We start from the raw sequence: 72089 nt of genomic DNA, 5'->3' as shown, positions 1-72089 counted from the left end.
GAAATACAGCAAGATCAAGAACCGTAGAACAATTGCTCTGATAAAAATATATTTCAACTATGGATTAGTTTTTAAAAAAAAAAAGCTTTCTCATTTTGAATATTTTTATAACCAATAACCCTTTCTGAACTTTTTAAACTTTTATTTCATTGTTCAAATTTATTAAATTCTGTGTGTATTAATTCACATTATTTTCAACAATTTATGATTTTATTCCGATTGTAAATTACAAAAAATTGTCTGTGTTCTCCAAGTTTACATTAAGATTATTAAATTCTACAAAAAATTTCAATATTTATGCTAGTATCTTGCAATTATCTTGAATATTTCAACAATTTTTATCTTTTTTATTCTCGTATTTACTCTATAGAAATCTCCATGTAATTAATTTGTCAATATGGGTCATAAAACACAATTAATTTCAAATTTTCACCGCCTGCGTCCTAAACTGCACACCCTAAAGTTTGATTGAAATGTGATTAAGGTTGCACTGAATTGCACGCAGCGAGATGCTGAAATAACAGTGTCAATGATTTGTATATTGTCTAGTTGAGATAAGAGCACTGTAGCCAGAATAAAGACGTAGGAATTGATATTATGAGGAGTTAAAATCAGATGAAACTGGCAGTTGGTATAAACATTAGTGTTGATTAGAACTCACTGACTTGATTAGAAAAGATAGAAATAATAACATTGTATATTTTTATCCATTTCTTTATTTGGATTCTATTTATAGTAGTCAGGGTAATACATTATACTTTCAGCTTATTTCCTGCTAATTGGCCACACAACGAACATTTTACAATTTCATTTTTATTCAAGATTTTAGTTTAACAAATGATTCCAGGATCTAAAATCAATTTGTTCCAAAGCCAGACATTACCCAATCCAACCAGGAGATTGTAAAAGTACAATTATATCATTCGGCAATTTTCAGTTGTTTCCGTTACCAGAATCAGACTCGGTAATGAATGGTTAATTTTTTGTCTTCTTGGGCGAGACTCTTTACATCCAGCATTTCACAATTTGTCTGAGCGCAGAATTATTGTAGGTCACAGAACTATATATAGAATACAATCTGTGCCTACAGTTCTAATGATTGGCTGCTTAACTGCTGAAGATGGGAAGGTTTATATATAACTTACAGGCTGGTTAAAGTTAGAGATATAGAACAAGGGCAATAACTCTATTCTACAATGAAGAGTGTAATGAATTGTTCAACTCTATCAGATATTTCCAGATGTAAAATTGATATTGCACTGATCACACTTTCAAAGAATGTTTAACACAATTTCTCTTATAAATAAAATATTAGGTATCATAAAATACTAATATTATAAACATTACAACAATTTCTACAAGGCAATAACTACAATCAGTGTGGATTCCTTGTTCAAATTGTACTCAATAAAATGAAGACTTAAGTTTCGACAAGACTGAGGCACGCTATATTTTATTATTCAAACTTTGACTACATGAATTCCCAGTAAATTGAGGAGAGGAAAATATGGCAGGTACACGTTGGAGCAACTTTACGACTAATATTACGTGTTGATTGGCAGCTGTTTATTTTTATTCATCGAGTTAAATACACGTGAAATAAACCATATTGTGTCAGAAAAAGGAAAGTTAAGAATTTTGACAAGTTATCATGCAGTTTGATGTTTGAAAAATCATTTTTATAAGCATATCAGGTAATCAATCTGTTTATTTATTTAAAATTAGGTTCTTTATGATTTAGTTACTAAATGTTGTCAGACATGAAGATATACACCAACATTAGAAATTTGAAGAAAGAAACTGTATGTTCATTTTTAGTATTCATAAGTGCAACTACAGGCACAGAGATCCTTCTGTGCTGGAATCCTGTTCTGCACAGTAATCAGAACTAATTTAGCAATATCATAAATTGAGCCGAGAGCAGAATTATATCTAGGAAATCAGCCTAATATGCCTTGCTTACAGTGACATAGTAAATCAAGAGAGTGACAGGTAAAAAAATTGCCCTTCATCTCCTACATACATAGTGACATATAGATAGACAGAATGCATGTGTGGAATAGTTCAATAGAAAGTTGAGGGGTGTCAGTCAGATGAATGTCTCACTATATTCAGTTTTGCAGAACCAATGCCAAAGACAGGATCATTAAGTGTCAAATTAAATATTTTACAAAAGAATTATAACCAGAACCTTGGTGTAGAAGTTTAATAGTCTTCAATTATATAAAATCAAAGGTTTTTTTTTTGTTCAAATATTGTGGCTCTTGTTTCTGATCAGATAAGGAAAAAAAGAAGAATTACCTGTAACATGTTCAGATCTAATGTAGCCATATGATTTAACATACGTAAACCAGTTATAGTGATATTGAGAGTATTGGTTGGTAGATCAGGAGGCGAGACTTCACCACGACTAGGAGCTCCAGAATGTAACAACATACCATACAGTAATGTTACTATTCCTACTAATTCAGTCACTTCAAACGTAGCTATCAGTTGAGAGGGATCTTCTAATTTCTTCTTGTCAAATACATTCACATTCCTGAAAAATATCATATATAATATGAAAGTCTTGTGGTGAACAGAAGCTATAATATTGCAATGTTAATAAACTAAGTAAGCTTACTTCTCAATATGGAAAGTAGCAGTGATGCTCAGTCAGTCAGATACTTTCTCACAAAGATATCAGTCTTTTAGTTATATTCAGTGGAATATGCTAATTTCTGGAGCATAATCATTAAAATCGTGTCGTAACCTTTTGTGTCTTTGGTTAACCTAGGCACCTTCGGATTTTTCAGCCAGGCATTTTCCATTCATTCAACTCAATTCATTCAGATTACCTATTTAGTGAGGCCCTCACTACACAATGCAGGGTGTTGTCAAGTCGCAGAAGAACGTAAAACACCATTTTATTTCTTCTAAACAATTTATCAAGGTATTCCTGATAATCTTGATTTAAATTTACTTGCAATCGTTCTCTGAGAACCCAAATTTTCAGTATTCTCAGCTTTGCGCTTAAAAGAAACTTAATCTAAGATCAACTTATTTCAGATCAAATTTCAGAAAATTGTACATTAAAATGAGTAGAGATGACTAAAATAGTTTTAATACAAGTATCAATATGATGGTATTTGATTATGATAAAAAGTAATAAATATTTCTGTAGACTGATCAAAGTAAGGTGGAGATAACAACCGTTGATAACTAATGGTAGTTGTTTAATTAGATTTCTACCTGATATTCACACCTATTCATACTCAGTAAACAATGGAAGAAATTTCAATATTAGATTGATGGAAAGATAACAAGAACATAGTTACAATCAACATTAAAGGGATTTTTAATTGTAACATGAATTTTCATGTGTAGGTTCAAATACAGCAAGGTTTATAAGATATTTAATATTGTATTCCATGGAAATTTCTGATGAAAAGGTTTTCAAATATCATAAAAAAACTTCTGCCTCTAATATTATAATATCAATAGTATAGATAATTACCCTGAAATTTTATAAAATCCCACCAGAACAATATGATGGGGTAACTAGAGGTTTATAAGATACCATGAAAACACTGTAGATTCTTTTAAAATGCTACTGTAGATTCTTTTAAAATGCTATAAGCTACATATTGATACATAATGTATGACATCAAGTCAAAGATTAAAAATTATTGGCAGTATAAAATTGATTTGTCCATCACAACAAAAACTGATGAAGATGTAAGCCACTTTTTTGTGTAAGGCAAAGAAAACTTTGTAACAGCTTCAATTAATGGTGAATAATAAACACTGTAAAATATATATAGCGCTGGTTAAAATCTTGGGTCTCTTATTACAAAAATTAATATTACAGTAACTATTCCCTTGAAATTGTTACATACTGTGAACAGTCTGAATTTACAGGAAATGAGCTGAATGTGATTCATGCCCCGCCTTATTTACCTGAATGGAGCTTAATCAATCTACGACCTCATTCTTCTTCAAGACTTATCCAAACAATCAGATATTAATTCACTGAACACTATTTGTCTAATTAACCACCATCAATTATATTAAAGTGACTATGTCTATAATTTCAGCATCAATAACATTAAAGAGACATTGCCTCAAAATTTGCCAAAAATCTGATTCAAGAAATATGTTCATTCCAATTTTTATTGGTGAATACATTCTAATTACTGTACAACAATTAAATGAATTTTACAGTAATTGGTGACTATATTGTGCTTTAATGGCCGTCACGATGTATACTTTGAATAAAGACAAATTTTCATCACAGAACCAGGGTCGGTTTCTTGAAAAAGTAACTAATATACTTTTTAAATATAATTTAGTTCTTGTCACAGGTCCTTTAAGAATAATTTTGAGTAAGAGTAAGTAAATGGTAGGAAGTAGAGTCTATTAGTAAAAGTACAGGTATTATTGATACCTTGGATATCAAGTACTGACAGAATAACAGGCTTAATGTACAGTAAGAGGATGCTTCATTGCTGCTTAGGGTTAATGAGCAATTAAAACTAGTAAAATAAATGAAGCATATAAACGAAGGATGACATCTCCAATAATGTGAAATAATGAATCAATAAGTTGTATAGTTTGATTAATACCTCGGCCTTCAGTCCCGTTTTATTCTTTTCAATTTGTTCCACGAACTGTGAAGAGGAGACAATACTTGTTGAATTATCGACAGACAGAATAATAAAATCTCAGTACGGACATTAAGCTAAGCTAGAGTGGAAACAAGACAATAGGATGATGAGGGTGACAAATGATGGAATCACTGAGATCATTCAGCTCAACAGAAGATACAAAATCACACATCAAATTACAGTTTGAAAATAATGTCAGATTTATGAGTCAAAAGATTGCATACAAATACATTTCAGTTAATATTTCAAAAATTATTGAGCTGGAAAATACCTAACTCAATAAACAAAACTTAAAATCAAACCAAAATCTTGCAAATATGGCAAGTACTTATCAAAAGAAATGAGATTTCAGATTGGAGATGGATGTTCAATTGACCAAAAGAAATATAATATATATATATATTCCAAAAAAATCATTCCGTATTTTTTCTAGTGTCAAAATCAAATCCTTCAGAGCCTTATTCTCGGAAACTAGACAAAAATAGAAGCCAGATTTAAAGAAATACAGTAATCCGATTGGATAATAAAACCTAATCTAGAATCGATCTAAGTGATTGACCAATCAATTACTGGAACGCTGATATAATTTTAAGATTAAAAGTTAAGATTTCGAGGAAAATGACCCTGCGTTGGTTGGCCTAATAATATGTCCAACTAAGTTAATAAGTAACAGAATCCCTGAAGCAGATTCAATCAGTGACACAAGTAGTGAGAAAACAAGAGTTGGTGCAATCTAAACACTGGAATGTAACAAGAGGAAATCAGAGTGTGCACAATGTTTATTTGAGAACAATGAGATTGAACTGGTTGATTATTTAGTAAATAAGACAAGGAATCAGGTAAATTCAGGTATTGGACAGCCAGAAACAGTCATGATTCTATATTGACATTAACCTGTATGAACTGATCAATATTCATCTCAAATATATCATTCATAATACTTCTCATAATCAAGTAAATAAATCAATGGTTTAATATTACATACTTTTTCGTACATGTTACATGTTATCTTGGCTTAATTTTTAAAATTCATTTTAGCAGAAACAATCTGATTTGTTAATAATTTTCAGTGTGAACTGCTCAATAACAATATTTCCATTTACCAATTTTTTGAGTGGGACTTTCATCCATAGTGAATGGGGTTTTTGTCATCCTGCAAAATTGAGGCAGGGCTTTTATCTGTCCACTAAATCAACAGCTCTTGTTGCCTTTCTCTCAATTCAAAGTTTAGAAAAATTAAGTCAAAAACAATTGTAACAAAGTTAACAATCCATCATAAAATTTGTAAATTGACTGGAAATGCATGTTTATCCACTCTAACATTATGATTTATTTTATTTTATATTTTCTGAAGTTTTCAACAATGATCAATGTTTTATAATAATATTTTCAGTATTATTAAATGTAATAAAGATTATTTAATTTAAAATATCAATCATTATCAATAATTTATACTGAATAATTTCTAGAAAATATAATTTGATAATTATAGGGTCGAAGTCGGTCAGCGAGCATTAATACACCCGAATCTGAGCTGATGGAAATCTTACTTAAAGACAGGCCAAGTGAATTATGGTTTTCCCACAATTTATCGAGATTTTCTCTCAACTAATGGATTTCACATCAGACGCTCATCAAAATCATCTCGCTTTCTTTTATGGGCTAATTTTGGACAATGCTGTCAATATTAGTGAAAGAGGTTTCTTCTCTAAGCTTCATTAGTCCATTAGCGAAAGCCGACCAAACTTCCGTTCTAATCTTCAACATTCATTTCAATACTGCCAATAACTTCAATTTTATTTTCTTTCTCTAGTCTTCTATTTCTAGAAAACACAGACTCCGAAATTTCTGCAATTTTTTTTATAATGAGGAAATTTGATGGTCCAATTCAAAATACAAAGCTAAGACCTGATGTAAAAAAATTTCAGAAAGATTTGCTGATATGTTGCTTTTTTTACCTTGAAATTAAAATGATCTGGGATCTCTATCTCAATATTCCAAATTTTTAGAAATAAAATGAAAATTTTAACTAAATATTGAATGTAATTTGGAATGTTATTGCGTGCAGCTCTTGGAAGCCAATCTAAATAATAATTAATAGCTTTAAACAAAAAAATGATAACAATATAATAACAATAACAAGAGTAACAGTTATAAAGAATGGATTATAACTCATTAACTCTATATTGGCACACTAATAACAAGGCATTAAATCTCCTGTTTATGATTTTATCTCTTTATATTTCGCTTTAAAACAGTTTTTACCTAATGATGCTTTTTAGAAATAGTGTTGTTTGAATAACTATGAGAAATTTACGAGCTCATTGTTTTAACAGAGAGTTGTCTAATGGACTGGAACAATTCTACTTAAAGAGATTGTCCTGAGTTCAAACCTTACATTACCTTATTCCATTTGGTGAACAATGATCTATTTAGTGATTACATTAAGGATATGAAAGAGTTGGAAGATGATTGTTAGAACATAGTAAGTAGAGAGTAATAGTGTATTATTTTACTATCAATAAAACCAATCAACTAGAACATTACAATCCCTGTCTAACTAATCTCAGAACAGTTAACATAGTATTTACGGTAATTGTTTTAAGTTAAAACTATTGAGGTATTGAGACAGTATTTAATATTAAACTAATTTACTTGACAATCACCAGGTAGAAATTACCTTGATCAATCTATTTCTAATGTATAAACTTAATACCTTAAACTTGTCACTGAATTAAACTCCAATAAAATGCATATTAAACTGGTAATATTGACTGGTTTCCAACAGAGATTAAAGGGGCAGTAACATATAATGAGATATTCAGGTGCTTCAATTATTTTTGCTTTATAATTATCTTTTAATTCAAAAACAGATTACTTATTTCATTTTTATTTCATTCTAACAGAATGCCTGAATTTATCTATATCATGTCAATACTATATATAATTGTAAATATATATATTTTGCCATTCAGAAAACTAGATTCAAATCCTAGATAACTAAATTCATATCTTTTGGATGACTAAATCCATATCTTTCAGAAAACTAAATCCATATCTTTTTAAAAACTTAATGTCTCTCAGAAAACTAAATTTACATTTCTTTTAGAAAACAAAATTCACATCTTTTAGAAAACTAAATTCATATCTTTTAGAAAACTAAATTCATATCTTTTAGAAAATTAAATTCATATCTTCTAGAATATTAAATCTACTAAATCCATATCTTTTAGAACACTAAATTAATATTCTTTAGAAAACAAAATCCATATACCATACCTTAGAAAACTAAAATCATATCCAAAATTAAAATGATAATCTTTAAAAAACTAATTCTTATTATCAGAAATTATATTGATATCATATAAAGCGAAAAATTCTTATCAATAAATAAGATTGATATAAGATAGATGGAAAAAAGTTTTTCCATTTTTAAAATTTGTCTTACAATTTCCTTTAAATTTGCACTAAAAGCAAATTGTGCACCATGCTCTCTAACCTAATAAAGATTTAGAAAAACAAAAGAGAATAAATTTGATTTGACAAGAAGTGTTGGTAATTGATAGACAGACTGGCGAATTTCTAGCAAGGTGAAAATGGATTCACTCCCTTGTGCCGTTATAAACAACAATCACAGTGGAATATTGGAGCAAGTTGACTCCAGGGAGAAATCATTATCCCTCTCATAATGACAAAATGTGGCAAATTATTGGTGTACAAACTTTCCAAGGTGTGAAAAATTCATTAGTCATTCTCAGTTTAATGTGGAAATTTAGAATGAATCATTTTAATAGCTCTCACTAAAAAATTCCTTTTCTATTTCCAGGCTCTATCAAATCTATTTGTAAATTTATGTGCTGTGATGTAAAAGATATTGGTAATGCTTACTACAGTTGTAGAGAAGGACAAAGACAATTAAAGGGCACTTTATTCAAGGGTGAAATTTGGTCCTGTTTTAACTACAAGATAATTGGTATTTAATCAAGTGTTATGGCCTACTGTGTTAAAGGTTAATGACCACAATTAAATATGATTCCAAATCAATACTTAGTCAATTAAAATTCTATTTAACACCTGTATAATAAAAGGTGTTCTTCCAATCATTATTTTTAACTCTGATTGAGAATATTAGATCACAGTTACCTGTAGATAATTATATCATTATTAACTTCCGTAAAATAACAGAAAATAATCTTCAATTACAACAAATAATTTTCCATGGCAGAATTTCAGGTCAGAAGAGCTTTATCAAATTACAACTGAAATATCACTGGATCAAATACTCATTGAACAGTCAGTTGCCATTTTAAATAATAAGGTAGACTTTTCATGTTTTGTTTTGTAAATTTGAACACACTAAAACCATGTGAACATTAAATGAGCAAAGGTAAACTCTTTCATATTAAAAAGGTTGTTTTGATAGGTTAAAATTCACTGCTACAAAGCTATTTGTATAAAGTAAAGCACCATCACTAGTAATTATTGATAAGGAGCATGGTTTTAATGATGATGCTTATTACATTGAGGACAAAATTCAAACTTTGCATTATCTGAGATAGATTGTACCTAAATGATTCTACTCTCGAGATTTTTTCAGTAGAGAATGTTTTTCTTCAAAATATGGAAAATATTGCATGAAGTCAACTGGTATAAAATCTATATATTACTAGAGAAAAATGTGGTGTTAAAATGTCACATATTGACCGTAGCAGACCTTTATTCTGATGATATTTTACTTTCCAAGCATACTGTTGATTTTAAACTAACTCTCCTCCCACTAGTACCCTGGTGGTCTTCACCAATAGTAACAAGCTGTACAGTCCGTACTGAAACTTTTACTGTTAGTTTAATCTGCCCAAAGTATGAATCAAGTTGAACTAGCAGAGAAATGAGGTTCGGAGAAAAAAAACTCATTTTAAACTTAATTCATTTGAAAAAGAGAGCATGACTGGTCTCTGAAATAAAGATATTTTTCAACAGGCTAGCATTTCATAAATTTTTTTGATTTTGCTAATGGTTTGATATAAAACCCTAGGCTAAATTTGTAATATTAAGAGGTAATCTTATGAAATATTCAGAAGGCATTTTAAGCTAAAGGGTTATGGAACAGTCTTTTGTCAAGAAGGCAAATCTGATCCACACTCTGTCTGTCCTAGATGTTTACTTTTTAATTTGCAAAGGTTACAGAAAGGCAGAAAAAAAACTAGAATTTCCAATGTTGTTTATGTTGGTTTTTGATGTTAGATCATGTTCAGTGTATTGTATTTATATTTTCTACAATATTCTGTTCATTTGATTACTTTTATGACATTTAAATATCACAAGCTACCAGGGGGAGTAGTTGTTACTATTTATGGACAGAACAGAGAGCAGAATCTGTCATTTTCATACCTTTCACTTGAGATTTCATACAAATATATTACATTCTTACCTCCTAAAACCTATATTGACTTATTCTCTACTTCTACATGTGAGACGACCAGCAAACTCTCTATTTTGATTCAAATGAAACAAAAATATCCTAGTCAAAAAGCTTATTAAATTTGCGCAGGACAACAACAATTGCTATATCATTAGCGAGGCGGGCCACATTCCAAAATACCTGAAGCCTGGTTGAGCCAGTATACAACTGGGTTGCTCAACTGGGAACCCTTTCTGGGAATTAAGCTTTTGCCTGTTTTGGGTCTAATTATTCTGCAACATATTGAGCTAATTAAGACAAGTCATTGAAATCAAAATATAAGAGAAGATACAGCTATGGCCAGTATCCAAACAGTCTTTGGAATCAAAATAATTTGAAACAACCTGTCGAAATAAAATGACCACAGGCACACCAACCATAATGGCTGACCTTTAGATCTTGTTTCAAAATATCCAATCTGCTTATCTACAGATCTCTATCATTCTAAAACAAGTACCGAAGTACCTACAGATAAAATAATGTTGGTATGAGAAGAAGTCAAAACAATGATTATTGGGGGTGGGCTGGTGAATTGTTGATCAATGACTCCCAAGGGAGAGAATAACAGGCATAACAGGACTAGATACACTTAATAAATAAATATCTAGACTACAGACTACAGTAATTCAACATTGATGACTACCACCTGATATATACAGTTACTGTATGTTACTTATGAGCTGCGGAATCATCTTCTGGTGAACAGTTCTTTAATATCATAGAATATGTTATACGCCTGACCTAGTGCAAGTTAAATGAACAATGAAAATTTTCACACGGCATATTTCCTTAATGCCATTATTTACTTAAAATTATGATTCTGTACTTACCTTTTGGACATGAATTTCGACATAGCTACTAGAAGAGCTAAACTTTGTTGTAAGAATTCAGCTGCTTGTTTATCATCATCTATTGGACCACGTACACTGGAGAAAAACTGACGTAATTTATCTATTATACCAACACTTATCAGGTAACTAGAAAAAAAACAGATTACTTATTAATAAAGAGAAATTAACATCATATTGTTTTAAGATTATATAGTAAGTGTGCTTCAGTTATTTATCTTACAAAAATATTATCCAATTGGTAATAATTAAGTAATGATATTAATGAAACTTTAAGTCTAAAATTCAGATGTATAGAATTTCAAAACAAAATTTAATATGAATATAATTTATCAAAGCAAATTTCTGTTTTCAATATCAATATTGCCTAAAAAATTCCGAATAAATTTAAATATCAATTGAAACAATTTATCAAATCAAATTAATTTGTGTATTTTGAATATGAAATCAAATTAATTTAAGAATTTTGAATATAGAATTGTATTAAAGCTGAGGATCATATTTGAATAAGAACGTCTAATCTATTATAAATGAAACAGCAACATAATCAGACAGTCAACTAACACAGGCTTGTTACATTAAACAGTTTAATATTTGATGTTGAAGAGAAAATCTTGTAAGTCTCTTTACTGTCAATAAGCTAGATCTTGTTCTAATTAAACTCTACCAAAGTTTCACTTGTTATGATAATAAAGAGGTTGAAATTAAAGAGATTTAGTTTACAGACGTATTATCAAGTAGAAGAGATGTATGAAGATGATTAAGAGAGCAAGTTAACAAAGAAAAAGATAATAGAGGTAATTATGCTCTGTCACACATCGCTCTGGACTAGAATCACAAATACTGAGATCGTGACAATCACAAGAGCTATGAAGGATCATCAAGCCAACATTACAGAAGGCACTTCCTCCAAGACAACTATGTAACCATGTCCGCTTTCCATTTCAGGAATTGCTTCATCAAAAGCTGTCCAAATTTCTATTTGAGATGGCCTCGATGACTGAAAGGACTTGAATAGAACACACACACCCATGAAGAAGTTAATTTCAAGAGCATTGAACCAGCATATTCTAAAGACTTTGCCATTCATCGAGAATGAAAAGTTACAGGAAATTACCAACGCTAAGGTCATGGATGTTAATACTAATACATGTTTCAATGAAGAGTTCTTGTGAAAGGGGGAGATAATCTAGTAATTATATTGGCATCAGGACACACATTGAAATCTTCTTAAACCTTGACTGATTTTATTGTAAAGTTAAATTAGAATTAAAATGTCAATGACTAATTGACTCTAAATACTGGAAATTGATTCTTATAGAATCTACTAAGAATATTCACCAATCACTAAATCTTTTTGTGGAACAACATAGTCAGTCTTTAAACATGGACCGTATATTTGACAAAGACAATTTCGTTTCTATGCATCTAGTTTTATATTTAATTCTTCTGCACCTTATGTCACCTTAAATATTCCATCTTCCTTGAGCAAAATATCTTCTTCAATTGTAATTTCTATATTGTAATATATGACACAAAGGTTTAAAACAGAGTTTTATCAACTAATTGGGCTAATGAAGATGGTGAACGCCAGTGGTGGGGTCAGCCTTCCGAGACTAGGGGTAAAAACAGGGGGCCGACTGACTCATTGGGGATAACTGCTAAGGCCAAATTCAAATTCATGGAGTGTCTCAGAGGGTTCTCTCAAGAAAATTTTAGAAAAAAAGAATTGATTTTGTGCATTCTGACACATATTTTGAAGAAAAAAGGTAGACAATTAGATTTGTTGAAAATAAAGTGGGGGTACTATTGGGGATGCAAACCCATTTTCTAGGGGGGCAAATTATCCCCCTGTATCGCCACTGGTTAACGCCATGCAGTTTGACAAAAACTTTGCAAGGGCAGTGATATTAGCCTTTAAGCGTTATATATGTATAATAATATTAATATGTCATGCTGACAGTGTAAAAACAGTTCTTGAAAAGTGTTAAGTTTCAAACTGTGTAATCACTCATTTAAATACATTAATATCATTTTGTTTTGAGCAAACGATAATTATACAGGGGCTTCTTTTGTGAAAATATTCACTTATTTGCAATTATAAATACTTTGTCTAGTGAAATAATTTTCATTCTGGAAGTAAATCCACTTTATTCAATGTCTACTGTATATAATTATACCTTATAACAGTCTGTTCAGACTTATCTCTCTTATACGCTAGCATACATAATCTCACCCATCTTTGATACGAAAGGATTAAAAATTGACAAGAGTTCAAAGACAGTGATTGAGATATTACGGAAATTAGCCTGTGGTGAAGGTAATTTAAATATCAACGTTAATACAAGCCCCTACCCCCGGGCTATAACAAGCGGTGGTAGGCTTGAAACCAAGACAAGGTTATTTCCTGATTAAATTTGTCCCAAGTAAAATTTCACGATGAAGTGATAGCCAACATCCGTTAAAATTCTAAAAAAGCAGAAAATTTGTCTGGAATGAGGAGTAATTTGTTATGAGAATGACAAAAAACTGAAATAAATGTCTTCTAGAATTTCAAGCATACTGACAATATAATAACATAGAAACTATATCAGGGCTTTATAATAACAATAGTTTAACATTGATACTGACTAGTTAATCTTATAGTTAACATCTAATATATTATTATTGTAAAATAACACCTAATCTATTCAACAATAATAATACAACTTTATCAGAAAATATTTAATCATTCATTCATTAATCAACTAGTTTTTACTTCATCTATACCTTTGTTTAGGATATATAATTTCAAAAATTACCATTCCTGATTTTTCTTACTGATATATATAATGTACATGCACATGTATCTGATTATTCTAGATGGTAAACTAGACTTTTCAAATTATTTTTACGCAAAGTGGAATATTTGTTTAAGAATAGTATTAATAGATTGATTTAGCTTGGATCAAAATTTAACCAAAAGCATACATAAAATTTCTAGCTTAGTCAAGCTTCTGTCAAAATATTAGGCAGACTAGCAGAAAACTTAATATTTTCAAATAAAAAAATGAAATGAATGGAGTTTTACGTCCTACTTAATATTTTCAAGAAATTAGATACGCAGAGATTTATTTAAACTTTTATATGATTGGTTAGAATCACCCACATGACAAGATTAATTCAGACGTCATGGCCAGTGCTTTTATGGGTAACCTGGTGCTGTCTGTCACCCCCTATCAATAACAAAAAGCTCAAAACATACCCCTATATTTCTATATGATTAATAGTCATGCTGAATTCAAAACAAAAACACAGTTTGAATTCCACGAAAATTGAAACCAAACTGAGACAATTAATTCTATTGTTTTGATTAGGAAGTTAATTAATCAATAGAGTGAAATATGATATATCAACTAATTCAACCTTGTCAATAACTCTCTGAAACCATCAGTAACCTAACCCTATTTAATATTCACAGATCATTGTTTTCAATATTCCAATTAATTTCCAATAAAACTATACATTTATTTACTGATAAAACATCATTTTTATAGAATTCCCAGAGCAAAGTACTGGAATTATTTATGATATTATATTACATTTAAAAAATGTCCACATCCTCAATTATTTTGCCAAATGGTTGTACATTTGAAGGGAGGTAACTCCTTTTATAATATATATATCCAGACCACACAAATTTCTCCATCTCAGTTACATGCGCCAATTTAATACAAACCATGCCATATTTGTTTTAGTAACCACAATATACTATCAGGATCACAGACAAACACAAACATTGAGAAACTGCTTTTTAGATCACATGAATCTCACAGATCGCCAGAATTATTGCCAAATAAAAATAACCAGATCCCGTGATATTCTTCAACCTAAATTTTATCTCATGGAAATGTTGACAGAGGCATAAATCAACGTTTCATGTATAATAAACACACATACCTGATAAAATCATTGCCTCTATTAAGAAAAGCATCACCACTACTACTCATTCTTTCTAATGATGCCTCACTACAGGTTGTACTGGGGTTGTTTTTAGCTAGTCGTGTTAAGATGGTAGCTATTAACTGCATCAGGTTCCCAGCAACAGGATCAGAGGGTAGTTTCTGTCCTCCTGACCCTACTGGTGATACAGGTCTTACAGGTTGATCAGGTATTATCATCTAGAATAACAAGATTGATATACTTAAATGTCTTACATAAGGTATGGACTCCTGTTTTAACTCCTTGTCTGTTGTTTTTTTTATCTCAAAAATTTTTTCTCATTCTTATTTCATAGTTTCTATTCAGTTCACATGCAATATTTTCCCTCTTGAAGTTACTCAGCTTGGGATGAGGTACTATAATAATGATTACAACAGCACTATTGTACTGTTAATATTGTGATATAAATGTTGTTACTTACAGACAGTCTATGTATAAGATGATCTACCAATGATCCTATTTTATTACTAAATAACATATAATGACTGGTTTCATAACTTCCTTTACATGCTATACGATATACTTCACAAGCATGACTTAATAACCTGAAAACAATGACAATATAGTCAACTAACTCCAAATAAAATTCTTATGCAACTTATCTTATATTCAACCAAGGCTTAAAATTCCATTACACTCAACTTAAAAAGAATGATATCAGATTGTGAATGGCAAGTGTAGTCACCTGCAGAAAAAAACATGTAACAAAACATTTATGATCTTCATCAGACTATTTGCAGTTAGTTTGAACAGAATAAAAAATCTAATGAAGAATCAGTAAGGATAGTGATAGGTATCTAATAAAGATTTGTTATTTACCTAGTAGGTACCACACAAGGTAATGTTGGTGTTGAATCATCTATTGTAGCTAATATTTTAGATAGGTGTGTCATACAACCTAAAAACCGGAAATTATTCATATCAGCTGGTACCTAAAATAATATATAAATATTTCAGAATATAGACTGACAGAATAGAACGACATAAAAAATAATTGTCCAAAAAATTAATTCTAGACTGCAATATAAATGCTCTTATTACCTACACCAATTTCAAAATTACCTCCAGGTAGAAATCCCCTGCGACAAATAAAGCCAAGATAACTGCTAGCCAGCTGAATACAACAAAATCATATGAGAACTAAGAGTGATCAATAGAAACAAGATAATACTGGTATATCTTTCTTTTAGCTAGTCAAGTTTCAACTAGAGTGTCCTGACTCAAAGTTCAAATTCTCAAGAAAGTTACCTTTTTCTCTAAAATTCTGCCAAGTTCTCCTATGGCTCTATCAATAGCAGAAACTTTATTCTGTGGCCACGGACCAGTATCTGATGACTGACTAAATTTACTCATATCTTTTACAATCTTTAATATTCTAAATAAGAGACAATATTAACAACAATTACTGAATTTTTCTTGCCTTTCTGAGCAAAAACCTGGTAAACAATTAATGTTTTAAAACCATTTTCATTATGATTTTTATACTTAGATGTTCAAAATTAATATATTTTTGCTTTATCTTAAGAATATTTCAAAAATCTTAAACTTACTTTGCTTTATGTGTAGAATCTTGAACTTGTATTTTATTAGATAAGGCATTCTCATATTCTACACCTCTGAAACAAGAAATATGATATATTTTACAAACCTAAACTTCATTTTGAGACATTTAACATTAAACTTAACACAGTGATGATCATAGTTTATATCTCACAGTATGAAACTCTAAATAACAACATGTTTCAGGTTCTGTTTCAACATTTCTATACTGAAAACAAGCAATAAATATAGGCAATCAACTCACGTAAATAAATGTGTCAATTGTGTGAATATAAAATTACCTGGTAATCATCCTGACTCGTAATTTCTTATATCGTTTTTTCATGGATTTTTGACGTTCTTTCTCTGTGACTAGTTTAGGATGATTACTATTTTCTGGTACATCAACTATATTCTCTAGGTTAAATTTCTCCTGAAATAGTAGTGAATGTTATGGGAAAATGTCTACGAGCATGATCTGTAGATGAAAAGGGATTTATAAATAACTATTTTTAAACCTTGATAAAGAGAGAGCACTTTTGCCTTTGAGCCTCCATCACATCTAAGAAGTTGAATGAATCAAATTGCAGATATGGTAATAAGAATATATTGTCACTCAACATGTGGTAGATATATCACTTACTATATCCTCATTAGACATGACCTGACCATTATGATTATCATGTAAAGCTTGTTGATGTTTCTTTCCTCGTAAATGACTTAATAAATATACTTCTGATGGAATCTGGAAAATAAAATATTCATTTTGTAACACTCTTATACAATATTTATTGAAATGATGCAAGTTAATTGTATATGTAATGTGATGAAATTATGAAATGTCGTGACTTCATAACAAAAATTCAGAAATTTGACAGGCTTCATGACCATTATAAATTTGTATCAAACTTTTCACTTACCAAAGTATTACAAATTTTACAGAGTTTTTTCTTATCATAAAGAGTTAATTGTGGGGCATCATTATGATCTTCAGTAGAATGTTTATAGATGGTCATTTCAAATGCTTTCTCTCGGATCTGTTGTAATACTTCTAAATGGCGTTGACTACTTTCATCTTGCTGTAAACATAGGTTAATCAACATTTCATATTATTAATAGGAATAGGATCAATAATTATATATAATACACAGTTTCACAAGAAAACTTCAGCTTAACTCCTCTAAATGCCAAAAAAACTGAAAGTCTTCAAAGAATATAGGAAATATTTCTCAAGAAAATTAAAACCCCTATCCATCTGGTTGTGGCAGAGAGATATAAGTAGTAAGGCTTTTTCAGAGAGGATTTTGGTTGCCTGAAATCAACTGGAGATATCAAGAGAATAATTACTGATACTCCTACTTAAAATCACAGCAACTGAAATATTTAATTCCTTTTAAAGATTAAACAGATGATTATACCTTCTGTTGTATTTTTTTCTGTAGTTCTTGTATATGAGCTTCTTGTTGAGCATTTAATGCTGCCAATCTTTCCTTTTGATCCCTGTAATTTATATCAGGTGGCATTAGAATTTCATACAATATTCTAACAATTTATGTCATCAGTAGGCCTAAAATCTTCCTATTGCAGGTAAGAGGGGCTGACATGGAAAAAGTATCTAGTCGTTCGGATGGGACAATAAGTAATGCTACTGATTGTGCACCAGGACTGCTGATTTGACACTATTTTCTGCTCATGACTGATGGGGCAGCTCAAATGACGGTCAATATCCTCTATCTGACATCAAGTATAGGTTAGCCATTACATGTCATTCAATGTCTGACAACTCTCTAATGGAATATAAAGCCATCAATCACTGCTTGTCATTACAACTTGATTACCAACCTGATAATCTGATAATCAATGTGCACGTTAAAGATCCCTCAACAGTTTGAAATCGAAAGAGAGCAAGCTAATGCTGCTGTCCTGATATTACCCTCATTGCACCCTGCATGGTGTTTCCTGTCTTCATTAGCCCAAAAGTAGTATATAAAACTCTTCCCATGAAAGGCTGAAGTTATATGTCAAACACTTTGCCTCATCCAAAAATATAAGGTGTTGTTACACTGTCTGAACAACTCACTCTTATCAATGGAGGTCAGTTTCAAGCTGGGCTTCTGCCTTGAATAAGTAAATAGGCTGTATGAAAACTGCCATAAACCAATGTATTTAATTACCTTTCTTTAGCTTTTAAAGCTTCATGTCTTTCTTTCTCTCTCTCTTCTCTATTATGTACAAATTTAGCATCTTTTTTCTTCCTACGTTCTAACATTTCTACTAATTTAGCTTTTCTATCAGCTTCTAAAGCTTTCCTTCTTTCTTCTACTGCAGCTTCTTTAGCTTGTTTTTCTTCCATTTTCCTTATTCTTTCTTCCTATATTTGATGAAAATTAAGATTAAATCAAACTGAAGGTCACAAGAGAGATGTAATGAACATCAGACTTTTTAAACTTATCTTAAAAATGGTGTGATCATATGAAAATATACAAATGCAACCTACAGCTTGTTCTTTCAGTCTGGCCTCACATTCTTGATGTTTAGATAGTATATCATGTCTTTTATTCTGAGCTTCTAAAGTATTAATAAACGCTATTTCATTAGCCTGAAAATATAAAACAATAACTTAATATAGTGCATTCCATTGTATTTTTTTCAATTAGTACCGTAAATTACTATTCTAGTTGATAGTATAACTAACTAATTGGTAACTAATACATCTGGGAATTTAGTCCACATGCTAAATAGTTGAACTGATAAATGATTTCTTATCATAAACACAATGAAAGCAATAAATGATCAAATGTATGAATTAGGTGATATGGAAGATAATCTCCTATAGAAGCACTGGCCAGGGTCACAACAAGAAAAGAAATTTGACATAACTTACATCTCTATCAAATAATATGTATAGATATTCTTGCATTAAAAATGTAAAAGAAAGAAACCAACCTTGGCCTCCTCATCTCTAGCTTTCATAGATTTTAATCTTAGTTGACTCTGTCTCTTCTCCTCAGCTCTCTGTAATTTTCTCTCTATTGTATCTTTTCTCTGTTTAATCAATTCTTCTTTCCACACTCGTACTTCTTCAACCTGTATCAGATCAGAAACATTAGAACATTATAAACACTTTTACTTAAAAACATAGAAATCTTGAAGATCATAGGAAAATAGGTTACTGAATTTTCATTTTGAGAAAATTGCATGAATAGAATTAGATGATGAGATTGTAGAATTTACAACATTGGGAGTACCTTTTTAGAAAGCTCTCTCAATCTTTCAGATTTTTCATGTTTTAATTTTTCTCTCAATTCTTGAGCTTTAGCCTGTTTTTCTTCATGTCTTCTTCTTGATTCAGTTGGTGACCTAAAAAGATTCAATATAATATAACTAATTTCTACCAATTTCTTCTCAAAAGTCCAGGGTGTGACATATGTGGGTCCAAGTAGAAATATCACACAAGTATTAATACAAGGTTACTAGAGTCAATGAATATAAGAACAAAGAGTTGAAGTACATCATATACATGGTTAGATATGTAGTTTCATTACATCAATTGGTGCTCCTACCTTTTTCTCGATGGAGAGGAAAGTTTTTCGTGCATGTGAACTCCATGACCTGGTGTTCTTTCTTCAGCTTCTTCTACCATATCACTCCATGATTTATTACCTCTTTCTACAATAATAATAATTCTTATATCACTGACTTTCATCAAAGTAAATCTATAGTGAAAATTCTACAAATTAATAAGTATCATTAATCATAAATAATACTTAATAACACAATTTAAAAAAGGAGTTTGTCAGACCATGGATGGTGGGTGTTAACCTACAGTAAAAAACATAAAACATCTCCATTTATAGATGAATTGTTTACCTTCATATTCAGCTTCCATAGCTTCCCAGTTAATGGTGGTTTGAGATGATTCAAATGAAGTTGTAGTTTCCTACAAGGTAAAATATAACATTATAATCTCCAATACATAGTAATTCTAATATGATGATAATACTAATATTACAAAATAACAATATCATATGATGAAAATAAAAAACTAAATCGTACATTGGGATTACTTTTATCAACAGCCTATGATTTCATGTTAAATTTCTTTACACGACAATGGGGCAACTAATACCAAGCTCTGACATCTCACAAACCAATAGAATACAACATTTCTACTCACTGTTAATTCACTTTCAGTATCCACCTCTATTTCAGTACTAGCTGTTCTAGCTAACTCTTTTAACCAAGATTCTTCTTCCTCTATAGCTGATTCTAGAGCTCTCTTCTGTTCATCTTCTAGTTGAGATGATAAACTTTCTTCAGCATCTTGAGCACAAGCTAAAGCCTACAATTGATAACAACATTTTGTAACATCAATCAAGTAACACTGACAGGACAGAAATAATGCAGGCATGATATATCAGTGCATCAATGTATTGTGATACGACATGTCACGATACATGTATCGTATCGCGACATTGTGTATCCATACTTGACGATACCTTTTATTCCGTAAATAAGTGGGTTTTTTTTTTAATGAAATTGTTAGAAACGTTTAATAAGACAGTGGATGCTAACCACTTCTATCAACTACATTACCAAATATCACAGTTATAAAGTTATAAATTTTATATAAATATATTTAGAAACTTTCAAGATAAAATGATTATTTTTATCACATTATCCCATATCATATGTATCGTATGGTATCATGACATGATCGATGATACCCAGAACTAAACAGAAATATAGTTATGCTTCAAATTAGGCCTTTGTAAGGAAATTGGAATTGAGTGCAAATGAAATATGTCATACATTTAGGCATCATATTGATCTTTTGAAGACAAGCAACTTCATTTTACTATATTTCATCCTAATTTTGAAGCCTTAAAATAAACATAAACTTACTGTGTCCAACTGTTCTTCAAAGGCATCATCATCATTATCTTTTCCTTCAGAACTTTGTAAGGAGGTTTGTGAAAGAGCAGCTTTTAGAGTATTCATAGTGTTTACAATTTCATTTGGATCTTTAGATAACTTCTTGCGTTCCTTCTTTCCTGTGGTCAGTCTGGATATCCCTGTCTTAGATTCAGCCTTGGTATTGATTGGTGAAACTCGTTTCGGGGGTTTGGATTCCTTGACATCTAATTTTTCTTTCGATGTCCCTTTTTTATCCTTTGGACTAGGTTTAGAAGATGCACTAGTTACAGTTGACATAAATGTTTTTGATTTTGAAGAGTCTTTAGGTTTGGGACTACTAGTCTTTACATGTTTGACTGTTGGTGCATTGGGAGATTCTTTCTTGCTCTCTGATTTCTTCTCTGGCAAATTGTTTTCTTTCTCACTGTCTTTCCATTTTGAGTTTTCAGGTAGTTTGGGGTCTGTTTCAGATTTATTGGGTTTCTTCTGATTTATATTTTGTTTTGATTTTGATTTTGTAGATTCTGGGACTGATTTTGAGCGAATTAATTGAGCTTTGAGACTATCATCTGATTTTTTAGGAATAAGATTTTCTAATGACTTCTGAGATGGAGAATTTTTAGCCTTGACTTTACCTCCTCGCTGTACTGTTTCCCAACCATCAGCATCTCCTATAAAACAAACATTCAAATAAAATTTAACCATATCCATTAACCATTAAGTTATATCTCAGGCTTGAGCCAAATAGACAGAGATAAAACAGTTTTAATCCATCTCTTTGGGAACTCTTTCAATATCCGAAAATAAAAAAAAATTCTTCTAGGGTAATTGACAATTAAATTTTAGTCTTATAAGCATGTCACTTACCAGGCTCTGATGAAGTATCAGAACATTCTGTTAAACTAGAATTGGAGGGATGAACTGGTTTGGGTTGACAGATAATACCTTTAACTTTATCGGCCCAGCTGTTTCCAACAATATTTGGTGGACACCTGAAAAATAAAAACAATTGTTGTCTAACAAGCAAATATCCTATCCTCATCAACAATCCTCTTCATCCTTGCTGGGGCCTCGAAAAAGTTTGCTTGGCTTCTTTCCCTCTAATTGAAGCAGTTCTTTGAACACAGTTCTTAGCAACAAACAAATATAAATTCTGTAATATTTCTTGAAAGTAAGGTCTTCAAGCTGTGTAGAATCAGATTTAAGCTTGAAAATACAGCAGAGATGTAACTTTCATAATGACAACTTGATGGTAGAAAGAAGTCATTGTACTTACTGGTTGGTACCATTAGCTGTGTTTTTCTCCTGTGTATTTTGATTATCCCGTTTATTAATACTAGAGTTTTTAACACCAGACTTGGGTTGAGAGATAGATGTACTCTGTGATGGTGATGTGGTAAAATTTAAAACTCTCTGTGCAGGACTTGGTGAACAACGACCTTGAACTGGGTGGTTGGCCATCTTACCAGGTGACATTTTACGAACCTCCCATGCTATTGCTGTTGGTCTATTGCATGGAGAAAAGATTATAAAAAAATCATATGCTACATAAAAATAAAGTTGTGAATACAAGAAGCTTCTAATGTCATTGTAACACAATTTTTAGAAAAGTACCTATTTCTGGTAATCACATAAAATCTTACATTGAAGAAATCAAATAATACTGAGAAGGCACCAAATTTACTGAATAAACGTCACTAATATAATTTTTGACTGATCTTATAATTGGCATAATTCTTAAAATCTAGCTTGATAGATTATAAGCACAAATTTTTCAATTTACCTGTCACCATCCTTGGCAGATTCTTCAAAAGCTCTTAACATATCTAATCTTTCTATTAACAATCTAAAATCTCTGGCACTCTGATCTAACATCATTATTACTTCCTGAAGAAGAAATGTTCATAATCATTTGTATCTATCTTCCTTGAAATGCATATACAAAGGAAAAAAAAACCTTATAAATTTAACCAAGTACATGAAATTAAATAAGAAACTCATTAAAATACTTCATCAAGGAGAATATTTTACAATATGAAAACCTTCAAATCATATATCCATTCCCTGTTAGGCAAAATTAGAATTTTCATACAACAAAAACACACAGATTTTGCTCTAATTTCCCCTTTATTGTTATTGGGACATACACTTTTAGAAAATATTTTTACCTTGCATTCCACAACACTTTCATCTTGTTCACAAGTTTCATAAATTGCATCCACAGCTCTTTGTAAATTATCAAATAAAAATTTCCAATATCGAGCACGCAGGTCTGGTTTACGTCCACTGTCAGACTTAGGAGATTTAGTTAAATCACCAGGCATTCTGTTGGCTAAATGAGAATCCACTGATAAAACTCTTCCTCTAGGAGATAGGTTTCCTGTCATTAATATATGGTTCACATCTTGACTAGATTTTCTAGTCTGTCGTAATAATGATCTACCTGAAAAATCACAAGACCCAATTGAAGGGGAGAATGTGGCAGCTTTCAAATAACCAAAATTGTTTAAAAAGCCTCTCTTTGGTTCATAGATATATGGTTTTTCCACTAAGGTTAACAGAGTGTAATCCTATTTCAATAATCTTCATAACATATTTCATTTCAAGTTATTAAAAGTAAATCGTCACTTCCTGCTTTAATAAGACCAAATCATGCACAATCTGACAAACATAAAATGTTTTCTCTAGTTTCCATCCTTTAATCAAAAACATAAATACAACTTACTGGACCGTTCAACATGCGTTGCTAAGGGAACTGAGTATTGAACTAAATTTCTGGCAGTTCTGCCCTCTTCTTGTACAATTTTTCGGACTCTGTCATAGCTGGTCATTCTCTACAAATAAAATTTCAATTCATTCCTATCCCTGGGCTAACTCCATGGTTGCTACTTATTTCAACATATAAAATATACAAACTCTCTGTTTTTTTTTACTTCATAACTCACAAGACTGTAGTGATTCTTGAAGTTGCAATTCAATACACTAGACAATACTCATCAAATGACACAATTTACTCCAATGACAAAATTAATGGCAATAAAAGACTGTGAAAGAAAATTCAATCTTCTCAATTTTTAATTAAATTTAGTTAAATCCATGACAAAAGTCATAACATGCACTTGAAAATTTTGATTAATTAGATCTAAATATCTTCATTCAAGTTTTCAAAGCAATAAAAAAATTTAATCCATAATTGCCTGTTCAGGTCAGTGCAAGTTTTCTTAATCTGTCAGGTGTTCACATGCCTACCAAGCACTTGTTTGCATTCCTCTCTAACACGAGCCTAACCTGATTTCTGGTAAAATTCCAAAGTTCAGTAGAACTGGAAGAACAACCTGAACCAATTCTAATGTTTGTTTAAGTCCTAGATTTTCATAAATAAGTAAATTTCTCGAGAAAAGCAAACAAAACTTACCCCGATGTTGTGCGAGTTTTTAGAGCGATGATTTGAAGATAAACCATTCGTCAAGTTTCGATACTGATTTTCGGTGTTATCTGACCGAGATTTTGGGCCCAGACTATATCTCTTTCTTCTAGATTCACTCATCGTGGTGAACGATGTATTTAGGCTAAGTTTAGATCGGCAGTTACTCAGACATGCCACAAATAAATATGATATCAGTTATCTGTTATCCAGGTCAGCCTAAAAATATGGCGGCCTATGGCCTATAATCCACTTCCGGTGTCAACATTGGTTTCATACTTTATGATATTTACAAATTTAAGACAGACAGAAGTATAAATTATATAAAGTGTTGTGGTTATTAACTCATATGGTTGGAAGAGAGAACCTGTTTCAAATATCAATAGCTGTCATCGTCCGAGTGGTCTAAAATCTATTCAGAATTTCTTTCCTAAATTTCAAAGGGACCTAACTCGATTTGTTGTGGTTACCGCATTTTGAGGTAAATAAAACCATAACCATTACAGACTACAATGGATTGGAAATTACTTCCCTTTAAACCACATTTTCATGCATTTTTTTTTCTGCCATGTCCCTTGTGCCCTCTTTACTTATTGACGTAGCCTGGATTTCATTGATGAGGGTGCCATCCGAGCATGGCACCCAATGAGTTTTGTCAGCTATTCATGAGAGCGTTTCAATTACATGCGTGTTTGTCCTTAATAATATCCTCCAGATTCCAAATTGGTTTACTCCCATATCTCCCCTTCCAAATTGGCCCCCAATCTATTCTCATATCGCCCTTCCCTTTCCTTCCCTTTTTGATTTTGGCCCTTTCCCATGTTGAATACTTTTCATATCACCCCATAGGCCCTAATCCCAATTCACCATTTGCTTCCCTAGATCCAACAACAGTGTAAAAAGATTCAGAATGATAATATTTATTTTTCTTATTTCCTAATTTTAATCATTGAATTTCATTGAGGAAGATTTTCCAGTGTCAATATGAAATTTTTTGCCTTCACCAGGAGGAGGTGTGAAACCAAAACCAATTCCTTTCACTGAACCTAGTCTCATAGAGAGAGCGCTATCATACTGAGCCTGCAGATTTTTATTTAACTTTTCTTGTCCTTCCTTATTTAAAGCATTATTACCTCCAGATCGATCGATAAGTCCTCCAAATAATTTTCCCTTTGGCTTTGTCACATCTTTTTTCATTCCACCTAACAAACGGTGGAACTTTTCTGTTCTATTCTTATCTTCGAATGAAGCTGTAGACCACTGTCCTAAAGTTGTGCTATTTTCCAATGGATTATCATTAGAAGACATATTATTATCATTGCTGCAGTTCGAAATATCCTTGTCTTTTGATTTTTTTCTTTTCTTCTCTTTTGGTTTTATTTTTTCAGTCTGATTTCCTTCACCAATTTGAATATCAATTTCATTCTGGACACCATTCACAATTTCTTCATCTTTCTTCTTCTTATGTTTCTTTTTCTTATTAGCTTTCTGTGCTTCTTCAAAATGATCTTCAGCATCACTTGGTGGACTTATTGACTTGTGTCTTTTCTTTTTCTTGGGCTTTTTCTTAGTTTCAAGATCTTCTCTTTCACAAATGTCTTCAGTTTCGATGGGAGTAATTTCAGAATCACGTTTCTTCTTCTTTTTCTTTTTCACCGTGTGATCAGCTTCAGACACAATAATCGACACATCTTCAGCACTGTTAACACACCCTTCACTATCATTTCGCTTCCTTTTTTTCTTCTTCTTTTTTATTCTGAGCTCATTCTCCAAGCTTGATGCTGCTTCACCATTAAGTTTGTCACCAAATTCCTCCCTATCTCTCTTTTGTTTCTTTTTTAATTTTTTTGTACCATTTTGCAACTCCTTGTCAACAGAATCAACTTTGTTTGATTTACCAAAAAATTCCTCAAATTCATTTTCTTGTTTTTTCCTTTTATGTTTCTTATCCTTCATTTCTAAAACCTAGAAATAAATCAGTAATCAATTATCAACAATAACATTATCACTAACTGATTGATGACAAATTTCAATTTTTATGAAAAAAAGAATGTAAACTCCAAAATACTAGCCTACAGCGAGAGTGAAAGTAACGAAAATTAAAGACAATGGAAAATTAAAGACAATGGAAAACAATTATTTGGAAATTTGATTTTAGCCTATACTATAGAGAGATTTTCAGTAGCCTGTAGCATACTAATGTGAGTCCATTTTCTATCTTCCTTCCCTAAATAGTCTAGCCCATACTATTCTATGGACTGGGGATGAAGTTTATTCAAGAGCAAAATCATAGCATGGAATTTTTTGGGATCCGAAGACATTGTGAGTCAAACGACATGTCATTGAATCCAGCGTTAGAGCTAGCAGAAATCAGATAATGCATTGTGCAGTGGTATTTATTATTTTGTGTAGTAAACTGATAAACTGTGAAAAATAACCGTACACACGTGTGAATGTTATTATTCTTGGCTGCGATTGACATGACCTTTCTCTATGGGTTATTACGTACCCTGTATTCGAAAAATCTATTCTAAAGCAGAAAATAACAATTACAAAAACGAAATATACCTACTATGTTATGATTATATTGAGAGATAAGTATTTGAACAATCAGGGATGGTTTCGATAAATTTATGGATGCCATAAATTGTTGTACAATACTTTTTTTTACTGTTACGAAACGACCTATTAAGAAATTATTTATTAGTACGCCGGCAGAGTGAAAGATGGCGTCCTTGAAACTTGGAGAGAAAGTGACTGTTTATGATCTTGATCTATAGCTCATTATTGGATCAATAAATTTATTGATATTGGTTTGTTTAGGTAAACTTTAAGCCAATTATCTTCCTGGTTTCTTTATCTTCTCTAACTTATCGTTTTTGCAAAAAATCTTTGTTTGTGTTGACATTTTTCTTAGGTCATGTGAGACGTTTCGCACTAATATGTCAACAACTAATAATTGACAAGGCATTTGCATATATTTGAATAAAAATAGCCTAGCCTTATATTACATCAACAACTGTGTCATTTCGCAAATATTCAAACTCCTAAGTAAGATTTTCAAATGTATACTATAGTCCTATATTACACTGTAGACCTGTATTTTTGGAAATACGCCATATAGGAATAAGGCATAATAAGGATTTATTACATCTACTACTAGGCTAGCCTAACAGTGGTGTAACCTATTTTCGTGCATAAAAGGATTCAACACCGAAAAAAAAAGAATTAGATGTCTTAGATGTTTCCTCAGATATTCTACAAGATAATTAAAATTTGCTTGTTTTGATTTTCTTTATGAATCCTTCACTTTGACCCATATTTCATGAGCAACCAACTCTGCAACGGCGGCAGAATGCATCACCTATTTTCGTGTACATTGTTTGATCTATAGATAAGAAAAACATGTTGTATGGATACCGGGTGGTAAAATTAACTATGATTTTAAAAGAAAATTGTGACTGACAATATAAGATACGTAGCGTGATTTATTGCTAAAAGTCACTGAAACAACATAAGAATATGACCCACTTTGTGTTCCATAGAAACTTTCTGCTGACACGGAATCTGCTAGTTGATCACGTGACTTCATTCGTTGGACTACATTCTAGCAGACGACACTTGGAATTCTGATTACCGCTTGGGATTATAATAAAGAAATTCGGCCAATAAAAAATGGTGATGTTTGGTAATAACTGAAATCCGCCATTTTGTATTTGTCAAAGTATACATTAATACATTTTACCTTGTGCGAGGTCGCACTTGTAAATTATTAATCATTTCCGGAAATGCACGAAAAATAGGTTATCACGAAATTAGGTTACTTGACTGTACTATCTGACTACATTGAGCTTTGAACTAAAAATTTTCTCTCATTTCTTAAATATACAAAATAAAATTTTCAACTGTATGTCATTTGTCTTAGATTGCCTTTGGGTCCACACACTTCCCTCCAAGAAAATTTACCTGAAAAAGACCTTCAATTACGAAAAAAAAAAGTCTTTCTATGTTCTGAATTAAAACCCAAAAATAAAAAAAAAATAAAATTGACCTTGCGGAAACAAATAGATTCTGCATGTGGATATTTTAGCGACATCCAATATTTTTCAAAACATGAAAATGATGATTTCACCTGAAGTTGCACATTTGAAATATTTTAGCATTTCGGAGCTGGACAAAATGGAGTACAGGTAGCCTGACTGTCTTGTCTTATAAGCTTATAGCACAGACGGAAGATTCTTTACATAATGTCATTTGCTTGCTTACATCAAGAAAATGGCTGCTGTGGGTTCCGATCTCGAGAGGCGTAGGAAAGTCTGATGACCTTTAAAAAGTAATCTTCACTCATAGTTCCAGTCGACCTAACTGTTAATGGGTACAGATAATTTTGAAAAGATCAATATCCACAGGTTTGGCCAAGGACCAGCTGGTATAAAGGATATTTTACTGTGAACTTAAGTTGTTATGCTTAACAAAGTTGTTAGTTAGAATGTCTTTGGGTCTGTAGGGCATAGCAAGGATGCCTGATGTATCAGCCAATATGTTTTCAGCCCATGAGCTATGATAGTAAAGTAATATTGGCAAGATATTAGATAAAAATCTTTCTTAGAGATATCAAAGGAAATGATAGTATTTTCATCACTGTGTTGAATGTTTCACCAGTAAATACAATGTTATGATCTGAGGGGAAATAATATGAGAGAAATGTCTGTGTCAATTTACATAACAATATGTAGCAATTACAAGTATTTGACACCCATATTATTTGATACCAATATTTATATTTTATTATTGTATACTAAGTCGAGGCAACATTATGTTTTTACTGACAAATTTTATATTTTGCTATTGATTTCATTGTCTTTATTTGTACCTTGGAGTCTCTTCAGTCTTGTTTTTTAGTCCCAGTTTCCCTACTTTTATGCACACAGCTCTCTGTTCTTATGAGCATCAATGTTAGATTGTTGGAGGCTTGAGTAAAGCTCTTCACCTTCTGATTCAACCAAAGTACATTACTTCTGAACATGAAGTTAAAAAAGCGATAAACATTTTGTCTTTGAACATTGCACAGATGTATCGTGTCGTATGTATTAGACATAAGTACATAGCATCTAATTCTGAATACGATTGATCTCCATAATTCTTTGACCTATTTCTTTCATAACTTCCCATGGCATTATATTATGTTATATTCTAAATCGCTAGGAAAACCAAGATATATTTCAAAGAAGATATTTCATTATTAGATATATGAGCATCACCAGTTTTAAGACCATTTTTTGATTCAGTTATATTCAGTAAGCTTATAGTTGAACCACTTGAACCCTACTGTTTTAAATTCATGGAAGCAAATTAATATAACACTTTAGAGCTTTTATGTACTGAAGCTGCAAAATTGAAATCAATGTTAGTTCATTGTTATAGTGTGATTATCTGCTCTCTAGTTGCACACAATATTGATAATGTGTATTATTACAATTGAAAGCATCATGTAGAGTGTACAGTACAGTGTATTGATTGATAATGTTATTGAAACTGAATGTCACATGATTCATTTAATTGTATTTTAAAAATTCTTGAGATTTTTGTCATAACCAGTATCCTGGGAAGCATTCTGTAGACATCAGGTCAAAATTATTTTGGTGGTAATCAGATGAGGTAGATATTGGTTTAATACCACAGTTTTAAACTTCTTTACATTATCAAGGAGATATATTGATGCTAAATATATTTGTTTAGGATTGTAGGCAGGTTTAGAACATATTTAACTAGGATTCACACAAACTGGACTTGTAAAGAGAGGTTACCTTACTTTTTCATTGATTACCTTTTCTTTACACAAAATCTCTATTTTCTTCAAGTTTTACTTCAAGCAGGTTAGTTCTTTGTTTTTCTCTACCTAAATAGTTCTATTTGTTGTGAAGAAATTGATAGAATTGTGATCTTTTTAACAGTATTGTATTGAATGTTGTTATATTTTGTCTTTTCCTGGATATTCCCAGCATTTGTGTATATGATGGGGAGTAATTTAGGTTGTGTTTGAGATCTGTTGTCAGATAAGATATTTACTTGTATTAATAAGTAATGTAAGCCTGATATTTTTATTTATGTTTTGTGGATTTTGTGTCAATTGTTTATTTTTCTTTTGACTTGAATGTTTCAAAGGGAAACTCAAGTGTTTTGATTTTAATTGATTGGCCAGGCAATTTTGCTTCTTTTGATTTATATGAAGTATTAAGAACTGTGGCTAAACATAGTAATTGTGAGGTTTGCTGTAAAATTGCTTCATATGAAATTTTCTATGTATCAATGAAATTTTATGGAAAATTTACCAATGAAAGGAGAGTTAGCTTAATATTGGAAGTCTGCTGATTGAATTGATTTTTCTCCAATTATTTCAGTAGTTAGAGAATGTCACAATGACATTGTATAATATCTCAGTAGAAAAACCAACATAATATTTGTTTTTTAAGAATGATAGAAATCAATAAAGTATCATTTCTAATTGTGTCTTTCAAGGCTTGATTTGAGTGGAATTTCAACATAGGAAATTGTTGTCAGGAAAAAGTACTGTGCTAATACCCAAAACAATAATTTTATTAATCTTTTAAACGTAAGTCAGAAAAGTAGGATGTAAAACTCCATTCATTTCATTTCATTTTTCAATGCTGGATAATTGATGCCTTCTGTTAAAAGTAGTAACTTATTACCTATAATAATGATAATGGTATTTTTTATGTTTCAGATTTATATGTATATGAAATAAAGACCTCACCATGTATAATAATAGATATCATAGTAAGAGTAGTCTAGAGGAGGCTTCTGAAGCTGCAGCTAAAGTTAATGCTATGTTGATTGCTGAAGGAAAATTAAAACTATCTCAAGTCAATCAACATTATCAAAGTAAAGCCAAGGTAAATATGTTTTTTTTATCAAAATAAGCTTTTCTGTTTGTTTTGGTTTTTAAGTGACCTACCTCATTCATGCCTTAAAATTTCTAGAAGATGGTGACTTGACAAATTTCAGACATTAATCTTTGAAGAAAGAATGTCTAATATGAAATATCTATAAAACTTGTTTTGCAGGCTGGTGGATTATTTGTATTAGATATAGAAATAAACGATGCCCCTATCACATGTCGTAATATTCTAACTAAAGGCACCACACAGGAACATGTAAGTTGAAAGTTTTGAAATAAAATCTGAATGCTGTTGGTTGGTAATAAAACACAATGATAATGTTATGTGGGAAATGAAATGAATATTTGAAGATATATCTGATGTTTGTTATATTTACGTTGATTGAAGTTTTGGCTTCTTTTCACTCAGGATCTCTTCATGTGCAACTCCTGGTTTTAAATTCTACTTCCAATATACCTAGTACGTGATCTTTGATTGTTGCCATTGTTCTTTGTTCTGTATTGTTTATATAGTTTATGTGGAGATACAAGAATATTTATGTAACTTAGCTCACCTAGAATATTTTGTCTTTTCCTTTATTTACCTGGATTTAGCTTGTTCTTTATCTTCTAAATTTTTATTGAGAAGCAGCCTGGTACATTATAAACATTATTTATTGTCAAATGTATTTGTGTCACCCTGCAACTCATACATTCAGTCTATTGTCTTATTCCATATGTTTACATTAACATTGAGATTATCTTCAAAACAGCATCTCCAAGTCTTATTGTATACCTTAAAAAGTTTTTTAGTTGAATTGAGTACTGTACAGTTTCCAGAAATATGAAAATTGAAATTTCACCTCTGGACATCTGTGAGATTTGACAAGAATTTGTTGTAAAATTTGTCAAGCCATACTGAGCCTTAAAAGTATAGTATATCATTCTTACACAACTACTTTTATTCAGATAATGAAATTAAGTGGTGCTGCTATATCTACTAGAGGAAGATATATACATCCAGAAGAGAAGAGTAAAGTTGCTGCAGAGTAAGTTTCAAGTCTGAATTCTGCTAAACTATGTTATATCTCATGCAGTCAATAAATAAAAAGAAGTGGGGTTGAGCTGTTTTGAATGCACAATGAAGGATCTTCAACAGTTAAAAAGTAGATCAATATAAGTGTAAAAAAAAGTGGACTGACACTGATGTCATAGCATAAACTTTCAATTCATTTACTGTTCTCGGTTTATATTGGAACATTTTCTTCATAAGGAAAATTATTAGTCTGTCATTGTTATATTTGATATCCTATTTGAAATATTTGTTGTCTAATTTCAGTGATAAGCCATTATTCCTGTATATTCAAGCTACTACCCAACAAGCTATCAATAGTATGTATTAATAAGTAATATTTTTAGCATTGTTCATCTGTCAAAAAAAAAATCCTATTTCAAAGGGCCCTATTGTCTATTACAATATCTGGTAATGATGCCTTAAGAAAATACTTTGATTATGGTGCAGTTTTCAAATAAAACCGCAAAAGAATTTGCAGTTTTCACAATTTGATTACTTTTCTGTAATGGCATCATTTTTTACGACCTGCAACTGTTTCCGTACTATGAAACTTATATCAATGATGTTTTATATCTATGTCATATAAAATAATAATCAAGGATGTAGCATTACATTTACCGGCAAATTTTCTTTAATTTAATCAGAGGTCATTATGACATAGCTATTGATTAACGTTGGAAAAAAGTAAGTGGATAACAGCTGTTATTATATATTATTGATATTTATAACAATGATCTTTTTTTGTACTTTCCTGTTGCTTGTGTATGTTTATCAAGGATTAAACTTTTTTTTTTTCCAAGGCTCCATTTTAATAGCTAGTGAGTTTGACAAATGACTAGCTGACAAAACAAAAAGAAAGCAAATGTTATCTGGATTGTATTTGTTATTGTGTATTGTTTTATAGTTGCAGCTAAAAGGATCAATGAAATATTAAAAGATGGTCAGGGTAAACCTGCATGGAATGAACATAATAATAATAATAATCAGTTGATACATCCACCCCATGTACCAGTGAATACTTTACAACCCCCTCCTCAAACACATCAACCACCCCCAACAACATATCTGAGACCACCCCCTACAGAACCTGCTATGGTAAAACTTCTTTATTCTCCCTTATCTCAGCTGTCCTAAATTTAGCGAAATTTTCAACGTTTCAGGCCCATAATATGAAAGAATTGTCATTGGAATGTACTGGTATATCTCTTGGCATAGTTGAAATTGAAAAATTGATTGAAAAAATATTGACTGTAATTATGAATTTATGGAAAGTAAACTTTGGCACTGACCATTGTTTTTTAAAATCAAAAACATAAACCATCTCTGATTGATTATTTTCATTCAAGTTTTCAATCAGTAGAAGTTTGTTAAGAATCATTTTTATATTTAGGTTACATTCTTACAAGAGAAATTATATATAGGATTAGAACATGCACCACCCAATTTTGATGTGAAAAATAAGATAATTGGACCTGCTGTAAGTATCGGTGTATGCTTTTTTTGCATTTAAATAGAGTTGCTATGTTGTCAAGTCTGGCTTTATCAAATCAAAATTTACTGGCTTATTTTCAATGTATTTATTAAAGTATTTCTTAAAATCGATACATGAATATAGTCCAAAGAAATGTCGTTAAAGAGATAACATGTAATATTGAAATAAATCTGATTAAAATGCAAATTGAATTGTTTCATTGTGACTACACTTGCCATTCATGATCTGATAAAATTGTTATGCATCATATGTTCAAATGCTTTGCCCAATAAAATTATTTCCTACTATGGAATATTGATTGTAAGATATTAGTGTTTCGATCTGTTGGAAGAAATAAGCTTATAACAACTTTTGATGCTATTGGGTCAATTCCATTGAACATGATTTAGTAGATTTTTAGTGAGATCATGAAATGGCAAGTGTGGTAGCCTGCAGGAAAACACAAAACAAAACAAAACAAATATGTATACTCATGCTTAACATTTTTGATAAATGTATATTTTGTAGGGAAGTTATTTAAGACATGTTATGGGTGAATCAGGAGCTATAGCTACTCTATGTGGTAAAGGATCAGGATTTGGTGATTCTGACTCTATTGAGCCAATGCATATTCAGATACAGTAAGTTTCTTTCTTTACTTTACAAATAATTACATGTGACTCACACATGACCACTTTCCTTATTTTGGAAAAGAAATGGCATAATAATGCATGTATGTATGGAAGTGTATCATGTATGAGTTTGTGCTGTTAATTATTACTATTATATAATCAGCAACATTTGTTTGTTTTTCAGACATCCAACTATGGAAGGATTGCAGCAGGCTAAGGCTTTGTCATCTAATTTGATTCAAACTGTAAGCATTGCTTAAATTATACTATGCTGAATTTAAAACCTCTTTCTCTTGATTCCTTCCAAATCTGAAATTATTTTTCCATGAGAAATTAAATTCACAACTTTGCCTTGGATCTCTAGATTATTGAATGCTGTCCTAATAAATTGCTGATAAAAACTTGATTACCAATCGTATGATTATTCTGTATGTTGATTAATATCTTTTCTTTCCAGTTGACCAATTGATTTTTTTTTTCTCAAGTTTTGAATGGATGTTTTGTATGCTCATGTATTACGATAAGTTTTAAAACATAGCCAAAGTCCTAGTTTTCTGTGCAGTGGATTATATAGGTTTGGAAGTTGAAAACTCAGCTGAAAACGGTTTGCTGAAATGCTTGTTAATAGCAGTGTTGCAAATCCAGACTGGTTTTTAAAAATGGAGGATAAGAAAGTGACCCTGTTTTAGTTGTCATGGTAACTGATACAATCCTCCTATATTAAATAGCACAATGAGAACAGTTTCCAATTTATTAGTCTTACTTGGAATCTACATTGTTGTGTACAGAAATGTCTTCAGATCTGTTTAAGTATTTTTCACCATATCACAATTTATTTATCCTCATTATTACCTCCCTTGTTAGACTGAAATTTAGATAAACCTAGAAAAAAAGGGTTTATTGTTATTCTTTCCTATTCAAGTAATTTTACCATTAGTTTTGTTTTCTTCTTGATTCAAACTTCAACAATTTCCATATTGTAAATCAAACAAATATCTAAACTTCCTGAGAGATAGACCGAAACATCTGTCGCTATTCCAGACTCTAATAGCTATTTGGACAGATATCAGCTGGTGTAGAGACAGAAATGATAAGCCTTGTTAAATGGGGACATTCTGTATCTCTGGGGGTTTTAAACATATTTAGATATCTCAGATCTGCAAAATCCAGGTAATTTGGAAAGATGAATAGTTTTGTAGCTCAGTCATAAAAATCATTTTCTCCCTACACCATTTATGTCATGTATCCGGTTCCATCAAAGTTTTTTTTGTGGGGAAAATGATTTAGCATCAGCCATTTAAACTGCGTGCACAGCCAAAAATTCAAAGATTACAGAGTCATGTGATACTAACAAAATGAAAGTTACGGTGATGCCCAACACTAATTTACAATCATCTTAATAATCTTAGGTAATTTAATATTATGTTAGAGGTTTGGAGATGTGGAAAATCCCCATTTAACAGGGTCTTTTTCTTCTGACTCTAATCCATCTGATAACTGTCAAAATATCTATTAGAGACTGGAATTCGGACTACCTCCCTTGTATGAATGTAATGTAAGAATGTAATAACATCAGTAATAGAAAATGTCTCGAAAAAGGTTTCAGTATATTTCAGAAATACCATACTTATGACTGGAAATTTGATACGCACACAACTTAAGAGATGACTTCAATGACAATTTTCAACTAAACCTAGCAATATTGATTGCAAAACATGTACCATTTAAAACTTAATAACTCTCTTCTGAGAGGATATTTATAAACTAGTTTGTTTATCCTATTTATTTTAGGTCCAGCAAGAATATGCCCAATTTCAACAAGCTTTAGCGGCCATGCCACAACCTATGACACCAAACCAAACTCCAGTTTATATGGAGGTGCCAGGGCAGAGTAAGTCTGCAGTCTATTGAAATTTCATTTTCTATTTCTTTCACATTAGCTGAGTGAAACTTCAAGGCCAGTTATTTTATGTGGTTTATTTTTTTCAGAAATTTTATACATTTTCTTACAGGAGTTCATATATTTTCTATCATTCATGTGATAAAATAATAAAAAATGTTGTTAATTATGTATTTAGTATTTCAGACATAAAGTTAGGTTATTAAGGATATGGTGTTTTAATTGCTCTTAATTTATCTGTCAGAGCATATGAAAACACTGTTTGCCCTCTATTATATTTCCCAGGAATATGTATATTTTCATTTGAAATTTGCAATTTAATGTCAAAATGAAAGACATTCTGGCCTACTGACTAACACTTATGTTGAATATAAGTAATGTGATATGAAAAGCTTTTACATTTTACTCTTTTTTGTAGCCATTGTGAAATAGCCCCTATGAGAATTAATCATAATATATGATATTTATTGGTTACTCCTATTAAATTTATATTGTCCTTTGGTTTATTCAGTTTTCCAGAATTTAAAAATTGATATTGGAACAAAAAAAGGCAAAAAAATACTATGGAAGTTAAGACCATATAATTTCTTGTAAGAATAATAATGGTCTCAACTTCCGCTGTATGTTTTAGTATAATTTCATGTATTTGAAGAAGTCAGATATCAATTCTGAAAAGTGAAATATAAAGCTGAAATAGAGCTCTATCTATATGTGATTCCTCAATGGATATAGTCCTCTAGATATTTGATGTAAATCAAGTGTTTTCCCAATTTCTACATTGGCTTCATATAATTGTGGACAATCTTGATTCAATTTTTCTTAAAAGTTATCAGTGTTGGCTGGATAAAGAAATTTAAAGAGGTTAAATCTGCAAGGTTATCTATACATGATATCTAGTTGATATGTAAATGATAAAGTATTGTATTTTTTTTAAGCATCACTAACAGGAGGTACATTGTTAGGACCACCAGGAATAGCCACTATTACTACCTTAACACAACCTCTTACTGGCTTACCACCTCCAGGTTAGTACTATTATTGATAGTAATCTTAAGAAAAAAGAAATCTACATTGCTAGTAATCTATTGTGATAGTAGCCTATGATAATTAAAATCTACATTGATAGTAATCTATTGTGATAGTAGTCTATAATGATAGTAATCTACGCTGATAGTAATCTTTTGCGATATTAGTCTATAATGATAGTAATCTACATTGATAGTAATCTATTGCGATTGTAATCTACATTGATAGTAATCTATTGTGATAGTAGTCTATAATGATAGTAATCTACACTGATAGTAATCTATTGTGATAGTAGTCTATAATGATAGTAATCTACATTGATAGTAATCTATTGCGATTGTAGTCTATAATTATAGTAATTTACATTGATAGTAATCTATTGTGATAGTAGTCTATAATGATAGTAATCTACATTGATAATAATTTATAATGATAGTAGTCTATAATGATAGTAATCTATTGTGATAGTAATCTATTGCGATTGTAGTCTATAATGATAGTGAACTACATTGATAGTAATCTATTGTGATAGTAGTCTATAATGATAGTAATCTACATTGATAATAATTTATAATGATAGTAGTCTATAATGATAGTAATCTATTGCGATTGTAGTCTATAATGATAGTAATCTACATTGATAGTAATCTATTGCGATTGTAGTCTATAATGATAGTAATCTACATTGATAGTAATCTATTGCGATTGTAGTCTATAATGATAGTAATCTACATTGATAATAATTTATAATGATAGTAGTCTATAATGATAGTAATCTATTGTGATTGTAGTCTATAATGATAGTAATCTACATTGATAGTAATCTATTGCGATTGTAGTCTATAATGATAGTAATCTACATTGATAATAATCTATTGCGATTGTAGTCTATAAAAATGATAGTAATCTACATTGATAATAATTTATAATGATACACTTAAAATTTATTTGGATGATAATCTATAATGATATTCATATAGATTATGATAATCTACCGAAGGATAATCTTCATTAATGATATTCAACAATAATGGTAGGCGTCAATGAGACTATTCTAAAATTTTGATTATATACAAGGATAGTAGTATTGATACATAACTTAAATGATACTTATTTTATGTGAAAATAATCTACAATAAAACTGACCTAATTGAGACTAATTGACAATGGAAATTAACTAAATTGATTATTATTATAGGAATGCAGCCAGCACAAGGAATGGTAGGACTACCAGCCTCATCTCAGGCTGTATCTATGACATCAAGCTTACCACCAACTTCTATGATTAATGTTGCACAAGGTATGTAATTTTTATTTTTTATCCTCTCTTTAATGTGGTCCCCTGTTTGCCAATGGTATCTATACTATAAAACTGAAATGACACTTCAGTTATTGCTGATTCATTGACTAGTTTCTAAAAATGGAGGATAAGAAAGTGACCCTGTTTTAGTTGTCATGGTAACTGATACAATCCTCCTATATTAAATAGCACAATGAGAACAGTTTCCAATTTATTAGTCTTACTTGGAATCTACATTGTCGTGTACAGAAATGTCTTCAGATGCTTCATAGCATATTTGACCATATTACAACATAGTTATCCCCCTTAGTTAAATAACATACAAATGTACTCAACAATCTTTTGCTTTTTCATACATTACTTTCTGTGAAACAATGTTTATGAAAGGAATGAGTGACATTCCAAGTAATTATTATAAATAATGAAAATTTTGTATTTCAGCCATGGGTTCAGCACCAGGCAGTGTGATGTTACCCACCTCCTCATCCTATACTACAATGGCTATAACATCACCTTTAGTAGCATCACCATTACCATCTGGTCAAATGTTGTCCAATATGGGTACGTACTGCTTAATATATTACTGTAACATATATGAATACTGTGAGATGCAGTAGCTTGGGTCAAATACTGTGTGGTGCTCAAATACACATTTGATTTGGAAAAGTATGGGTGATGTTTTTTCCATTTGTATCCTTGCACAACATAATATATTAACATATATAATTAGATTATTTCTTTTCTAGATGGAGGAAATGTAAGCAATGAAAATGTAATGTTGGTACCAAATACCAGTGTCCCTCCTCCGATACTTCAGGGACCACCTCCTCAACCACAGCAGTTTGAAATCAACAATCCTAATAACCAATTTATAGGTAAGGAACTATTACGCTTTTTATGATTAATGCTTTTTGACTGTGATGAATCTGCTAGTTGGTTTCACTGAGCTCTATGTTTTGGGTTTGATCTTGGAATCGGTCAAAGTAGTATCTATAGAGTAGTATAGTAGAGTGTGGGTATGTTTGTGAGTAGAATCCCATGTCTGATGACTGTTGGAAATCTTTAAAGATCAAGGGAATTGATGCTGCTTTCCTTATTGTTAATGCTTGTCTTTATTAGTCCACTACAATGGGTCATTTGCTGTAGAGTCTTTTAGTGTGGTCTAATCTGATGTATTTGATTTATTGTAGCTTTACCATCAGAAGGACAGATAATAGTTAGTGGTACCCCCCAACCTGGTAGTAACCAAGTGACAGTGGTAGGACCACCACAGGCTGTGATACCCCCACCTGGTCCATTACCAGCTATTATTACAGCACCTAATGGACAGACCATGGAGTTGGTACAAACCTCACAGGGTCCGCCACCTCCACAGTCTATACCTATAGTAGGTCAAGGTCAACCACAACAACCACCTGTAAGTATTTTTATTTAATCTTTTGGAAGCGATGGGAGCTTCAGGTGATAAAATGTCTTTGCTTTAGTTAATAATTTAGCATCATGTCTTCCAAGTTGTATCCATCTGTCTCTAAATAAGAAAAATAGATTTTGGACCAGCCCCCCCTTGGAAATGCATTTTGAGCGTTCTAAGCCTTTTTATTCAGAATGAACCTTTCTGTTAATTCAATATTTTTCTTGTAGTTTTCTGTCCAGACCAGTATAGCATACAGTGGTGAACTGTTGACCTCTACTTCCAGTTTAACAGCATCCAATCCCCAAGCATCTACAATACAATCATTTAAAGATGAGGTTGCTGGTAAACGTAGATTTAAAGAAGAGAAAACAGATGAACCTGTACCAACTAATTTACTGGGCTATCAGGTAAACTTGGTCACGAATAATGGGTCTGGTTCTTCAAATAGGGCCTGACCCCAAAAAATGTTACGTATTGTCTGGGTAAAATCTCTGGTTAAAATTTAACAAAAATCTTGTCACCATCTTAAATAAGTGCACATTATACATCAAATATACCGATAGTGAAAAGTTTAAAGAATAACAATGCAACTTTCATTTTATTTGATTTCAGCATGGTCCAGGATGGAATAACAAAACAAAATCAACAGACAAATCAGAGGAGAAGAAAATATCATTAACAGGTAAAAAGATGTTTTTTTTTTTTTTTACAAAAGTACCCCTTTTATCTCTTTACATTGGTATATTTTACAGTGTCCGACAATCTGTCTATATATACATCACAATGTTGTTCCTTTCAAGTTCAGGTGAATTACAATAATTTCATACTTTCCAACTTTGGAATGTTTTTTTCATCTATTTGATATATACAATATTGATAAATTTATTCCAGGTATTAAAAGAGGCTCACAGAAATCTGAAGATGAGCCGAATCAGAAGAAAGATAAAAATTCCAATGGATTACATTTATCTAAAGGTATTATTTATAGATTTATTGTGGGAAAAATTGGTGTCAGATAGTCTTGAGTCAAACAAAAACCCATAAAATCAAACAAAATTGATAAATTGTAATAGTTTCAATTATTGAATACAATAATCTTATCAAATTCTCAAAAAGTAAATAATTAAATAGAGTTTTTTTACACTGCAAGTACTGGTTCACCTATAAATTCTGTATCAGAACTATTTTTGGAATAAAGGTTAACGTTAACTATCCTTTAGGGCTATAATAAAAGTTATAGGATCAAGATATTCTGAATCATGTATGACAAATGTTTAATTTCTAGATTACGGATATGGAGATGAGAAGCTGGAGAAAGAGTTAAAGAAATCTGAAAAAGATGGGAAAGCCTCAGAAGAAGACCACCAATCTTTAACAAATGATGGAACTTTAGACCCACATGTTCATCCATATAAAGTCACTGTTTCATCAGCACCTACCATTTATAACACATCCCAATCTATACTTCCCCCATCTGTTTCTTTTGGTCAATACACACAGCCCCCTCCTGACCAAACTCAGTATATTAATGCTGGACCAATAGGTGAACAACAAATGTACCCTCCTCCAGGACAACCCTTAGCTTTGTCAAGTCAGTCTCTTCCTATCCATAATCCTCCAGTACCAGTGGTCAGTATTTCAGTACCCATGGCCAGTCAACAGATGCCTGTGGTTTCCAGTCATCCAATGATACCAGGTCAACCAATAATTGCTAGCCAACACATCCCAGTTTTCAGTCAACCACCAGTTCCAATTACTAGTCAGGCCTTACCAGCATACAGCCAGGCCATGCCTGTATCCAATCAACCCTATAGAGAACCATCTCCTCCTTTAGCCTGGGGAGCACCTGCACCACCTCCCTCATCCATAGCACCCCCATTACCACCAACATCATTTTATCAGAGCAATCAACCCCCACCACATCAATGGAATGGACCAGAACCAACTTACAGCACACCTAGTTCTCAACCAGGTTTCACTCCTGGAGTTTTTACTGGTCCTCCACCAACATCTATACAGTATAGTCAGCCACCTCCTCCTATGCCTTACTGGGTAGGACCAAACTGAAAGCACTGTCTTCCTTCCAGGACATTTCAGTGATATAGTCAGGATTTAGGTGCTAATATACATTTATCTCCGATTTCTGTGTTACTATAGTTATATTTATATCTGATGCTTGGAATTGTTGATTCTGAATTGAGGTCAAGAAAGTGTGGAAGAGGAACAGTGATATGGGTGTTATTAACAGTATTATACTATAGTGACCCTATTCCGATCAAATTCAGAATATCAAGATAATACGAGATTATTGAATCAGCAAAATAAGTATACATTTCTTCCATTAGCTCTCTAGAGAATGAAGCAAATATATTATGTATATATTTGTGTGTATTCAAAGTTTTGATGGTAGCTTATTTGTATAACACATTCAAAGCAACCTGTTTATAGCCACACAGTATTGTATAGAGCATAAATAATTTATGTCAGCTTTATATTAGTGGAAAGTATTTTTGTCTGTTGTTTAGTTTTATGGGTCACATTGACTTCCTGCCATTATCTGAACTTAATGTCTGTTTAATCAGATAAATGCCATTCTACACTCAGTTGACTTAGTATAATATAAGTTTTTATGTCTAAATCGCAAGCTTTACTCAAAATTATGGAGGCATTGGTTATTTATATTTGAAATTTTATATTTCTCTCATCCAATTGAAGGTCTGTCTTAATAGTAAATGTGACTCATATTTTAATTTCATTGATTTTGCTTTCCTTGACGCTAATTTTACTTATTCTCAAACTTAGAATTTCTTGAATGCACTGCATCTGTTGATATTTGAAGCAGTGAATTATTATACATACTAGGTAAATTGTTATTGTTATATTGTATTTCTTGCTTTATGTATATTTGTTCCTGATTAAGTTACGTCAGTGTTTGTGATATACTGAAAATAAATGATACAATATGCAGTTATGGTTTCTGTGATGTATAAGTAAAAAGGTTCATGGCCTTTCCAAAACATGTGAGTGAACTAATCTCTCTATAAGGGTCTGGTTATAGGTATTGGACCTGCCTTGCAAGCCGAGCTAGTTTGGTTACCCAGGTTGAAATATTTGCCTTTTTAAAAAATATGTTGCACGCATGCTCTGACTTATATGAAAACCAGGCTGGCCCTGTTCCATATAATTAAGATTAAGACTATGGAACTTATATCCCTCATTACTGCTCTAGCAGGAGAATTCAATGGCGCTTTACAAACCGAACTATTTCTGCATTATAGTCTTTATCTGTACACACACTGTATGTTTCAGTAAATCTGTAGAAATTGACTCAAATGACCCAAGGCGGACTCCCCACATATAACCAGGCCTTAAATTATTACATTTTTATATGCCTAGATGAAATGCAGGGCGTATATCGACCGACGTCCATCCACAATTGCTTCGGATTTCGACGAAACTTGGTGTTTTTTATCTCCCAAGGATGAACCCAATTGAAAATCAGAAGAATCCATAAATATTTAGTATAAGTTATTGCCCTTGTTCTTGAAAATTCAATTCTTAGCCCGTAAAAAATCTTGAAGGCACAATTCTTGATGGATTTTGATTAAACTTGGTGTGAGGGTTTGTTATCATCCAGGGATGAAAACTATCAAAGATCAGAAAAAATCAAAAAATATTTAATATGAATTATTGCCCATGTTCTTGAAAACACATTCAATTTTACTCTGGTAAACACTCTAGAAGGCACAATTCTTGATGGATTTCGATGAAACTTGGTGTTAGTGTTTGTTATCACCCTAGGTTGAACCTTATTGAAAATCGAAAGAATTGAAAAATATTTAGTATGAGTTATTGCCCTTGTTTTTAAAACGCTTTCAATATTTAGTTTGTAAACACTTAAAGACACAATTCTTACCAGATTTTGACAAAACTGGATAATATGAATGGAATAGAGTGAAGAAACTGATACTTGAAACCTTCTAAATAAATTGGTCCAAAGTTCTTCACATGAATGGATTGAAAAACTAACAGTGTAAGATAATTTATTTAAATATTTTGATTGGTTCAACAATCACATTGTGAAAAACACATGGTATCACCATGTCAACAATAAATTAACATTTTAATATCTTTTTACATTAATTAATAAAAAATATTTACAATCTATTATTATTATCATAACCTGGTAAGTGAGGGATCAAACCACAAAATAATTTTTAAACTTACTTCACATTCTATATTTGGAATGTAAAGAGCTAAATAAACTTGGAATAATATTGTGCCATTTCACACTTTTAATATAAAACCCTAAAATGTGATAAAAAAAAAAAGGAGATAATGATTGAGATAAAATTTGAGTATTTTGATAAAATAACAAAATATCACATAATTTTTTTTCTGATTTTATCTAAATTTTTATTAAAAATAAATATCACAGTTTTTATTTACACAAACTTATTGTTATATCTAAATGTTATGGTTCCAATGAATTTCTAATAGCATTTGTATAACATATACTGTATAATTGTGAATATATCGCGCACTTCTTACGTCTCCAGTAATTCTTGAAAAATTTCTATCATTGTCAATAATATGTACCCTATCAGGATGAAATAATCAAGAAGTTGGTTATTGTTAGTATGCTTTAAAGATTATTTTGCCATGATATTGCAAAAAATGTAGGTTTTTAGCATTTAATCTTATTAAGCAATTTTTCACCAATCTTAGTACCTTTTCTAAATGTGCGGTCACCTTTAAAAAAGAAAGGATGTCTTTGGTACAAGTATAAAAAAAGGCTTAGAAAGGATACTTTTAGGCAAGTAAGATTTTGGCACAAAGCATTGAAAAAAATATGATGCAGATCTTGTGCATTGTTTACGGCGTTGTAAAACTAGTAGAAGTGGATCAAAGAAATAATTATATAAACATCAAGTCCACATCAGTAGCATACTAGATTGTCAGACAGGGCAACCATTAAGCATGCTACATGTTTTTTTGTAACATTTTTAATAAGCTACACAAAAAAAAGATATACAATTCTAAATATACTCAATCACTCTTCATAAAAACTCATTGAATAAAACAAAAATTGTTTTTATACCACAGAGGATATGGAATCTCAGTTTCAAAATATCATCATTTAAAAATAAATAATAACAAAAACAAATACTTGTCCACTATATTTGTACACACTAGTTATTTATAAATACAAGTCTTGTGTATCCCCTGGTGGTGACGTGGTCCCCGAGGAGTATAATGTATTTATGGACGGCACTTTTAAAGTGTTCGTTATATTACTCTTTTTACTGATTGGCTGTAAGGAGTGGTGGGAGGTGTTACTTTTTAAACTAACGCGGCTCAGGGCACTACTTGGTCTTGATGAATGAAAGAATGTGTTTAGGGCGTTACTTAAACGTCTGCCTAAACTAATAATACTGTTAGCACGGGATTGAGACGCTTGGTTTGCAATGTCTGTTTTTTGTTGCATGGCCAAGCTTGTAATATTTTTTAGTGCCTTTTGTGTTTTAAAGCTACGCCAACATCGTTGTAAAGTTCTTGCAGCAACATCTTCCTTTTTGCGCTGCATTGTCGTTGATTTTTTCACCGTCATTACACGAGATGGAAATATATCTCCAAATTTAGTCTCCATTTTCTTATGAAGAGCTTTTGATTCCTCTGTTTCATCCACAGAACCTAAATGTTTTTTCACAAGCGCCATTAATATATCCAAGCAATGAAGTTTGTCACCCTCAACTATTGGAAGATTAAAAGCAACAATTGTTATTTCGTTGGGCTTTGGAATTCCTAATGGCTCTTCCAGATCAGCTAAAAAGTCTGACAACACATCATACTTTATAAACTGTGTTGCCAGAGGATCATACCTCTCCCATACAACATAGAACATATCAAAATCATCCTCTGTTATTCCTACTTCCTCTTGTTCATGAGCCTGATTAAAATTTTCCAGAATCACAGCAATATACATATTAATAATCACCAGATAGGCTATGAATATATATGTTACCATATATGGTATAGCAAGCCATGGTATCCCACATTCACCATATGTTTGCTTTATTCGCTGTCCGTTTGATAATTCTATTGTATCAGGATCACAATCTGGGTACTCTATTAATAATGGATCTAAGATTTCATTCCAGCCAGCTGATGTTGATAAACGGAACAATAAAATAATACTGTTAGCGAATGTTTGAAAGTTGACAATGTCATTATTCATCATGGGAGAAACCCTCAGGTTTTTAAAGGACGACATTCCCAAAATGGCATAAATGTACATAATTAATGCTAGCAAGGCTCCAATATTTACAATAGCAGGTAACGATATAATTAACGCAAACAACAATTTTCGTAATCCTTTAGCAGCTTTGATTAAACGTAACACACGGCCTATTCTAAAAACACGCCCCACACGCAGTAACGTTGGTGTCACAAACACCCCAGCTAGAAGGTCATCCAATATCAAACCTGAAATTATCAAAAATATCTTTGTTGAAGATCTCTAAAAAAGAAGAATTGGTGAAAGACTACCAAATGAAGCTTAGATTTTTGCTAGTTGAATCCAGTAAGTTGTGTGCTTGAAAGAGGCTTGCCTCTGAAGACAGAAATACATCTTTATGGATGCAGAAAAGGCTTGAAACACCTTGCTTTGTCATTTATATCATCTTGCATATTCTTGCTCATAACTGCATCAATGAATTTGCTTGTTGACTTTTTGCTCTGATTGTGCTTTAGAATTATCAATAGTCTTATTTAAAAAGACTTTTGGAAAAAGTTAAGAAAAAATAATTGATCATTTCTTAAATTAGACAGGAAGAAACAAAAAATAAAAAAAAATAATTTACCTGTCACTGAAAGTAGGACAATAATAAAATCAAAGACATTCCAGAATTGTCTGAAATAGTGCCATCTCATTCCAATCAATTTGATCATACATTCCAATATAAATATCACAGTAAAGATAATGTTGAGAATTTTTAATGCATCTCTAATAGTATCAGATTGTTTATAAGATTCTATAGCTAATGTTATCATATTTAAAAATATAATCACTATTATAGATAACTCAAACTTGTTACTTGTGGCTATATCAAAGAAAAACCCCTGGAACTTGGTCTGAAAAATACAAAGATAAGAATATAAAGATAGATTATCTAAATGGAACAATTTGTTACATCTTAAATAATATTTTAAGATTCAAACTAAACTGTCAGCCAAGATATAGTGATAACAAGCTTCATGTGTCAATGAACTACAAAGTACAGATAAATCAACAATCTGTTTGTTCCAATGTTCCAAAATTTCAACTTACCTTAGGTCTCTTGATAGTTTTCTGAGGTTTCTTATTTCCTAATTTTTTCAGAGTATTATAATAATTCCGTTGATTTGGTGTTAAAAACATATCTAGATAACTTCCATCATACTGTTAATATATTACATATATGATATCAACTCTTGTACACAATGTCACACCAAAACACAAATTAATAATAAGTACAGATTTGACAAAAGCAAATTCGTATCTTAAAATGGTAATCCGAAATCCATGTAAGCACAGAATTATGAGTTAACATCACTTCAAGTGGTTAACCTGATTTGAGTTTTAAATTCATGAACGTAACTGCGTAAAACCAACAAATAAAATTATTATCCTGTGAATTCATATAGATAAATAAGGCACCCAAACATAAATATAGAGAATATCAAACCTACCTTTTTCTTTAAAACATTAAAATTATCAATAATAACACCAATAATCAGATTTAGAGTGAAAAACGATCCAAAAATAATAAACGCCACAAAATATAAATAATAATAAATATTATTTTCAAACTTTGGTTGCACATCCACCTAAAATTATAAAAAACACTGAGCAATTCAAAAATGAATTTTATAAAGAGTAGATATATTGTACCATTTGCAAATAAACATTTGTATTCAATATTTCAAGCAAGGACTTTCATAACTAAATTTGTCATTGTTTGCCACTTGCTGGGTAATCAAATGCTTTAGAAAAATCCAATTCCCTCAACTGCATAAAAGTTCTGATCCTATGACTAATAAAATTACCTCTGTTGAATCTATAGCATCTCTCATGACTTCCATCCAGCCTTCAAAGGTTGCCTGAAATCAAAAACATTTGACACTGTTTTTAAAAGTTGAGGAGCACTCCAAAGAGGATTTCTTTGAATATCTTGGGTAATGATGAAATAAGTTTCTGAATGATATACATTATTGGTGTATATTTGGTGTTAACAGAATGTGCCTTAAGTTAAATTGTAAAAGAATCAGATGTCATAATAGCAATATGGATTAAGATAACTTATATTATGACAGAATCCCTTAAATGAGAATGCTGGTAGAATTTGACTGCTGATGGTACATATAGAAACACATTACTTACCACTTGAAATAGAGCTAGATAACCTTGTAAAACATTATCAAAGTTAACATTGGAATTTTTCCACTTATAGTTACTGTTTCTTAGACATTCTGTTTTATTTGGAACTACTGTGTTCAACAGGATTTCACCATTTCCATCAACACATTTATAGAACTTGCCAGCAAAGAATTGAACACCCATTATACTGAATATCAACCAAAACACCATACACACAATAAAGACATTAAATATAGCAGGTATAGCTCTCATTAACGCATTTACCACAATCTGAAATATAGTATATATAATTATATTTCAGTTCTTAGTTCATTCAATTCTGCATCTGGTTGTGTTTATGTAGAAGGGTATTTGATGAAGTATGCAGTGGGGAAACTTTGTAAGTCAATTAGAAATCATTTCATTTGTCACAGACGTGAATAAGCAGAGCGAGGCCCCTGTTCTTATATGCCCTAAATTCTTTAAGAAAATTAACACATAACAAATTCCTAAATGCAACCTCAGACTAGTCAGCTGTTTACAGTCTACATAAAATTAATCCAGAGAATAATTAAATATAATATATAGACCTACCCTCATACTTTGTAATCGTGAGATAGCTCTGAGTGGACGTAAAGCTCTCAATGTTCGTAAGGATCTAAAAGCTGTTAAATTACTGATTCCTAATGACTCAGCTATCAAACTAGCTACAGATATCTGAAAAAAATATTCAAAACTTCAAATATATAAGATTTCCTGAGGATATGTATATAAATTGAAAAATATCTTCAGATATTGTTGTATAAAAATAAATACCTCAGTAAAATGACTAGCAAATGGAAACTAGAAACAAGTGAAACTGGAATTGTCATATCAAATCAGAACAACTAATGTGTTCTTTTCCTTTTTCACAGAAGATTTGGTAGAAAAATTTGAATTTGTATCTTAACAGAAAGTTTTATGGTAAGATTAGAACTTACACAGACAATCAGAAAATCTAACAGTGTCCAGAAATTGGTGAAATATTTCCATAAACCATAAGCAAACCATTTAAACAACATCTCAGCAACAAATATCACACAAAATATAATATTGAGATAATACAGAGCCAGTTTTAATTCCTGGTTTTCTTCTAGGTGCACATCTTCAAACGCCTGCCAAATAATACAAAATATTCACATTAGTATATCATTTTTTGTATCAAATATTTATTGTAAATGTGTTTACTGTTAGTCAATCAACTGTATGTGAGGCTCAAATAAATGGTTTTAATTATGACTTATATGTCATTGATATTTTGTAACCTTGTAACCCTCAGTTATCTTAAGATTGTTATAGTTCACATAGTTCAAATGGCTTACCAAAGTGACGCTGCTAGCAAATATAACAAATAATATTCCATATTCAAATATCTTGTTATCCACAATCTTAGAACATGCTTCTCTCATTCTCTTCCAAAATTTACCAAATGGTGTGCTTGGATCAAAACTTTTACTACAAGATATTCTGAAGAGAAAATAAAAATAAATAAATATATAACTTACATTATTAAAAAGCTATTATAAAGATCTACTCCAAAAAATTTACATCTAGAATATCCCAATGTTATGATACAGTGATCTCTTTCTTAGCATAGATGTTTCTTTTTTTCTTATGGTTATAATCTATCCCAGGCTGTAAGCCAATCAATTGAAGAAAATGTACTTAATTGACAGGTAATTGGGGGCAACCTTTTGAAGATAGGAATTATTGACAGTATGATCAGTGTCATCCATCATAAAAACTAATAAACATAAGTATCCATACCCTTTAGTACAACACAATGGCAGACAATCTCGCAGTTCTGGAGGTTCTTCACCTTCTTTGTGATCCTCAGCTGTATCACCTAATTCAAGACCATCTACATCTTTATCTCCATCATCTTTCTTTTCTCCTTTCTCTAAATCTACCTCTTTCTTCATTCCATCTAAGGCTTTACCAAAATCAGCAAACTTATCTCTTTTTTCTGACGTCTCAAATTGACCAATAACATCCTAATTTTAAAAAAAGCTTATTAATGTCAAAACTTGTTGAGACCAATATATATTTTATAACTGGTTTTGTGATATTATTTGAATATCATGTTATTTCATATTGAGACAAAAAAAAACCAATACCTTTTTAGACGAGACATCACCATTCGACATTTTCTCTGATTCTTCTTTAATAGGTTTTATATCTCCATTACTTACTGATTTATAATCACTTTTATTTTCTGATACTAATAAAGAAAAATTCAATATTTAAATATTACTTATGATTTTTAAAAAATCCATTCTTCAAACACCTGAATAATTTGCCTTAAGGTTACTTTGGATGTAATATCCATCAAGAGGCTAGAGGTAATGAGATGTAGGCTGGGTTTCTGATAGTTGAAAAAGGAACTTATAACAATTGTAGATTAAATTATATTGTTGGTTAGCTTTTTCTGAATTTTAAATTTTTGGAATATATGTTTATCAGCAGACATCAAAAATGGTAGTTGTTCTAATCTTGGTCAGATGATCATATTGTAAAATTGATGAATGGATGCTTGACTCTCTTCTTAAGCTTAAGCTCAATCTCAATAAATGCCAGAACTATGCTTACCTTTCTCAGGTGGAACCTCTTCACCACGTTCATCTGGTTTTACCACATTACTATTACCAGGTAAACAACAACAACACAGGTGTTTAATTCTATGAAACGCCAATTTAAACCTTGATGTATCATCTTTATTGGATTCTTTATGTTTATTTAGTGAGTCTGTCGCAAATGCATTGAGTAACAAGGCCAAAAACAGATTCAGTACCTGAAATTTATTACAAAGGAAAAATATGTAAGAAAATCAAAATGAATTAACTGAATTAACTGAAGAAATACTTTACATTTAACAAAATATTGATGATTAAAACTGAAATTAGAAAATTACTCACCATAAAGTTACCTAGTACTAGAGCTGGTAAAAACACCAACATACACAGTTCATCTTCTGCTCTCATACAATCATACAGAGGCTCAATCCATTCTCCACATAATACACGAAATATCATCATAGCAGCATGGAAAAACGAACTAAAATTCCACCTTAAATATACAACATTTACAGTCTTACATTTACAAATCATTCAGTCATATAAAACATAAAACAGATTCATATTGTTTTATAAAAGTCAATCAAGCCATTTGTTCTGTGACCACAACAGATACTCATATATCATTTACAAGTTGAATAATTATAAGCTAAAGGTTCAATATTTTATTTGTTCAACGCCTGATTTGCCCCTAGTCAACAACTATATTTAAAATAGCATCAACAGCCTACCTCGGAATTCCATCAGGACTAAATTTATCAGCAGTATAACTCCTATTGAACAGTTGTAATCCAGTTACAGCAAAGATATATATAATGATAAACAAGACTACAGTAAGATTACCCAGTGCACCAAATGTATTGACAATAATAGATATTAAAATCCTCATGGTAGACCAAGACTGAGCTAACCGGAACACTCTTAACTACAAAATAAAAATATATTTTACATTGATATTGGTAAAAGTTGGGTAAAAGGTGAATTTGGTTGTTCAGTTTTACTTTTCTGCATTCTATAGGACTTATACAGCCCATCCAATGAAAGCTTAACACTTTTTATCAAAGCAAAACAGAGCTTCATATCCTCTTACATACTTTACTAAGACAGGAAATCATGGTGTCAGGATTGGGGAAAGCTGCTATGACAGGCCAATAAAAACAAAGCGTTGTGAATACAGGATTGTGAAACTTACCAATCGAAATGTTCTGAAGACAGAAAGACCATCAATATCTTCTAATCCTAAATCTATTAAACTGGCTAATACAATAACAAAATCAAATATATTCCAACCAGAGGCAAAATAATACTTTGATAAGGCTATAATTTTTAAAATAGCCTCTAATGTAAATACAGACGTAAAAACCTGAAATGAGAAATAAAAATAGTACTTTACAGAAATGAGTAAAATTTGGGCACTTTTAGAAATCTAAATCAAATCCCTTTCAAAGCCAGTAATGCTTATTAATATCCCAAACAGCATATGAAGATCTATTGTTAATTTATAAAAAACTGTTAGAAATAATCAATTCTTACATAATTTGAGATTCTGATGGTTTCCTGGGTGGTTTCGGACATTTCATGACTTTCACACGCCATTATAATAGTATTCATCAATATACATAGAGTTATAAATAAATCTAATAGAGGGTCAGTGATAAATCTGTGAATTATGTTCTGAAATTTGATCCATGGGACAAAACATCGACAACAGGAGCTACAAATGTTACAGTTTCTGTCTACCAGTTGTCCATCATAGCTCATAGCATCATCTTCTAACTCATCAGCTACAAATTAAATTGGAAAAATATTTAATTCCAAAATCATTTATAAACCTAAAAACATTAATATAACCCCTAACATAAAAAGTATATCCCAGAATTTCAGCAAGATATTTTCATTTTTTATCAATTTATTGTGTTTGTTCCAAGCTTTATGAAAAGATAATATCTCAAAATGTGAAATGTAGTAGGAGAAAATTCATTAACTTTGGAAAAGCTGAGAACGAAATAAATAAATAAATATATCATAAAATAACATCTAGCATAAACTCAATCAAAATTTGAAACTTACGTTTTACAATATAAACTGAAGTATCCTGACTGCCATCTGATATCATACTGCCTTCACCTAATGTAGATTGTCTCTCTAATATAACACATGATGATGATACCTGTAATCAGTCCAAATATTTTCATTAGAATATGGTATATCTGGAACTGCTACGTCAGTTTGATCCAGAAATTGGAACAATGAAAAAATAACAAGAAACCTTACAAGATTTGAAAACAGATCACAAATTGAAATTGAAATATCATTGAGCTTAAACAATAGAAATTTTTTTAATAATGAATCCTAGAATAATAAAACAGTGACTTTAGATCAAAAGAGAAAGTATGATTGTGTCTTTTAATTCACATATAGAGCTCAAAATCAGAGAATGGAATATGAAAATAGACAAGATTCGATTTGTAAACAAAAATCTCAAAATTGTGACTTTAATAAGCTCAAAATCCGTGTTGTGACTCTAACAAGTTTAGATTCCATCTTTAAATCATAAAAGCTTAATATGAAAAATGTGGCCAGATATAAGCTTAAAATATTGGCTAAAAACTCAAGTTAAGAGAAGAAAATATATAAGGTTAACACACACTCAAACAAATAAACTGACAACATAGTTTCAACAATCAGTTTAATATTTCAAACTAATATTAGTTATCAAACCAAAACATAGACAGGTAGACATTTACAACATTAAATATCAGATCAGGTATAAAAACATAGAAATTCTAAGTATCAGGGAGATATCAAGTTAAAAATCACAACCCCTTAAATTATACACACTTACTTTTAACCCTTCCTGTAAATTAGAGAGGTAAATATTGTATAAGTATGAAGAAAGTTCTCAATGAAAGCAAAACCAAAACATATTTTCCATTTTTCCATTTTCCTTGGGCCAAATAAGAAAATGTGACATTAATATAGAAAATGAAATGTTTAGTATTAGAGTTTGTGTTAAAGTGACAGATTCGTCTTATTATACAGCAAAATATCTGTCCCTTTAACCAAGGCTTGAAATTAGATAGTTTATGTAACAATTATACATGTAGTTAAAGTAATGGTATCATGTTATTAAATTAGTACTAAGCTATTTATACAGTTCAACTAGCTAACACAAGACACAATTCACAGTATCATACTTACTCCTCCACTATCCTGTTTGATGAGAATCTTTTTAAGAGCATCCTTCTTCTTCATTAAACCTTCAGAACTATTTGATGTGGTACTACTCATGACATCACAGTCTTCATAATGACGTAAACTCTGACGACTATCTTGATGTTTTAAAACTTTTCCAACAGGTGCTTTGATACCTTTAGTGTTTTCTGAGAATCCACTATCTTTGCTAGGTTTTTTCACCAATGGTTTATTAGGGTTCTGTGATAATCGAGGTGATTTGTTTGATGATGCTATTTTGGGCCAGTTTGACTCACGTCTTTTAGTGAGTTGTGGCCCTTTATTTCCTATCCCTGTCTTCGTGCCCTGTTTTCGTTTGGTGGCTACTTTCATTCTAGCTACATCATATAATGAATTAGGTTTCTTTTTCTTTTCACTAGCTCTTTCTCTTTCTCTCTCCTATAAAACAAAATATGTTTTCATGTAGCAAACAATACAATAGAAAAATGTCTTTAATTTTGATGCTAGTGTGATAAAAATGTGTGTTCCTGATAATGATTACAATTTGAACAATTTTTGACAAGCTATTTCCCAAACAAAACTTACTTTTCTTTTAATATGATCTCATGTAAAGACAATTTTCAAATTTTTTATAATACAAAGACCACTTAGATCATGTGACCTCATGATTTCAATGGATCTAGTTGTAAATGAATACGAAAAAATGCTGAGAAGTTTGGCAAAGAACTAGATGGTAGAAGGGGTTCTCAAGAACCTAGTTAGTTCTTATCTTTGTAAACTATGGATGTTTTTATACTTTCTTCCCAACCATTCTATCCCATAGTAACTTGATTGAAATTACAAGCCTCTTTTTCATTAGTGTACATTGTGTTTACCTTGCCAGCATTTTCTGCTTCCTCTTCATAGGATAGAGCTACTACAGCTAACATTAGGTTGATTAGGTAAAATGATCCAAAAAATACTACCAGAATAAAAAACACAACATTCCATGGTCCACTGGCTCTTATTACCTGAAATTATACAAGGTCATTTTTGTCCAGGATGTATTCATGCCATAGTGAAATAGAACAGGACATGGAACTACGAAAATAAATAGTCATTAGTTTTATAAACAAAAATAAGAAGGAACAAATAATAATGTTATATCATTGATGGTGAAATACTATCAGAGGTAGCCAGGTGTTGGTGTAAAGGATCTTTTGTTCTAGAATGATGAGTTATTTTGATAATTGGTGAGGTGCACCTATGCATCCTTTTAGAATGTAGTTCTTGTCAACTTTCAGAGAGTTCACATATTATAATAATTGTATTCATTAGGTCTTATTTGAATACCTGTCACATAATAGTACATGTGTTTTTTACAATGACAAGAGGAATGACCCAAATTTCAACTATAGTGAATACTTGCTTAATATTATGTCAGTGCCCTTGAAAGCATGCACTTGTTGCAAAAGAAATTTTTCATTGCCTAGCAACCAGAATACAGACATTTTGAATGAGTTAACAAATTGATTGTATAGTTAACAAAACTGACTTTTGTTCTCAATCAATTGTAAGAAGACAGTTAAATAATAAAGAGGCCTTTGAGAATAGAATATATAACTGTTGGTGAAATTTGCCATATTGCCAACAATGTTATGAAATCAACAAACCTTTAAAAGGGATGGAAACCTATCTAATAACTACAAGAATTTGCCTGAATACAGTCAATTTAATTTTGACAACTTAATCTCTTAATGAAGTAATTCATAGATATAATTTAGTTTGTATAATTCCACTAAAATTAACTTGACGGATCAGTTTCAACCCAAGACATTTTAGCCATGGTGAGGGTGATGTGAAAAGTTTCGGATGAAGCCATATAACAAATCTTGTGTTGCAAGCTAAACCTGTGATAGATCTTCAATATTTCATTGTGGCACAGGGCAGATTATACAAACAAGAACTATGGACATAAACTATTATGATATGAATAATAGATTTTATATTAAAAGCTGGATTAAAGGTGTGTTCATTTTCACCTTTTCTCAGACTTGACCTTTATTTAGCTTTATATTATAAATGAGGTAATTTACAGGTCACATGGTATATTCAGAAATGTAGGGATTAAAAAGCCAATGACAAATCATTTATTGATATCAATATATAGAAGCCTCTATTATATAAATGATATTTGAAACTGTTATATTATGATAGTTCCACCCATGTGTAAAATCAAACAATGCTATTAAGGGTAATTGAGTATATTTACTAAATTGTTAAAAAATACAAATTAACTATGTAGGCTATGGGAAAATGAAGTCAAGCAGACAAAATCAATTGTAAGAATAGCATTTTGTATTGTAATAAATGCCTCTAGCAAACTAGTATTGACAACATTAAACAAGTCGTGCAAATTCAAATGAGAAGTACAAAGCAAAATCTAAATCCATTAAAATAAAGGATTCAAGCAGAGGAAAAAGCTCATCCAACCTTAGTTTAAATCAAACATTTTTCAACAACCTGAGAAATCTCCCCCTTGAGAATGTCTATAATATGGATATTGTCAACTATTACCAACAGTTCTAACACTTATTATTGTTACACTGAAAACATGGCAGTGAGCCAACCTATAGGGTATAACAAGACTTACCTTATCATAGTTATCTTCCCAAAAGTCAAGTGTAATCAGTTGAAATGCATTTAGTATTGCCCAGCCAAAATTATCATAGTTTGTATATCCATAATTGGGATTATCACCAATATCAGGGAGACAGGTGAAGTTTTCAGGACATCCTCTGAAAATACAAGACTTAATGCATTATAGAGCTTACAATGAAATCTTACTTGATTAGAGCATTGGCGGAACCAAAGGGAGGGGGGGGGGGGGGGTGCAGAGAGGGCAGCCACCCCGCTCGCAGACCCAAAAAGCAAGTTTTTTGGTCATGACTCTCATAATTAAGTCAGAAAACTCAGATATTTCAATCATCTGATTGATTAATTAATTAAATCAATGTTACTGACTGACCCATCAAATGAACGGGGCATTAATTTTTGTGAATCTTGCTTCTAGCAGGATATCCAGAAGAACATGTTCATGAAAGTGTCTAGACTGAGACATATTTGTTTCAAAGTCTCTAAAAGAACTGTGTCAGCAATCCTATCAAAAGTCATACTATAAATAGTAGCTGTTCATTACTAACTGTTACTAACTTGTGAAACTAGAAATTACAGGACCATCCCTGAACTAAAAATGTGACAGAAATCAATCTTACCCAGCACCAGATGTATTACCACATAACATATAATCATTGGGTTCACCATACCAATTACCTTTAATTATACAAATTTTATTGTTCATTTACTTGATTGATAAATCTGAAACATATTGACTCTTATATGGTCTCAGATGGTCACCTTTTGGCAGATATTAAATGGACTAGAGTCAGACCAATCAGACTCAGTTTTCAAACAGATGTGCTTCCAATATTTAAAACACTGCACTAAAGAGCTGTAATAACACCAGCAATCCTAACATTCATAAAAGAAATTAAATATGAAAAATCTAACATCATAAGAAAATGGTTCATTTAAAAAATCAAAGAAACTTACTGATGTTCCTGATATGATTGGCATACAGAGTATCGTAGGTCTCTGGTGTGGTGGTATTAGGATCAAATGGTAAATCAGAAACACATTTATGCCGTAAAACACCCTGGTATACTTGTAATCCAAATAAGGCAAACACCATCAAACAGAAAAATGTCAACATAATGACATCTATCAACATCTTGAAAGCTCTTAGTAAGGCATTGACAATAGTTTTTAACCCTGCAGTAAAGAAAAATAATCATTTAATTGACTCATTTTGAGTAATTCATTTCAGATTTGTAGGACTGCAATAAGAACGTTAGTTCATTTTAATCAATCTTAATTCTAAATTATCTCTAGAGATAAACTGCAAACTTACCAGGTACAATGGAAACAGTTTTTAAAGCTCTTAAAACTCGGAATGTTCGTAAAACTTGAAGGTTACCAATTGATAAATCTGGATATATCAACTGAATTAAAATTGTTACAAACCTGAAATGAAAGAATTTGCTTAATTTAAGATGTTTAACTTTGAATAATATAGAAAACTTCAATTTTACTGAAAAGGTACCATGAACACTAAGAAGCAGAAGAAGCTGATGATTCAGATGTTGATACTAAAGACTTGAATAACATTGATGACTCTGACCAAAATAAGGATGATTCCAAACTTCTTGGAATGCTGATAATTTTGATGATGATGATGATGAATCTTAACAATTGTCCAATGATTGTTAAAGGAGATATATTTCACCGAAAGAGGAAAGGTAAAAGCTGAGCTATCAGCAGATACTTACGCTAAAACAATTACAATAAAATCCAACCAATTCCATCCATCACGTAAATAGGTATATTTATCAATAATAAATCCTCTAGCTGTTACTTTAATCAACATTTCTACTACATAAATAGCAAGAAATATATACCTGAAATAGATAACATCTATCAATTAGCACTGATCTATATCAGTGATGGACATGGTAACATTGACTATGTTATTTTAAGGGACCAGTTGGTATCTAAATGTTCATATTTTTTCACTTGCCATCCATGATTTAACAATATTTTTTGTTAATTCGTGTTCAGTTGAATAATGTTCCAATACCTTCAAAAGTTGTCATAATTTATTACAATAAAAAAAAAAAACCTTGAAAATATTACTAACAATATATTGTTATTGTAATGTAGTCATATTAATAACATAGCCTACACATAAAAGTGTCTTCATGACATAAAATTGAGTAAATCTTGTAATGAATCAAGCATATGATTGGTTCATATTTTTAGGATCTAGAATAATATGTGTCTCATTGTCAGATCCTGGATGAGAAGTGAGGTCACCCACAGAAAAATTTTGAACAGAAACTACCCCACCTCTTCCCAATAAACCAATTTTTATATATCTCACAAGTAAGGAAAACTGAAGGAAGCTGGAATTTTTGCTTCCCCACATGTTCACATGTGTTAATCCAAAATTAGACAAGGAAAATATTGTAATAAAATGAATAAATAATGTTTAACAAGAATAATAAATAGGAATAAAAGTTACTTGATATCAATATTGTTAACTACAGAAGAAATTCAACTATTTTATATTCAGTTTATGCAAATATCTTAACCATTAACTATAGATTACAAATCAAATAACCTTTTTACCATTTCGATTCTATTGACTGATTCTAGAACAAGGCTTATTAAAATTAGAAAGGAACTGTAGAAGAAACAATAGCAATATTTCTTTATTGATCTTACAGTAAAAGTTTATCAATGGTTTTATTTTTAACTATAGTTGCTTGACGTCAATTTGTCATTTTGATTCTGAATAGTCAGGAATTTTTAGCTGCTGTATTTGTCTACAAGTGTTTTATCAGTTGCTAATTGGTGTGAGAATTTCACAAAAACCAACCAACATGTAACGAGCAACAACTGGGAATTGGAAGTCCATAAGCTTACCAAACTAACTGAGGTAGATATGAAATAAGTCCTTCAAATTGCATGGATCATTCAATAAGAGTTAGCTATTAGGACGCATCATTTATTCCTTAGCTGATTCCAGGACTAATGAAAATGTACCAGGAATCGCCCTTGAAATTAATAATATCTTGCACAATCAATGAATGGAGTAAACAGGTTTTGATGTCAACTTATTACTTCTGAACAAATATTTTATAATCCTTATTTGATGTGGAAAACTTAAAGTTGGCTTGTCATAATTATTCTTATTAATGAAAGGGCTTTTGTTTTTATCTGCATAATATAAGATAGCAGAACAACAATAGACTAGCACTCCTAGGACTAATTAAATTGAAATGCATGAAGAGGTTTGTTGTTTAAATTTCTAGCAGACTAAAATATATTCAAATTTAATCAGTTTGATCAGAAAAATATTTATCAATAACTTGAATTATCTAAATAAATTATCGCCATCTATAAAATTACATCTCCTAATTAGCACATTTAGCTATAGATTTTTAGTTCAAAACATAAAAGTTTTATAAGGTATCATTCAGCTTACTAAAGGGAAGCAGAATTTTCCTTGTGTTAAGGAATCAAAGAGTGGATGGTTATATTTAATTTAAAATATTGAAATATTCTGTGACATTTTTGCTGATGTATTTGGTATATTTCTATTATCTTTAGTTCCTTTATTAGGCAATAAATTTTCAGTTAAAACCAAATGGTCTTATAAGGAATCCAACCTTATGTATTTGGTATATTTCTGTTATGTTTCGTTCGTATAGTCTTCACTAAGCCTGAGGTATAATATTTTAATCAGTGGTGGAATAAAAACAATGACCTTCTCTGTAGCGTCAGAAACAAAGAAAGCTCGGAACAATAAACAATGATAATAAGAACCTATAGCTTAGTAACGATTGCCATCAGCCATTTTTTTCAGGGCTCACAGCCTATTATAAAGGTCAAAATATTTCAGACTTATAATAACATTGGACGGAACTTTCTATCACTGAGACTCCTTCATCTTTTTATCATGTGTATTGACTTCAAATTCAGCATGATTTAGATGACAACAAATGATAAGAAATGAAAAAGAGTTCAAAGTCATTCTTTTTTGCACGTGATTGAGCTATTAAAGACAGTCAATGCCATGAAGTGTGTAATGAGGGAAATTTGGTCATTCAAGCATTGTTAGCTACTCTGTTACAATTTTTTAACTGTTGAAGGATCTTTAACATGCAACAATGTATGCAGTAAACATGACTTTGGTTTATTATTACATCCCAATGACTAGACACTTCTTCAATGTTAGTTACTACATAACTGACACAAGAAACCAGTTTGAAAAACTTAATCTAAAAACATAATTGAACCTTGGACCTTCCCCAAGCTAGTGTCTACCTCACAGATCCATGGTGGTCAGACATACTTATACAATATATATTATGGTAAGACATACTTGTATAAGGTTTTATAATATATAATATGGCTAGACATACTTGTATAATATGTATATCATAGTGAGACATACTTGCATAATATGTAATATGGCTAGACATACTGGTATAATATATATTATAGTGAAATGTGCTTGTATAATATATGATATGGTCAGACGCACTTGTATAATATATATTTTAGTGAGACATACTTGTATACTATATAATATGGCTAGACATGCTTGTATAGTATATATTATAATGAGACATACTTGTATAATATATATTATAATGAGACATACTTGTATAATATATATCATAGTGAGACATACTTGTATAATATATATTATAATGAGACATACTTGTATAATATATATCATAGTGAGACATACTTGTATAATATATATTATAGAGTTAAGAAACAAACTGAAAGGTCATTAACTTAATAAAGAGATAAAACCTCTCTTAAAAAACTCCACAATTAGTTAGCTTTAATTAGCTCTCGGGAAATTTAACCATTTATCATAAAACCCATCTTTAAAGCAGGAAATTACCACATTCATGATTATTTGAAAATTGTAAAAATAAACAAAAGTCACAACTATTCAGGCTATTGATTTAATAATATTTTCTGATTCAGTTTCAAGCAGATATTTGATCATTTGAAATAATTTTGAAATCAACAAGTCTTTTAGTTTATTACCAGTTCACAATAATTATCTAATTTATCTAATTGTGATACACAAATTCAAAATTAGCTGGTCTGATGATGTATTGCTATCTAAAATGTTTTTTGAATGTTGTTTGAAAACAAGAGCTCTGTCAATTAGAATTAATATCATAACGTGATTATGGTAACATGGGTGGCATGATGCACAAATTTGAAAATAAAGGCTTTCAGTACATATTCTCTAAGAAAAAAAATAAGTTGATACTTACTCTAAAGTTTCAGTGATTTGGAGATCAGGCATAGTCATAAAAACACAGTTAACAATAATTGTTAATATAACAAAATAATCAAAAAATTGGTTGGTAGCTATCCGAACAGCTAACTGTCGTAATGGATTCCATGGAGGAAGGAGGAAAAATGCACTGGTAGATGAAAATCGGTAGATGAACTTCTTTTTAAATCTTTTGGCAATCACAACAAATGTCTGTAAAAAAAGGAAAAAGATATCACATAATATCATTTAGAACTATTTTAACTGTAATGATTAGCTATATGGACAGACAAATAAAAAGATGCTGATTAACCCAGTTGCAGAGTGGTATCACCAACACTGGTCTCTGTAATCATCAAATGGTGTTTTAATAAGTGTTAGACTAGGTTGGAGGAACATACTGTAGAGATTGACTTCAATAGCTATAATGTAACCTATTGGTGATAATCATATAAAATATGTGGACAGATTGATATCTTAAAGCAATGTAATAAACAGACAATCTACAAGTACATCAACCTTGTTTGAGATAAATAAACTATAAATAATGGCAACATAAAGCCATGTAAGTAGAATGCCTTCCTGAAAAATCTCAAAACAAACCAAATAGGATGGAGCAGATAAAAGAATTGACTTAAATAGAAACTTTTCCTTTAACTATTTCCTCAATAGTTTGTTTGCAGTGGTCATATTTCTGTAGCATGCTTCAAAATAAAGTCTACAATGGTCTGTAGAGAAGAATAAAACCAGGCACACCTGATAAGACTATACAATTAGTTTTATGAAGGTCTCAGGTTTTGGTTTTTATCCTGAATGAGTGAAGACCATTCTAGTTGCTTAATTTAGACAATGAAACTAAAAACTAAATGTCTAACTAAAACATCAGACATATAAAACATCTGTATTTCAAACAAAAAATATCATGAAAAATTCCAGAATTACTTTCTTCTTTCAAACCTACAGATAAATAATGGAGCCCTTCCTTTATCTCATTGATGGTCTATTTTTACTGATACCTGTTATATTGTTCATTGCAGTATGTTCTGTTAGAAAAATTATTATGCTTATCAAATGCTCAGTGCAGTAAAGCATTTCACCACTTAAGAGAAATTCTATTGTAACTTTTTGCAGTTTCACAATATATTTTCTTAGTACAAAATTGTGGAATACTACTCAATATAACGTTACTTTGAAAATGTTTGTGTTCAATTCAATACTAATTACATGAATTTTTCTCTGGATTTGGAATAATTAACAGTTACAAGTATGATATTCATTTTTAACTCCACTGATTTGGACAATGAAACAAAAAAATTGTGTAAAAATGGCTAATTTATAATAATAAAGAAAGTTGAGAAATAGGTAAAGAGTGTTTAATTACAGACTAGGTGATTAATAATCAATATTATGTTTAATTAATCACTTTATTTTGTCTACATGTAAATCAATAGTAATCTTACAGGCATACACCATAATAATTTAACATCTAATTCAAATTTATGTTTGATCAGAAATTGAATATGCTGCTGGGATTTAAGAATATATATTGATCTGGCAGTGATATATTGAAGCCTGTTGTAAACATTCAACACCCATCTTCTTATGATAAAGTCCAGTTTTCAACACCCATCACCTTATAATAAAGTACAGTTTTCAACACCCATCACTTTATGATAAAGTCCAGTTTTCAACACCCATCACCTTATGATAAAGTACAGTTTTCAACACCCATCACTTTATGATAAAGTACAGTTTTCAACACCCATCACCTTATAATAAAGTACAGTTTTCAACACCCATCACTTTATGATAAAGTCCAGTTTTCAACACCCATCACCTTATAATAAAGTACAGTTTTCAACACCCATCACTTTATGATAAAGTCCAGTTTTCAACACCCATCACCTTATAATAAAGTACAGTTTTCAACACCCATCACTTTATGATAAAGTACAGTTTTCAACACCCATCACCTTATGATAAAGTACAGTTTTCAACACCCATCACTTTATGATAAAGTCCAGTTTTCAACACCCATCACCTTATGATAAAGTACAGTTTTCAACACCCATCACTTTATGATAAAGTACCGGTACAGTTTTCAACACCCATCACCTTATGATAAAGTACAGTTTTCAACACCCATCACCTTATGATAAAGTACAGTTTTCAATGCCCATCACTATTATCTATTATGTATGGATTTTATCATTTGTTGCAAAGACAGAACCATCAGATGCAGACTTAGCTGTATAAAGCAGTATTGTTTCCCATAAGAGAAATCTTTGTTTTTTTCATGGTCATTGACATTGAAGAAAACTGGGCAATTTTCAAAAATGACTAATAACCTAGACTCTTCATCTGAAATACCAGCACTTAAAGAATACTGATGCTTTTAAAGCAATAAGGAGAAGATAAATATAATATAAGTAAAAGTCTAGGAATGGAAATAGAGAAGAATAGACACAGCTAGTGTGAATTTAAAATCAATATAGATTATTATATTAAAAATTATCATTAAGCTTAAAAAAACATCACTTCTTAGATCTGGATATTACAAGGAGATCTTCTAAATGTTCTTTTTACAATAAGATTGTGTAATTGGTAAAAAACTTAAGTTCTGAAAATTCCTTATAGGTTTTAATCATTGGGTCTCATTTATTCTCAAGGCCAAAAGTTTTGTGGACTAACATCAGAACTATTTGGACGGTGACTTTTTTTCAGCAGTTTGCAAGAAAATGGCAAACTTTTACAGTTTCCAATATAATTATAACGTGGGCCTATAAAAACTAATAAAATAGATTTATTTAACATTTTCTTATTGTTACATGAACAATAGACATCAATTAGGGTTTATTGAGCAAGCTGTGACTGGAAAGAGAATTGTTAGACCTATTATTAGTCAGTAAGATTAATATATTAACAGTAAAACACAATGGTACCATAAACAGAAGCCTGAGGTTTAATTAATGACCACACCAAACATCTGCTCATTCACCTGAGCCATCAAGTCAACCTGAGTGCTGTTAAACCTCAGAACAGACAAGTCAAGCTCGATTTTGGTCTGTAGGTCATGCTCATGTTCATAAATTTGATAAGAAATCCATGTTTAACTTTCAGACTTTATTTTTGTAAATGTTGAATGTTATATAACCCCATTTAGACAATTTAGTCAATAGCTCATATGTGAGTACACAATGTTGAGGACCAAAAAAGAAAAAAAAAACTTTGTTTTATGCATGTCTTTGCCCTACAATATTTGGAATTTTTTAAAAAAAAAAGTCATGAAAATGCACCATGAGACACCAATTGAAAATTGAAATCAAATATATATTCAAGATAAATTTGTTGTTTGTTTGTGTTAATCTAATTATAGATTGCTATATAAGATTATTGGTAAGGGATTAACAACCTGAGATACCAGGCTAATAATCTCTTGTTTATAAGGGTTACACAATTAAGACCTAAATGGTTTAAGTAGGGAATAAGACAATGGGTTTTATAGTGATATTATGTGGAATTTGTAATATGGTATTATTTTGTAATCTATTCAAAATAATTCACTGAAGTTAATACAATATCACATACCTACTAAAATACAGATTGTAGTAAAAATACCATCAAATCTGATAAATAGCAGAAAAAAACTTTGTTGGATCATTCAAGTTTTACCTAATGTCAAAAGCACAAAATGGAAACTAAATAAAAATATAACTGTTTTGGAGAAAATTCAACAATTCAGATTAAAAGTAGCAGAGTGCTACTCTGGAGGGTTGCAAAAAATTACTCAAGGTAAACCAAATACAGTACAAGTAAAACACTGATTCACTGTCATTAAGAATATATCATATGTTAACAAAAAAGTCTGATATTTCAGCAAGTAAATAGTTGATTTCAAATTTTACAATAGAAAGGGCAAAAACCAACACATATTCTGTGTTGTTTTGAAATTAAAATATTAAAAAATCAATATATTCTTAAAGATTATGTGTATCTGTGTTGTTCATTTTCAGGAAAGGTGTGGACTTTTGTGTTAACTTCTTTCTTAACTTAATCTCATCAGGATAATTCTTTCAAATGTATAATTAAAAACCATCATTGTTTTTTCCACGAAACAAAGATCAATCACTAAAACAAACAACATGACATTGTTTCTAATTTGGAAAGTTTTTCAGGAAATTGACTGACGGACAGAAGCCCTGAAAGATACATTACAAGGTCTGTTATAAAATCTATGTGCAACAACTTAAAATATAAACACAAGAAGATTGGGAAAAGAGTGCCAGCTTATGACTTTCAGAAACTTTTTTATTAGAGTTTTTAAATATTTCCTTGTTTCCTTGAATATAACCAAAATTTGGGTAAACTATGAACTTTTAAACAATCCTTCTAGAACCTTTTCAGATATTTCAATTTCTATGACAGACTGTCTTTAAAAAGTCTGTAGTTCATTTGAGAAATAACACCCCACCATGACATTAAAATTAAAGTAGGAAATTAACTACTTGGACCACATTGTAACATTCAAATTTAATTGAATTTCAATAATTAATCATTCAATTACTCAGACTAGCTGGATAAAAAATCTGTAAAACTAATTTCAAACATGTTATGATCAATAACATAACAATGATTTTTTGGCTCCTTATGACATAGCTATTTGTCTCTCAAGGTTTCAAATCAAAGTCAGATTTCAATTCCTAAAATCTCAAACTGCAGTGAACTGTGCATGATAGAATTTGATAGGAATATGATAGGAATTGCCAAATTTCAATTTTCTGGCTCAATGATAATAAAAGAGGATTGTGTGAAGCATTTGTGACTTAATCCAACTTATCATTTTGCTTACAGTTAGCATGGGAGAGAAGGGTGGAAGAATACAAAGAGCACAAAAAACTGTGAACCAGGGCCTAAGAGTATCTTAAACAGGGGAGATTGTAAACCAATTAAAAAAGGCAGCCTTCATCTATTTTACTTCACATCCACAGAAAGTAATTCACTGGGGTCTGGTGCTGCTTGATTGACTACCAGAGAGACAGTACTAGACTCTACTGATATCCTTACCTTGTCTTATCTAATTAAATATTTAATACCCTCTAGGATTCAAATATGTCAACAAAAAAACTAGTTAAAGCCACAGATGGTAGTATATATGAAAATAAAGCCTTGTCTACTACCAAATTGCATCAAAAGTAATTCAAACAATCTGAATCTGAAACGTTTTTTCCATTTGTTGTGTTCAACTGATTCTATCTGTAAATTATGATATTATCAATAAAACTGCATACAGTTGAGTTAACTGTATCAGGCACCACTTGACATTATTGAAATAAGAACCTTGAGTTGACCAAATAAATGTAAATGATGCAGACAAATGATGACCATCATCTCCTGTCAGATGACCATTCAAATCATTTAGAAAATTAGAACAGACAAAATAAGCTGGTACAGTAATTACTATGATTGGAACAGCTTTTACATGATAAAGTCATCAGAACTTGAGTCATCAGAGCAAAGAATGTTGCAGAATGAACATCTAATATATGTTTGCCTTGAAGTTTGTGTTCTTTAATAGCCTTACAATATGCTTGTCTGAAAGGCAATCAACAATTATTAATTATTTCCCAATGCAATCGTACAAAATTCAGTTAAAGATCAGGGTTTTAATAGTGTTGTCATAGTGTTGATCATAAATAATACATTGTTAACAGTTCCCCAGTGGATGTTCTTCTGACAAAAGACATTTATATGTTATAACTATGATTCTTTATTTAGGGAAACAACAAGCTTGTTACTAGGTTTGTAAACCCTGCTTCCATTTCAGAAAGTAAATAATCTACAAATCTTCAGATGTTTCTTGGGTTCTTCAATTTGAACACCTTATACATGTTATATCATTTGCTTCAAAAGCAAGAAATGTTGGTGACTATTCGAGAGCAAGTAGTTGAATGAAAAGAAATTAGTTTGAAGAGAGAGCCAGTCATAAGATTAGTTTGAAGGGAGAGTCAGTCATAAGATTAGTTAGAATCGAGCCAGTTTTATGATTAGTTTGAAGGGAGAGCCAGTCATAAGATTAGTTAGAAGGGGGAGCCAGTTTTATGATTAATTTAGAGAGAGACAGCCCTATGATAAGTTTAAAGAGGGCAAGTACTATGATTAATATTTCAAAGAGACAGTTCTGTGATTATTTAGAAGGGAGAGCTTCAAAAAGTTCAAAAGAGACGGTCCTATGATTAGTCTAAAGAGAGAGTCAGTCCTATGATTCGTTAGAAAGGAGAGCCAATCCTGTGATTAGTGTAAAGGGAGAGCCAGTTCAGTGATTAGTTAAAAGTGAGAGTCAGTCCTTTGATTAGTTTTAAGATAAAGCCAGTCCAGTAATAAGTTTGAAGGGAGAGCCAGTCCTATGATGAATTCAAAGGGATAAAATTCATTTCATTAGTTTAAAGGGATGGTCAGTTCTATGATTAGTTTAAAGGGAGAGTCAGTTCTATGATTAGTTTAAAGGGAGAGTCAGTCCTATGATTAGTTTAAAGGGAGAGTCAGTCCTATGATTAATTTTATGGATAAGAGCTCCTTTGATTAGTTTAAAGGGAGAGTCAGTCCTATGATTAATTTTATGGATAAAAGCTCCTTTGATTAGTTTAAATCGAGAGACAGTTCTATGATTAGTTTGAAGGTAGAGTCAGTCCAGTAATATGATTGAAGGGAGAGTCAGTCCTATGATTAGTTTGAAGGGAGAGCCAGTCCCATGATGAATTTTAAGGGACAAAAACTCCTTTGATTAGTTTAAAGGGAGGGCCAGTTCTATGATTAGTTCAAAGGGAGAGTCAGTTCTATGATTAGTTTAAAGGAAGAGCCAGTCCAGTGATTAGTTTGAAGAGAAAGCATGCCCTATGAATAGTTCAAAGGGAGGGCTTGTCTTGTGATTTAAATAGAGATCCAGATCCAGTGTCGGGCAAGTTCTGTAATGTTGGAAAGGGGGAAGTCTAGGGGTTAGTTTAAATGGAACCTTGTTTATATCAAGATATTTTTATCTCTTAAAAAGAGGGAGTTTCGTATGTACTGTGTTGGGGAATCTATTACATTTTACGCAACACTTCATAGCCATGTATGTTATTCTTACATAAGTTCAAAATAAAATGCCCTCACCTTGTCAACGATTGCTTTATCAATTTCTTCGAGAGGTTTACCAATATAATCTGTTGGGAACACACCATAGCTATCCAGTAAAACATTTCCCTCAACTAACCCAGGGTCAATCGTTGGCTTTTCAATTTCGTCTTCATTTTCGTCACCAAAAATCAGTTGTCCATCAACAAGATGAGCTTCCTGGGCCTTAGCCTGTTTCTCGATAGCCTTTACCTTTTCCTCTTTTTCCTTTTCCACTTGTCTTTGATAAGATTCATTGGTAAATTTTCTAAAACTGACCAATTTGCTGAGAATAGAGTCCCGAATTTCCTCACCTTCTTGGTCGTACTCATGTTCAATTTGTTCCGGAGATTTTTTAGCACTAATTTCCTCGACAACGGTAGTTTCAGCCTCATTTTTCACCGGGGAAGAATTTTGAGATTTTTCCGGGCTAGCACTAATTTCCTGTTGGTTCGGTTCTCCTGCCTTCATTTCCTCAGAAACATGTGATTTTTCGTTGTCTTGAGACATTCGTCACAGATTAAAAACACCATCACCAAGTCCGTTATAAAATATGATTACAAGCCGCCATGTAAAAACGCGATATACCAAGAACGTTTGTTAGCATTCAATACAACACTCCGAGCTAGAAGATTTTTCATAAAACAATAAATATACTAGTAATCAATTGTATATTATTCCTTTAAAACTAACTTGTCGTGGCTAGTTCGACGTGATGGTATACTCGGATCTGCGTCGAAAAAACAAAGTGCATGACGATTGTGTTTGATTGGTAGTAAACTGTTAGTTAGTACTTGTAAATAATTAACACTATTTTAAGTCTCGCTTGGTGAGTTTCAATACAAAGACATGGTCTCAAGTAGGTAGAAATCGATCTTAATAGATAATAAAACCGATTCTTTCGATTCGCAGACAAGAAAAATCCGCAACACGTATATTATTCTGTATCCGAAATGAAACTCCAAAACAAATCCATAACAAACCAACTGATTCACTACTGTCAAAATAGGAATTTAGGTGATTTTAGGCTTAATCCAAATCCGCTATTGAACACCTTAACAGTCAGTAGCGTACATAAATCCGATTTACAGTAGCAAGGCAACCATAGGCTCTAACTAGTTATGAACCAATGACGTCTAAGAACAGTCGAACGTCTACAATACAGTATAGATCCGGATTAAAGGACATTAAAGATATAAATTTCTTCTATTGTACTTTAATCAATATTAAAACAATGCATCGTCGAAGAGAATAGTCTTGTTTTAATCCTGTTAAATTCCATACTTTTTAAAGATAAAAAAATCTTGGGGCTATCGATCTATGTATATTGGTATATATTATTTATTTATACCTATTGCCTATATAACTAATAGAGATTTTACAATAGAAGCAATGGAGCGTGGTCGTGTATGTCTTATATATACTTATATTTCAATTAACATGGTCTAACAATAGCCTGTATGGTGTATAGAGGAGAATATAATGCTATGATTTTGCAATACCCAATGATAAGAATGATATTTTGTCACTTATAAAAGAAATCCACTCTATAATGTCTTGTCAAGATATATTGACTCGTAACGACTAATAACGGTAACCAACGTATGTGTGCGCACAGGTTCGGAATGGCTGTTTGGTTCAAAATATTCATCGGTACCTCTTTACTCTTTACCCTTAAGATCAACGATATAATTGACAATTACCCACAATTACCCACCATACCCCAAAACATTCAAACCTATAAACTGAAAAAAAAAACACCCTCTAAATAACTTGCGCTCATAAAAATAATTGATTATTTGAAAAACAAAATTAATGTCCAGATATGCTGGCCATAGCCATTGTTTCCAGTATCAAAATGATAGCGACATGATTGCATGCGATTCTTCCCGATCTTCCCATAAACTAAAAAATACTTATGATCTTAATAATCAGAATCTGTAATATATTTTGATATGCAATTTTAAAATTTAACCCAATGAATGAATGAATAACATATTAATATTAGAAACTTATAAACAATATTATTAATTATTAATTCACATAACCAGATTATACCTTAATCTTAATCCGATTAATATTAATGATTGTGAAACAAATTCATGGTCAAGGATTTTTATGTAATTCAATTTCCTGCGCGTTATTTCTTTTCGTTTTTTACTGTAAAGACTTAGTTACGAAATGTAGTTTGCGCTCAACTAGTGTATCATTGCCTGCAACCAAAAAGACACAAAATGCATGACACCGATTATCTATAGGCTTACCATTTATAATACACAACCCTCAAATTCGTTGCG

General features: G+C 31.2%; 4 protein-coding genes across 4 annotated transcripts in view; 1 reads left to right on the top strand and 3 right to left on the bottom strand.

The window, feature by feature from the left end:
* The window catches only part of LOTGIDRAFT_215534 (hypothetical protein), a gene marked incomplete at both ends in the record, with an annotated part of 34573 nt that extends 10347 nt beyond the window's left edge, over window positions 1–24226 (bottom strand). Inside the window, 24 exons of the mRNA XM_009056573.1 lie at window positions 2302–2585; window positions 10981–11084; window positions 14895–15115; window positions 15358–15481; window positions 15756–15868; window positions 16185–16311; window positions 16487–16552; window positions 16778–16908; window positions 17119–17220; window positions 17396–17554; window positions 17894–17975; window positions 18650–18846; window positions 18973–19074; window positions 19422–19562; window positions 19724–19835; window positions 20039–20138; window positions 20319–20415; window positions 20641–20817; window positions 21615–22063; window positions 22338–22384; window positions 22669–22899; window positions 23176–23279; window positions 23561–23810; window positions 24111–24226. Of these exons, the coding sequence (XP_009054821.1) occupies window positions 2302–2585; window positions 10981–11084; window positions 14895–15115; window positions 15358–15481; window positions 15756–15868; window positions 16185–16311; window positions 16487–16552; window positions 16778–16908; window positions 17119–17220; window positions 17396–17554; window positions 17894–17975; window positions 18650–18846; window positions 18973–19074; window positions 19422–19562; window positions 19724–19835; window positions 20039–20138; window positions 20319–20415; window positions 20641–20817; window positions 21615–22063; window positions 22338–22384; window positions 22669–22899; window positions 23176–23279; window positions 23561–23810; window positions 24111–24223 (3633 nt within the window). The remainder of the gene's footprint in view (window positions 1–2301; window positions 2586–10980; window positions 11085–14894; window positions 15116–15357; window positions 15482–15755; window positions 15869–16184; window positions 16312–16486; window positions 16553–16777; window positions 16909–17118; window positions 17221–17395; window positions 17555–17893; window positions 17976–18649; window positions 18847–18972; window positions 19075–19421; window positions 19563–19723; window positions 19836–20038; window positions 20139–20318; window positions 20416–20640; window positions 20818–21614; window positions 22064–22337; window positions 22385–22668; window positions 22900–23175; window positions 23280–23560; window positions 23811–24110) is intronic.
* Window positions 24227–25713: 1487 nt separating this feature from the next.
* Window positions 25714–27285, bottom strand: LOTGIDRAFT_232363 (hypothetical protein). Its single transcript, XM_009056572.1, has 2 exons — window positions 27263–27285; window positions 25714–26780 (listed from the first exon to the last, which is right to left on the bottom strand). The coding sequence occupies exon 2, from the start codon at window positions 26770–26772 to the stop codon at window positions 25759–25761; it is 1014 nt and encodes a 337-aa protein (XP_009054820.1). The 5' UTR covers window positions 26773–26780; window positions 27263–27285; the 3' UTR covers window positions 25714–25758.
* Window positions 27286–31592: 4307 nt separating this feature from the next.
* On the top strand, window positions 31593–43498 carry LOTGIDRAFT_232362 (hypothetical protein; the record flags this gene model as incomplete). The annotated part of the gene is made up of 18 exons (XM_009056571.1): window positions 31593–31730; window positions 31902–31991; window positions 32684–32763; window positions 33054–33106; window positions 33694–33884; window positions 34180–34266; window positions 34789–34901; window positions 35077–35137; window positions 36684–36783; window positions 37728–37817; window positions 39017–39118; window positions 39560–39679; window positions 39865–39993; window positions 40309–40535; window positions 40760–40939; window positions 41145–41214; window positions 41424–41507; window positions 41818–43498. The coding sequence occupies 18 exons, from the start codon at window positions 31593–31595 to the stop codon at window positions 42597–42599; spliced, it is 2697 nt and encodes an 898-aa protein (XP_009054819.1). The 3' UTR covers window positions 42600–43498.
* A 2234-nt stretch (window positions 43499–45732) lies between these two features.
* LOTGIDRAFT_118343 (hypothetical protein) lies at window positions 45733–62892 on the bottom strand (the record flags this gene model as incomplete). The annotated part of the gene is made up of 23 exons (XM_009056570.1): window positions 45733–47018; window positions 47396–47666; window positions 47863–47973; window positions 48264–48401; window positions 48621–48674; window positions 48955–49221; window positions 49525–49647; window positions 49911–50084; window positions 50292–50436; window positions 50737–50963; window positions 51575–51760; window positions 51885–52035; window positions 52274–52467; window positions 52735–52905; window positions 53076–53311; window positions 54857–54889; window positions 55579–55747; window positions 57370–57514; window positions 57992–58049; window positions 58329–58547; window positions 58687–58799; window positions 59105–59233; window positions 62642–62892. 23 exons carry the CDS (start codon window positions 62890–62892, stop codon window positions 45733–45735), a joined length of 4851 nt encoding a protein of 1616 aa, XP_009054818.1.
* Window positions 62893–72089: the final 9197 nt, after the last annotated feature.

This window comes from Lottia gigantea, assembly GCF_000327385.1.
Source record: "Lottia gigantea unplaced genomic scaffold LOTGIsca_28, whole genome shotgun sequence".
Classification (NCBI taxonomy): Eukaryota; Metazoa; Mollusca; class Gastropoda; family Lottiidae; genus Lottia; species Lottia gigantea.
Note: the sequence above shows the minus strand (reverse complement) of the source record. Positions and strands in the feature narration are given on the sequence as shown.

Coding starts and splice junctions, on each gene's coding strand:
- LOTGIDRAFT_232363 (XM_009056572.1), bottom strand. CDS start 26,772: ATGAAGGATAAGAAACATAAAAGGAAAAAACAAGAAAATGAATTTGAG.